Below are 72089 nucleotides of genomic sequence, written 5' to 3' on the forward strand. Positions count from 1 at the left end.
TTGTTACGTTGATGGCAAAAGGACTACTTAACATTAGTGAGGTTAAGCTCAATGATATGTCACTCATAGTTGATAATGTAGTAGACAATGGAAGGTGACTACAAAACCAAAGACATCCATTGGAACATCCATCAAATTATCTATTCTACAGTGCCTTGAAAATTTGAAAAGTTCTACTTGAAAAAAACTTAATTTACCACGAGAATGTTGCAGAAATGTGGCAACATAGGTAACCTAATGGAAGATGGTGAGCTTTATGAAAAAATCATTTTTTATAGGATAACCTATTGAAAAATGGTGAGCTTTATGAAAAAATCATTTTTTATAGGATAACCTATTGGAATAAAATAAGCTTTATGAAAAATTTATTTTTTTCAAATCTATTAAATTTAATTAAATTAAAAAAAACAAAACATTGTAACTAACGGAGAGATTGCAGAATTGTTAGAACCTGCTCGCCAAAAAGGAGAGCCTACAGAATCGTTAAAGCCTATCCGCCATGAGCATGCGCTGTGACTGTATAATACCCGGCGGTCTACACATGTAGTGGGTGTAAAGAAAGGGGAAACCGATTCTGAGTGTGACGGTTCAGTGCCAAACGATTCGTAGATGCCCTTCCCAACAATGCGAAGTTGGCCAAAAGATCCAATGGCTTAGGCAGAATATAGCAAAATACCTCAGCAGAAACTGCTCAAAGTTAGTATAGATACAGATTAAATAGGTTTAATTAGGCGTTGCTATGGTCTCGGATAAATATTAAGATCTAGATGATAACACATTGAAGATGTCGTATTATTTTACCGATAAAGCGAATCAGTGTCCAGGTGCCTAGTCAGTGAAGCAGGTTAGTTGGTAAGTAGAGACGGACTTTGTTAATTGGTAGGGCAAAAAGCTTCATACCCACGGGAAAGGCCAGTTACAAATAAATAAATAAATAATGGGCATTAATATATGACTAGCGAAACGGATCAATTTCAACGGCCTATAACGCCCACTTCAGCTTTATGAGTCTCCACGTGAATTCTCTAAATTCCACATAACTGTGACATTTTTGACATTTTTTGTGGAAGAGTTACAAACTGTGGATATTTGAACGGGTCGTAGTGATGGAGAAGAGGACGAGCCCCGACAGAAGATTTGACATGAGAAGGGGCACCAAGGTGGGCACCAAGGCCTGGAAGAAAGGACCTACCAGAGGCAAGGGAGGTCCTGAGAACGCGACCTGCGAGTACAGGGGCGTGAGGCAGCGGACGTGGGGCAAATGGGTGGCCGAAATACGGGAACCCAAGAAAAGGACCAGGCTCTGGCTCGGCTCCTACCAGAGCCTGGTTCTTTTCTTGGGTTTAAATCCTCATACCCACGGAAGGGTTTAAATCCCTTTACGGAGTGAGAATAATTTTATCCATTTCATTCAAGTACTGAAAAACTTGTATATATTTGGTAAAAGAGACACTCTGCCTGAGACTTATCCTGAAATGAAATGAAAATAAAAAGAAAACAAAAACCCAAAAAAAACTAGGGTTTCCAATAGATTGTCTGAGTGTTTGTAGCCTGCCCGCCATGGGCATGGGCATGTGCTCTGACTGTAACTAACGGAGTGCCTGCACGCCAAGAGGGAGAGATTGCAGAATTGTTAGAACCTGCCCGCCAAAAGGGAGAGCCTGCAGAATTGTTAAAGCCTGTCCGCCATGGGCATGCGCTCTGACTGTATAATAATACCCTGCGGGTCTACACATGTAGTGGGTGTAAAGAAAGGGGAAACCGATTCTGAGTGTGACGATTCAGTGCCGAACGATTTGTAGATCCCCTTCCCAACAATGCGAAGTTGGCCCAGCATAGAATTTACGTAGATTTGGACGACTGATTTACCACGAGGCGGCCTGTCAACTGCGAGATCTGGCCTGGCGCCCGAATGGCTGAACAGTGGTGGCTTCTCGCCCGTTCGATCTGGCGAACCGATGCGCGAGCGGCCTCTCAGCCGCCAGATCTGGCCGTCTGGTCTGTGACAAGTGGCAGGCTCTCAATTGCCAGATCTGACTGTCGGATAGATGACAAGTGGCGGTCTTTTAGCCGCCAGATCTGGCCGTCTGATCAGTGACAAGTGACAGCCTCTCAACCGCAGATCTGACAGTGCGTTACGTGACAAGTGGCAACCTCTCAGCCGTCAGAATCTTTCTTATCTGGCCATCGGATCTGCGACAAGTGGCAGCCTCTCAGCCCTTGATCTAACCAACGGATAGCTGACAAGTGGCGGCCTCTAAACGCTCAGATCTGGCCGTCCAATCTGTGACAAGTGGCAGCCTCTCAACTGCTAGATCTGACCGACGGATATGTGACAAGTGGCAGCCTCTCAGCACTCAGATCACGCTGTCTGATCTGTGACAAGTGGCAGCCTCTCAGCCACCAGATATTACCAGCGCATAGATGACAAGTGGCCGTCGTTCAGCCGCCAGATCTGGCCGTCCGATTTGTGACAAATGGGAGCTTCTCAGCCGCCATATGGGCTTATCTGCTCGCAAGCTTATCAGTTTATATGCGTATCCGTTTATAAGTTTATAAACAGATATACTTATCGTCTTATAACTTGATAGGCCTATCAATTTATAAACAGACGAGCTTATAATATTATAAGTTTTTGGGCTTATCTTCTTATAAGCATATACGCCTATCATATTAAAAGTCCAAAGGCTTATCAAATTATAAGTAAGTAGACTTATCCTTTTATAAGCATATAAGCGTATCATATTATAAGCCCAAGGCTTATCAAATTATAAGTACGTAAACCTATCCTTTTATAAGCGCTTGAGCGTATCATATTATAAGTCAAATGGCTTATCAAATTATAAGTAACAAAACTTATCCTTTTATAAGCAATCTCGCTTATCAGTTCATAACCAAATCAGCTTATAATCTTATAAGCCGAAAAACTTATCAAATTATAGGCACGTATGCGTATCATTTTATTAGCAGAGGAGCTTATAATATTATCAGTTCTCGTGCTTATCTGTCTATAAGCAGATTTGCGTATCATCCTATAAGTACGAGTTCTTATCTGTTTATAATCACATAAACTTATCATTTTATAAGCATCTACGCTTATCATCTTATAAACAGAAGTACTTATAATTTTATAAGCCAATAAACTTATCAAACTATAAGCATGGCAGCGTATCAGTTTATAAAAACATAAGCCAATAAACTTATCAAACTATAAGCATGCAAGCGTATCAGTTTATAAAAACATGAGCTTATCAATTTATAAGTATATGAGCGTATAATCTTATAAGCCCGTTTATTATCAGTTTATAAACTATCAAATTATAACTATATAAACCCATGGGCGCATAAGCTGTTATGTTATCCATTTATCTGCAACAGCCGAAGCACAACAGAATCTGACGCGCTGCGGCGGTAGACAGCAACCGAAGCAGGTCAGGTTGCAGGTCTGTCCGAGGCGCTGCGGCGGACACAATACCCATTCAAGCTCTTCACAGAGATTAGGGTTGCACATGACCGTCTCCCAATCTGTAATCTGAGTAAAGAGATTAGGGTTGTACATGACCGTCTTAGTTGTTGGTTGGGGCGCGCGATTGATAATACAATACGGGACTCAGTATTGACAACGGCCGCCATAATGTTTGACACCATGTGAAGCAACTGTAATTTTAAATGTCATTTATCCATATACAATCGCAGCTCTCTCCATGAATCATATTGGAAACGAAGGAGCTGCCATTAACAGTCCTAAGGAATTGCAGTTCAAATATGCATGAAAACGCCTTTGCATTAAACACATGAAAACAATTAACGCACCCAATTAAAGTTCCCGTTGCTGCAGACTGCCATAAACTGAGTTCATGATTTCCAAAGAAACATCTACTTCACATGAAAACCATGTACAGGTAACCTGCCAAACTTTGTCGCCATTGTAAATTTGGCATCCAATTTACCTGCGATCACTGTGCACCTGCGACCACAGCAAGAAATACTCAACAATATTACGAACATTGATCTAATAAATTAGAGACCAGGTTTACCAGAAGGGCTGGAAGGAGAAAACGATGAAGTCTACGTATGTCCTCGGCATATAATATCCCACATTCCACAAGTTGAACTCCAAATTTCAAGAAAACCTAGAAAGCTTTAATGGAAATCAGAAGGCCAGATCTGGGCCACCAATGGTGTGCCACGTGGCAGCAATCCAAAGGCCAGATCTGGACCTCAGAATGCCACATCGTGAAAATACGACGGCCATGGCCTGGCGTGCCACGTGGCAGAAATAGATGGCCAGATCTAGGTTGTTCATGGGATGGCCGGTTGTTCATGGGATTGTCCATGGTGTGCCATGTGACAGAAATAAATGCCCAGAGATTGTCCATGGCGAGCCACGTGGCAGAAATAGATGGCCAGATCTGGGTTGTTCATGGGATTATCCATGGCGTGCCACATGGCAGAAATAGATGGCCAGATCTGGGTTGTTCATGGGATTGTCCATGGCGTGCCACGTGGCAGAAATAGATGGCCAGATCTGGGTTGTTTATGGGATTGTCCATGGTGTGCCACGTGACAGAAATAAATGCCCAAAGATTGTCCATGGCGAGCCACGTGGCAGAAATAGATGGCCAGATCTGGGTTGTTCATGGGATTGTCCATGGCGTGCCACGTGGCAGAAATAGATGCCCAGATCTGGGTTGTTCATGGGATTGTCCATGGCGTGCCACGTGGCAGAAATAGATGGCCAGATCTGGGTTGTTCATGGGATTGTCCATGGCGTGCCACGTGGCAGAAATAGATGGCCAGATCTGGGTTGTTCATGGGATTGTCCATGGTGTGCCACGTCACAGAAATAAATGCCCAGAGATTGTCCATGGCGAGCCACGTGGCAGAAATAGATGGCCAGATCTGGGTTGTTCATGGGATTGTCCATGGCGTGCCACGTGGCAGAAATAGATGGCCAGATCTGGGTTGTTCATGGGATTTTCCATGGCGTGCCACGTCGCAGAAATAGATGGCCAGATCTGGGTTGTTCATGGGATTGTCCATGGCGTGCCACATGGCAAAAATAGATGGCCAGATCTGGGTTGTTCATGGGATTGTCCATGGCGTGCCACGTGACAGAAATAAATGCCCAGAGCTGTGGCAGAAATAAATGCCCAGATCTGAGTTGTTCTGGGTTGTTCATGGGATTGTCCATGGCGTGCCACGTGGCAGAAATAAATGGCAGAAATAGATGGCCAGATTTGGGTTAGTCATGGGATTGTCCATGGCGAGCCACATGGCAGAAATAGATGGCTAGATCTGGGTTGTTCATGGGATTGTCCATGGCGTGCCACGTGGCAGAAATAGATGGCCAGATCTGGGTTGTTCATGGGATTGTCCATGGCGTGCCACGTGGCAGAAATAAATGGCAGAAATAGATGGCCAGATTTGGGTTAGTCATGGGATTGTCCATGGCGAGCCACATGGCAGAAATAGATGGCTAGATCTGGGTTGTTCATGGGATTGTCCATGGCGTGCCACGTGGCAGAAATAGATGGCCAGATCTGGGTTGTTCATGGGATTGTCCATGGCGTGCCACGTGGCAGAAATAAATGCCCAGATCTGAGTTGTTCTGGGTTGTTCATGGGATTGTCCATGGCGTGCCACGTGGCAGAAATAAATGCCTAGCGTTGTGGCAGAAATAAATGCCCAGATCTGAGTTGTTCATGGGATTTTCCATGGCGTGCCATGTGGCAGAAATAGATGGCTAGATCTGGGTTGTTCATGGCCACGTGGCAGAAATAAATGCCCAGATCTGAGTTGTTCATGGGATTTTCCATGGTGTGCCATGTGGCAGAAACAGAGGGCCAGATTTGGGTTGTTCATGGCCTGCCATGTGGCGGCGAGCCACGTGGCATAAATAAATGCCCAGATCTGAGTTGTTCATGGGATTTTTCATGGCGTGCCACGTGGCAGAAATAGATGGCCAGATTTGGGTTGTTCATGACTTGCCATGTGGCGACAATCTGACATAGATGGCCAAATTTGGGTTGTTCATGGCCTGCCATGTGGCAGCAATCTGACAGATAGAGGCCATATCTGGATTGTCCATGGTGTGCCACGTAGCGGAAATAGATGGCCAGATCTGGGTTGTTCATGGCCTGCCATGTGGCGGAAATCTGACGGCCAGATCTGGACTGTCCACAGAATGCCACATGGTGGAAATCCGGCAGACAGATCTGGACCATCCACACCACGTGGTGGAAAATCCGACGGACAGATCTGGACCGTCCATGGCCAGATCTGGACCTCACAATGCCACGTGGTGAAAATGCGACGACCAGATTTGGATTGTCCATGGTGTGCCACGTGGTGGAAATAGATGGCCAAGGTTGTTCATGGCCTGCCATGTGGCGAAAATCTGACGGCCAAATCTGGACCGTCCACAGAATGCCACGTGGTGGACGTGGTGGAAATCTGGACTGTCCACACCACGTGGTAGAAAATCCAATAGACAGACTTGGACCGTCCACACCACCCGGTGGAAATCCGACGGCCATATCTGGACTATCCATGGCATGCCACGTGGCGGAAATAGATGACCAAATCTGGGTTGTTCGTGGCCTGCCATGTGGCGGCAATCTGAAGGCCAGATTTGAACCATCCACAAAATGCCACGTGGTGGAAATCCGACGACCAGATTTGAACCATCCACGAAATGCCACGTGGTGTAAATCCGACAACCAGATCTGGGTCGTCCACAAAGTGCCACATGGCAGAAATAGATGGCCAGATCTGAGTTGTTCATGGCCTACCATGTGGCGACAATCTGATGGCCAGATTTGGACCATCCACAGAATGCCACGTGGTGGAAATCCGACAGCCAGAGCTAGACTATCCATGGTGTGCCATGTGGCAGAAATAGATAGCCAGATCTGGGTTGTTCATGGCTTGCCATGTGGTGGCAATCTAACGACGAGATTTGAACCATCCACAGAATGCCACATTGTGGAAATCCGACGGCCATACCTGGGCCATCCACAAAATTCCATGTGGCAAAATCCGAACTGTCCATAGAATGCCACGCGGCGGAACTCTGAGGCCAAATTTGGGACGTCCATAGAATGCCATGGGGCGAAAATTCGACAGCCAAATATAGACCGTCCACAGAACGCCACATCGCAAAAATTTGATGGCCAAATCTGGATTGTACACAGAATGCCACATGGCAAAAATCCGACAATTAGATTTGGTCGTCCACAAGATGCCACGTGAAAATCCGACGACTAGATCTGGGCTGTCCACAAAATGCCACGTGGCAAAAATCCGACGGCCAAATTGGGACCATCCACAAAATGTCACGTGGTGGAAATCTGATGGCCATGTGTGATGGCATAGACAACTAGTAATTTGCCCTTTTGCTTTTGAATTAATATGCAACTTGTGAATTAATATGCGACTTGTTCTAAATGGGTTTAGCTTCTTTCTCCAATTATTCTTGGCTTTAATAATCATTACCTTACTATCAACATCTTCCAATGTCCATATTTCAAACAAGTTGAACTCTCATTGGAGAGACATTTAAAGTACATAATAGCCATCACCTTACTATCAACATCTTTCAATGTCCATACTTCAAACAAGTTGACCTCTCATTGGAGACACATTTAGAGTACACCTAGGTATTCCAATAGAGCTTGCTCTTCGCATTCAAGAACTTTTTGTGATTTTTCATGAAAATCACTGAAATTCATGGCTACTAATTAGCACTCAAGCTCATATAATTCCCTTGCACATACCTCAATTTCTCTAGATGTTCAATGTCTTATTTAAATATAATGGAGAAAAGAAATATTTAATAAAAACCATGATTACACACTGACAAATTGTATTTGCATAGCACAAGCAAACATGGATGATTTTATCTTTTTATTATGTGGTGTTCTATCCATCATGTGCAAGCACTTAAATTTGCAATCCCTTGCATTGAAACAATTATCTTTAAATCAAGTTTTCCACTTTGTTTGGATTTTTTTTTTGTTTTAATGAAAAAGGAAGCCCCTTACTCTTAAGAGTTATGAATAATATTCCATGAAATGAAAATCCTATGAGTTAGAAAGCATAGCCTTATTAATAAGTAATCAATGTTTCATCAATTAAGCTCATCTGTCTAAAACTCTAAGAGCATCGGTCACTGAGGAGAACTCAACTCTCAAAATCCAACTTTCGATTGTCTAAAACTTGTATGGATATTTTGTTTTCACAAAAAAAAAGCCCCCTCTGTGGGTTATGAATAATATCCCAATGAAATGAAAATCAATGTCAATTAAATATGAGTTGAAAGCATAGCATTATCAATAAGTAATCAATGTTTCATCAATTAATATCATGCGTTTAAGATCATGCGTCTAAACCTCTTAGAGCATCCAATAAAAGGTAAAGGTGACATAAGATCATGTGTTTAACATCATGCATCTAAACCTCAACATCATGCATCTAAACCTCTTAGGGCATCCAATAAAAGGTAAAATGTGACTAAGGACAATGAAACAACTCAACTTTCAATATTTTAAGAACTTGCATGGATATTTCTTTTTCATGAAAAAGAAGGAACCTTCGTGTGAGGGTTATGAATATATCCCAAATGAAATGTTATGAATATATCCCAATGAAATGACATTGATGTCGGTGAAATATTATGAATGATTTGAAAGCATTCATTCATGATCAATTTAATTTTTCTTTTCCATACATTTAGAAGAATTTCATTGTTAAACTCTATCAATAAGTAATCAATGTTTCACCAATTAAGATTGTGTTTAAACCTCTAAAAGAAATTAATTACGATTATGCGTCTAAACCTCTAAAAGCATCCACATTGAGGACAACGACATTAATTTGGTATTATATCCATTTGGAGTGTGTCAAAAACAAAGTTGTGTGTTCTAATAATAATAGAATAATAGAATATGCAATAAAACCTTTGGCAACTACCGATGGCATAAGTGAAGCCTCCTATCAAAATTACAACTTCCAAAGGAAGGATCTCTCCATCAAAACCAATGCCAAAGGCTGCAGCCATGAAAAAATAGGAGCATTATCCAAGATATTTATCCCAACTGAAAGATATTTGTATCCATATCTTTAAACATAGGAACATTATCCAAGATATTTATCCCAACTGAAAGATATTTGTATCCATATCTTTAAACAATTATCAAAATAGGACCATTATCTTATATCTTTAAAGAATAAGAATAATCAAAATAGGATATTTGTATCCATATCTTTAAACAATAATCAAAATAAGAGCATTATCCCATCAACTGAAAGATTATCCCATCAACGGAAAGATATTTGTATCCATATCTTTAAACAATAATCATCAAACAAAAACAGCAAGCCCATCAAAAACAAAACACAAAGGGTGCAAAACACAAAGGGTGCAGCGATCAAAAATTATGAGCAATATCCCATCAACTGCTTTCGAAGATATTTGTATCATTATGAGCAATATCCCATCAGCTGTTTTCGAAGATATTTGTATCATTATGAGCAATATCCCATCAACTGTTTTCAAAGATATTTGTATCATTATGTTTAAATGATATTCACCAAACAATAACAACAATGTCATCACAATACGAGCATGTGAGCAGTATCTCATCAACTATTTTCACAAAGGCTGCAACAATGAAAAAATCAACTATTTTCACACAGGCTGCAGCAATGAAAAAATATGAGCAGTATCTCATCAACTATTTTCACAAAGGCTGCAGTAATGAAAAAATCAACTATTTCACACAGGCTGCAGCAATGAAAAAATATGAGCAGTATCTCATCAACTATTTTCAGTAGATATATCCATATCTATAACTATTTTCAGTAGATATATCTGTATCTTTAAACAATAATCATCAAACAAAACAGCAAGTCCATCAAAAACAAAACACAAAGGGTGCAGCGATGAAAAATTATGAGCAATATCCCATCAACTGCTTTCGAAGATATTTTTATAATATTCCATCAACTGTGTTCAAAAAAATTATGAGCAATATCCCATCAACTGCTTTCGAAGATATGAGCAATATCCCATCAACTGCTTTCGAAGATATTTTTATAATATTCCATCAACTGTGTTCAAAAAAATTATGAGCAATATCCCATCAACTGCTTTCGAAGATATTTTTATAATATTCCATCAACTGTGTTCAAAGATATTTGTATCATTATGCTTTCGAAGATATTTTTATAATATTCCATCAACTGTGTTCAAAGATATTTGTATCATTATGTTTAAACGATATTCACCAAACAATAACAATGTCATCAAAATATGAGCAGTATCTCATCAACTATTTTCACAAAAACTGCAGCAATGAAAAAATATGAGCTTCAGTAGATATTAAACATATCAATATATATCCATATCTTTAACTATTTTCAGTAGATATATCTGTATCTTTAAACAATAATCATCAAACAAAAACACATTAATCATCAAACAAAAACAGCAAGTCCATCAAAAACAAAACACAAAGGGTGCAGCGATGAAAAATTATGAGCAATATCCCATCAACTGCTTTCGAAGATATTTGTATAATATTCCATCAACTGTGTTCAAAGATATTTGTATCAGTATGTTTAACAACAATGTCATCAAAATATGAGCAGTATCTCATCAACTATTTTCACAAAAGCTGCAGCAATGAAAAAATATGAGCAGTATCTCATCAAATATTTTCGGTAGATATTAAACATATCAATATTTAAACAATAGTCATGAAACAAGAAATATTGATAAACAATAGTCATCAAACAAGAAAGTTTGACGAGAATCGTTGAGTCAATTGCAGAAACTCATGCATGTTTCATGCATAATTACCTTTTTATTTCAATTTGAGCTCCAATAGTATTCAACCCAAAAATGTTGATTGAGTTGATAAAATACAATATGAAAAATACTCAAAAACCAGCTTTGCCTGAATGCACATCAACATATGAAAAATACTCGTGGTACAAAGAAAGGAAAGGTTTAAAAATAAAAACTGGGAAACTCTCGGAAAGAATATTTCATGAATTATGCTCTAATGACAGGCTTTCAATTTTTACACGACCTAGAAAAAAACGTGACCACAACTGCACCTAGATACTCATTGAAGTATGATTTAAAGTTTTTCACCTCCTATAGTGCTGAAGGTATCTGATTAAAATTACAATCTTGATAGAATGCCTCAAAAACTGGAACACAAGTGAGACATTTCACTGACAATACGCTACCATTATTCATGGTATTCTTGTAAATAAAGAGTCGGTAGACACTTGTTCTTATGTTCCCATTGAACTATTGAACTACCTTGAGGGTAGTTCCAAACCTTGGTGACTTAATGTTGAATTTGATCCGACAGCTCTATGTTCCATTGAACTACATTGAGGGTGGTTCCGAACCTTGGTTACTTAATGTTGGATTTAATCCGACAGTTCCATTATCTGGGGGAGGTCCAACACCCCATTTCCCTTCTGACTCTGAAGGCTCAATAACATGAACTCCATCTGTCATTGGAAGAGCAAATTGATTCGGTTCGGATGGATGTGATGCAACGACCAGAGGATAGGCATTACTGCGGCATAAATAACGCAAACAATAAATTAAATCATAATATGCCTTGAAAAATAAATTAAATCATAATATGTCCTTATGTCCTTAGTCAAAAGCCAAATCTGAAAAAAAGATCCATGACAGAATGAAAGAGCCCATTTACCTGGTCATTCCCGATGGTAAATATGCAGAAAGTGCAATGCGACAGTGATGCATCAAGTTTTCTGCATCAAACGCTCCAACTGCACCATCATAGAAGCTCGCCAACTGCGCCAACTGTACCATCACAGAAGATCGCATAAACTGACGCTGTCACATGAGTATATGTCACTTGAAATAGGAGCAGATAGGGAATCATGAGGAGAACATTGTAATGCAACCAAGTAGCAAGGTTATCCAATCAGATACAGAAGGTAAGTGACATTATATAACTGTGTATGCTTGAATTCAAGACTGCTTACAAGTACTTACATAGTGCAAGGGCTCCAACTTGGAAGCATCATATATAGTAAGCTGGCTCTCATGCACAACCAATAAGTAAATTTAATCATTATGAAACTGTACTGTTGTATCCCCGACTGGTGGTGATGATCTTCCTGGCTGTACTGGTACAATTTTTTACTTCCGCTTGTCCCACCCATCTATGCCCCAGAGACATAACTGCCAAAAGACGTGGTTGCGAGTACATGAACATTTCTACTTGGCTCTCATGCACAACCAATAAGTGAATTTAATCATTATTAAACTGTACTGTTGTATCCCCGACTGGGGGTGATGATCTTCCTGGCTGTACTGGTACAATTTTTTTACTTCCGCTTGACCCACCCATCTATGCCCCAGACATAACTGCCAAAAGACGTGGTTGTGAGTACATGAACATTTCTAATCGGTATATTTATGTAAACTTTAAAGTGGACATCATGGAGTCAGACTATATATAATAATAAAAGAACCCATATACTTGGAGCTGATACCTGGGCATCAGCTCCAGAAGACACCAACACATTCAAAACATGTGAAAAATCCAGGCCCTTGGTTTTCTTTTGGTGGCCCTTGAGCTTTGTTTTTACCTTTAAAACTTGCAGCAAGTTCAAGTTCAAGTTCAGAGCATGCCACTTAAAAGGGGTATTTTTGGTAAAAGGGAACAATGAAGAAAAATGATAAGAAATTTAAATTTAATGATATATTCACAGGCAGCGCCTCGTCAACATCAATTTAATGATATATTCACAGGCAGCACCTTATCTGCCTCGTCAACATCAATTTAATGATATATTCACAGGCAGCACCTTATCAACTCGAACATTGTATGTTTGAATTGATGAATCCTCTACGCCAATTGCAATGATGTTATTGTCTTGAGGGTGGAAAGCCAGAAAAGTGGCTGCAGGAGGAGGTCACACGAAAGTTGTCATGACTTGCAATGAATCACTATGTCATGAAACCATTGATTTAGACAAATTGGGAGCCTTGAAATAGTGAGCAACATTACACAAGAACCTTTTATAGTGATCCTAAAATGAACACCATTACCCACATAATATGTGAAAACTGAAGGTGAAACATTAGAGGATAAACCCCTAAGCAGACCAATGTACCAAAAATGAAATTATATATATAATCGGAAACATTAAAATGAAACTGGTCTTTAGGTAAAAGGCTCTATTACCTTAAATGTCCATATTGAATAAGGAGACCTTGCCACCGGAAGCAGACATAACACAGGAATCATTCTTAAACAAAGCTATACAAGCAGCGGCTTCTACTGGATTTGTATCACCAATGCCATTATTCATAACAATCCCACTAGCTGGCTGCCACATCTGTGGTGGAATACTCGTTGTAGAGTGTGGAACTTTACTCGTCAATCATTACTACATAAAATACAGCTGCAAATTATGTATCCAAAAGTATAACTAACAAATAAATAAATAAAACAAGCTAAAATAAAAAGGAAGCAAACAACAACTACTAAAAAAACCCCACCCTTTTATATGGATTCCGGTCACTCCATGGCCATTTTTATAGCTTATGAAGAGCATTGGATATCAGTGATAAAACAGCAACACCAGAATTGGTGTATATCAGTCTGACTACCTGCAAGAAATAGCAGGTTACTTGTTTGGATCAATATCGACAGAATTTGTAGCACATAAAATTGTAAAGTATGTCAAACTTTGGTGTTTTCTGTAATAGATGCAATCATTCTGTAATAGATGGATGATTGCATGCCTTGCTCACATGCATTGTGTCAGGCAACCTGAGAGACCACAATCAGTGATTCAGTCAATTTCCCGTACTTGCTCGTCTGTAAGCTCATCTAGAAGCCTTAGTTTAACATACGGGCTCCATCAATACTACTCTGCACACGTCTGAGTGTCAGATAATCCATTGATCATATCATCCTATTCATATGAAAGATATGCCAAGACAAAATCCTATGCTATATGGAAACTTGAAAGCAACAATATCTGGACTCCTATATGGAAACTTGAAAGCAACAATATCTGGACTCTGGAGTGAAAGTTTAGAAAAATGGTAAAAGAAAAACTAAATTGAATATGGCTGGACAATGCTAAATTCTAAAGAAATAAAGACAAACTCCTATATGGAAACTTGAAAGTAACAATATCTGGACTCTGGAGTGAAAGTTTAGAAAATGATAAAAAGAAAAACGAAATTGAATATGGCTGGACAATGCTAGATTCTAAATAAATAGAGACAAATATAGGGGAAAGCTCTTACAAAATTAATCATTGACACTGCAGGTGGAAGTCTCCCCAAACGTTCTATAGCGCTGGGAAGGGAACCAGGAGCAGTGACCTGCAGGAGGCATGACATTCACAATTGAAGTCTGCATGGTAAAAATGATCTAGTTAGAGTTTAAACTTTAACTAGATTAGCAGTGCATGTACATAGTAAATGTGCATGGAAGAGGCAATTTACCTTTGTTGCCATTTTCTCTAGTGGCACCCTCGTTCCCTCAAAAGATCTACTCTCCAGCATGCCAGTTAAGCGAAACCCCTTTGTGTTGGCTAAGATCTTTATGCCATTGTCATTTGTTGCGACTGCCAACAGGGAACCATCTTTACTGGTAAATGTGCATGGAAGAGGCAATTTACCTTTGTTGCCATTTTCTCTAGTGGCACCCTCGTTCCCTCAAAAGATCTACTCTCCAGCATGCCAGTTAAGCGAAATCCCTTTGCGCTGGCTGAGATCTTTATGCAATTGTCATTTGTTGCGGCTAAGATCTTTATGCCATTGTCATTTGTTGCAACTGCCAACAGGGAACCATCTTTACTGAAACGAAGGCGAGGACTAGGCTGCAGCTTTTTGGAAATAACACAAGGATTATACATTGAGATGTGATCAAGAAAACTTAAAATAATGTGTTGCAGCTTTTTGGAAATAAAGCAACGATTATACATGGAGATGTGATCAAGAAAACTTAAAATAATGTGTTACTTTTTTGGTCAAAATCACTATTTCTCCAACTCTAAAAATAAACCATCCTCATCAATTTCTTACCGAACTACCCTCAACATCAATTGTTGTTAGGATATTGGTGTTATCCATGTCCCAGAACTTTATTTGAAATTCATCACCAGCTGCCAAGAACCTATTCCTAGTTGTATCAAATTGCAGAACACCTAAGGAACGCTTCCTAAAACCAAAATATGTCAGCTTGATTGTTCCCTCACTTTCATTCCAGTCAGCCATCTTTACTTATTCCACAGGAGAAGAGCCTAACAAAAATACAAATGATTATATACTTCAGAAAGGGCATAGTTTCGACAGAGCAAGTATACAAAACTGGAGAAAGTAAAACTCAGATCCACATGAAAACACTTTACAAACTAGATACCATTCCAAGTTGACATTTTACCTTGTTGCATCAATAGTAGTGCACCAGAGGCCCGGAGCATTATAGTCCACCCTAGATTCTGCAACATCATACAACCAGGGTTTGATCTTTCCATCAATAGTTGTAAGAAAAATAAATTGTATATGAACAAAGAATCCTTCAGTGCAATAAAGTATTTCCCATATGGTCATTATGCCATTGTCATTCATTGTGACTGCCAATAGGGAACCATCTTCGGTGAAACGAAGGCGGGGACTAGCCTGGAGCTTTTGGAAATAAAGCAAGATTATACATTGAGATGTGATCAAGAAAATTTAAAATAATGTTTTGAAACTCTAAAAATAAAACATCCTCAGTGACTGCCGGAGGCATGGCATTCACAATTGGAGTCTGCATTGTAAAACTGATCTAGTTAGAGTTTAAACTTTAACATTAATTAGCAGTGCATGTACACAGTAAATGTGCATGGACGAAACAATTTACCTTTGTTGCCATTGTTTGATCTAGTTAGAGTTTAAACTTTAACATTAATTAGCAGTGCATGTACACAGTAAATGTGTATGGACGAAACAATTTACCTTTGTTGCCATTGTCTCTGGTGGCACCCTGTTCCTTCAAAGGATCTACTCTCCAGCATGCAAATTAAGCGAAATCCCTCTGCGTTGGGTAAGTTCCTTATGCCATTGTCATTCATTGTGACTGCCTCTACAGAACCATCTTCGCTGTAACGAAGGCGGGGACTAGCCTGGAGCTTTTTGGAAATAAAGCTAGATTATACATTGAGATGTGATCAAGAAAAATTAAAATAATGTTTTGAAACTCTAAAAATAAACCATCCTCATCTCCAAAAATAACTTCTTACCGAACTACCCTCAACATCAATTGTTGTTAGGATGTTGGTGTTATCCATTTCCCAAACTTTATTTGAAATTCATCACCAGCTACCAAGAACCTATTCCTGGTTGTATCAAATTGCACAACACCTAAGGAACACTTCCTAAAAGGAGACCCTCACTTTCATTCCACTCAACCAGGTGTGAATCACCATCTTTACATGTTCCACAAGAGAAGAGCCTAATAAAAAATACAAATGATTATATACTTCAGAAAGGACATGGACTTGACAGAGAAAATATACAAATGATTATATACTTCAGAAAGGACATGGACTTGACAGAGAAAATATAGAAAATTGGAGAAAGTAAAATTCAGATCCACATGAAGACACTTTACAAACTAAACATCGTTCCAAGTTAACATTTTACCTTGTTCTATCAGAACTATAAGGCCCAGAGCATTATAGTCCACCCTATATCCCGCAAGATCATACAACTAGGCTTTGATCTTTCAATCAATAGTTGTAGAAAAAATAAACTGCATATGAACAAAGAATCATAATCCATCTATCTTTAGTGCAATAAAGTATTTGTCATATGGCCAAAAATTCACAAGCAGCCAAACATCAAACAAATCAAAACAACTAGAATATAATATTCGTCAACTGCAATTCACATAAATTCTTCAGGTATCAAGGAAAAAGGTACCTGAATATTTTCTTATTTTCTTACTGGTGAGGACAAACAGAACATACAGCTGCTTCATGGCCTTCAAATGTGTACTGCTTTTGACCAGTTACTGCATCGCACACCTGCAAGCATAGACAATATTGTTTTCCTCTTCTTTTTTAAAATTTTCATATACAGATAAATAAACAACTATTAGAATGAGTCTTGACACACATGATAAAGCAGATTACCACATATATGATAAAGCAGATTACCTTGATGGTCTTATCATCCCAACATGTAACTATTATGAAGAGCTGGTAGCTAGGGTGTGAAAAAACAATATCATTCACACCACCAACATGTGCGTCAATCTGTTTAAATTATATCAATGTTAATAAATTATACTTTCAATACAAACTTAATTTTACACACCTACAAAGAATGTACAGGTTGGCCTTTAAGCATGTAAGCAAACCTCTAGATGTTGTCTCAAATCACCTGCCACAGTATAAGAATTTATGTGAACTATATGATTGGAAAACACAACTCCTATAACACAAATGCAGGCATGTCAGTATTTGAATAGAGAGCGTAGCAGACCATTATAAGAATATATGTGAACTATATGCTTGGAAAACACAACTCCTATAACACAAATGCAGGCATATCAGTATCTGAATAGAGGGCGTAGCACACCATTGGTAGCTTGGGACATACTCCAAACCATAGTTTATAGAGTTGTGCAGGAATTGGCAACACAAAGTCACTTGTGGGCTAAGAACCCAAGGGTGTGGGATTTGCACCCAAAATTGTGGGTGTGAAACCGTGTATGGATTTGGACACTTGGCACTTGGAGATTGTAGGGAACCCTTAAAGGAACAAGGGTCCGCTTGTAGCACCAAGAGAGGCCTTGTGGGTTGGGAGGAAAGAATTTTTATGTGATTATGTGGGTGAGTTTGTCTTAAGTTTCAAGTCGGCCTTGACTTGAGGAGACCATTTGAGAATTTTAGACGTCACCCTAAGGAATGATATAAATAGGACTGAGGAGAAGCCTCATTCCTCACCCAATCAAGTCACTTATTTCTCATGTCAAGATTGAAATAGGAGACCGAGTCCGCAACCAAGAAGGAGAAAGGATCAAGTTTGGTTAGGGTTGGTTTTGGGATTGTTTTGGGCTGTGGTTAGGCAAGTAAAGGCAACGAGTAGGAGACTAGGCCGCGACTTCTTAAGACGACATGTGAGCATGAAAACAAAAGAAATCTCTCTAGCAGGCCGAGATTTCTAAAGTATTGCAAAAGGATGAAATTTGGTTAGGGTTGGTTTTGGGACTGTTTTGGGTTGTGGTTATGCAAGTAAAGGCAACGAGTAGGAGAATAGGCCGCGACTTTTTAAGACGACATGTGAGCATGAAAACAAAAGAAATCTCTCTCTAGCAGGCTGAGATTTCTAAAGTATTGCAAGAGAACGAAATTATCATTCCTGGAGGGCCAAGTAGCCTACTTAGCAGCCAAGGATAGGGCGCATTCATCTACAGTAGGAGAGAAGCAATCAAAGGTTGTTGGAGTGGTTTGCAAGTGGGTTGGATGTACTTTAGATTTCCCTAGTTAGGGATGAGTTCTTTAGAAAAAAGTCTCGCTCAAATCCAAGGGTTTTGGAGAGCAGAAGTGGATGTCTTCAAGGAGGAAAAGTGCAGGATTGGTGTCCTAGTTTAGGACAGTATTTGGAGCAGCCAAAAGAACAGTTTTGGGAGGGATGTAGTGGCTTGCTCCAAGCCCTAAGTACAGTCACTTGAGAAGGAATTTGAGGATTTTTAGAAGTGCATAAGAAGGGATGCTTAGGACTGATCTTTGAACGACAAAAGGAGGTAAAGGGAGCAATTTGACTAGCCCAAGTTTGTTGAAGGACTTTTGACAATGATAGGTGGCAGCCATCCATTCCCTAAGTTTGCCTCATTGAAGCAGCATGGGTAGACAAAAGGAGGTAAAGGGAGAAATTTGACTAGCCCACGTTTGTTGTTGAAGGACTTTTGACAATGATAGGTGGCAGCCATCCATTCCCTAAGTTTGCCTCATTGAAGCAGCATGGGTAGGCTATAAAGGGAAAATGCCCCTAAGAGTTGTGTTCTTGAAGGACTAAGTAGCAGCTAGTGGGCAAGAAGTCCCAAAGGAGCTGAGGAGCAGCAATGGGCAGTCTAGAGTTGTTCACAAACAAAGTTGTGTACAACTCAACAAAAGACCCTATGTCTTGGTTGTTGGTGGACTAATGATCAGCTAGAGGGAAAATTGGAGTCGTGTTCAGTGACAAAAAAGAGCAAGATAATTGATAGAGGCAGATTGGTGTTGCTACAGATCAGAGCCAATGGATCGGGCAGATGTGTTCAGGATATGACCAATGGAGTTGTGAAGTGCACTAGATTAGCTAGTAGGTCAGTGTATCTTTTTCAGGGTAGTTTGGTGGTCAAATTTGTTGACATCAAACCCTAGTTTGTATTCCTTGTATCACTGAACTTATGAGAGCGATGATCCCTATTATAGGAGCCCTACACAGTTGTATTACAGTTTGTTAATATAACGAAGTTGGGTTATTGAAAAATTTGTAAAAAATTGTCTATATTTGTGCACTAATTCATTTACTTTGTTTATATTTCGTTGTCAGTAATTCTATGACCCTAACCTAGATTCCAGTACCGTGGAAAAACAATAGAACACCCAAAATCGTACTATTCTCTACTAGTCAGTGTTATAAGGACCGAACCGGACTGGCTGGTTTAGACCGGTCTGACCAGGTCTGACCATTTTGAGGCAAAAATTGGTTCGAACCGGTGACTTCAACCATTTTTGTCTAGTTCGGTACGATAAAGCCACAAAAAATGCAGCAAGTGGGGTGAATTTAAAGTAAAAGTGACATTCTCATTTTTTTTCCCGAGGAGAAAATATCGTAATTTCCATTATATTGTTGAAAATTACATGTTGTAAATGCCATTGGCATATGCAGTACTGTGACCGTAGTCAACTGAGAAGAGTTTGTAAGAAAAAAAATGTCGTAAATTTCTACAAAATGGACCTGTGTTGGGACTCTTAGCTACTGATTATATACAAAATAATTACATATTTCAAAATTTTACCAAAAGGTGATTGTTGTTCAGTTGCCAATATATGATAAAACAAGAAATAACAGAAGAATAAAATGTTGATATTAGGGCCTGTCTACCCTTTGTAGTTCCTTATCCATATATGGTCTGTGGAAGAACCGATAGGTCCTCTCAGGTGAGTGCTCTGTGATCATCCATTTTCCTCGAGGACGATGTGTTGCCTCTTTCGATAGCTTGTCCGCATCTTCATTACGCTCCCCGTAAATATGAATGCATGAGATATGTATAAAATGAGTTTTGAAAAAAATAAATATCATCCAAAATAGTTATTAGTGTATATGCATGGCATGTCGTTGTGTTGTTGAACCAGTTTATGACTATTTTGGAGTCTCCAAAAATTTGTATATGTTTGCATTGCTTGTGTATTGCAAAGGATAAAAGATGTCGGAGTGTAATCAACTATGCATAATTATTTGTGCCCTCACCCAACCCCCAAGCATATGTGAAAGTAATGTGTATCAGTCAGATAAAGGATTATGCCTCCACTGCATCCCTGTGCTTGTGCAACACCGTCGAAATAGGCCCAAGGGAAATCTTTGTCGATCAACTCCTGTGTGATGTTCCGGGGTCTAAAAACTTGTTCTTCTGCCGGGATTTCCCCATAGCTCATACAAATTTTTGGAGGTATCAGTTTCCAGTCTATATTCCGGCCCCTAAAAATTATGTTGTTGCGGCACATCCAAATGTGCCAGCAGACCATAAGCGGCAGGTTCCTAGCTCTCGGCTCAGATGCTAATACCCACCACTCCAGGAATGCGGAATTCTTAGTGTGTGCTAGACCAGAGTCCAGAGTTGCTGGGTTGTGGGACAAGAGAGGAATAAATGGTGGTTCGATTCCTCCTCTACCTGACAAAGGACACATCAAGTCGGGCCTGGGAATGCCCGTTTCCTGAGGTTTGTTCCTGTAGGGGTTTTATCCATTATAATATTCCACATCAGTAATTTGGTGCGTGGAGGGGCTTTTAACTTCCATAGATGACTCCACCAGCTCTTCAAACTGTCCGGCTTGTGACCAGCATGTATGATTTCATACCCTTCCTTAGGGGAGTAGTGTCCTTTCTTTGTATAACCCCAGATCAATTCATCCTCCTTGTCTCTCAGGCACACATGGGATTCTTTTAAAGTCTGCAAATATTTTCTCCACTGTCTTTGCCAATGTTCCGAGATGTCCCATTCCTCCCCTGTATGCCAAGCTTGCTGGAAGATGGATGTGTTGTGAGGGTCCCCGAGATGAGTGATGAAGTGAGACCCGTTGTGGTTCAGCAAGGTAATCAGATCTGGTGGGAGCTGATAGGAATTTCCGCTGCCAATCCATGGATCGAGCCCTATCCGGACTGACTCTCCATTTCCAATCCTCCAGATGAGGCCTCTTTTAATGATGGGAAGAGTGTTTATTACAGCCCTCCATATGACTGATATGCCCTTCCTGTTCCATGAGGGTCGTCTTAGCTAGTCCAAGGCAGTGCTCGGCCAAATGTATTTGTGGGTGACCACTTCCGACCAAAGGCTCTTGTGCTTTAGGAGAAGCCAGCCTAGTTTTGCAGCCAAAGCCTGTGCAAAAGCGGGGAGATGCTTTAAACCCCAACCGCCCCATTTTTTAGGAGTAGTGATCCTACTCCATTTGACCCATGCAAAAGGCTTTCCTTCTTTGTGTCCCTTCCAAAGGAAATGACTACAGACACGTTGTATCCTATGTAGTATCCCCTGGGGGATCCAGGCCAAGGACATCCAGTAGACTGGGGTTGCTTCCAGCACTGCTTTTATGAGCACCAGTCTTCCAGCTCTGGAAAGTAAACGATGGCACCAAATGTTTAATCTTTTTTCCACCTTTGCAATCATCCAGGTCCAGTCTGCAATTTTATAACTATCTACTTTAATTCTGAATCCCAAGTACTTCAGTCCGTCCTTCAGTGCCAAGGTTTGGAAGGGGAATTTTTGTAGGGCTAGCTGAGTTTCTTGATGTGTGCAATCAGAGAAAGATATAGTAGATTTTTCCCCATTTATTTCCATTCCTATAGCTGCACTGAAGAGTTTCAATATCTCTGTGAGGGTGATGATGTCCTGTATTCCCCCATCAAGGAATATGAGGATATCATCAACAAAAAGCAGATGTGTTATAAGGCAATGTTTCGTGATCTTGAGGCCACGGAGTCTCCCAGCTCTCTTCTCCGTCACAATCAGTCTACTCAGGCCTTCCATAACCAGAAGGAAAAGTAAGGGGGATAAGGGATAGCCCTATCTGATTCCCCTCTCCGCTTGAAAGGTATGGGAGGCAGAACCATTTATTAGGATTGCAAAGGAAACTGAAGTGATACACCCCATAATCCATCTGATGAAAACCAATGGGAACCCCAGATGGGTGAGTATCATTCTTAAGTATAACCAACTAACCTTGTCAAAAGCCTTTGAGAGGTCAATTTTGAGCGACACCCCTTTTAGATTCTTCAGCTTGATGGAGTGGAGGGCCTCTTGGGCTGATCCAATGGCTTCATGGATTTGTCTATTTTGTAGGAAAGCAAATTGCTCCTGAGAGATATGTTCAGATAGGATTGGCTTGATGCGATTTGCTATAATCTTTGCAATAATTTTGTAGAGACAGTTGCAGAGGGATATAGGGCGAAAGTCATTGAAGGAGATCGGGGAGTCCGATTTGGGAATAAGGGCAATGAAGGTAGAGTTGATGGGAGCGTGTATGCAGCCTAGGGTCCGACTTTCTTCCACCACCCCCAGAAGGTCTGGTCCAATGATGTCAAAGAATGCAATGAAGAATTCCACTAACCAGCCATCCGGTCCCGGGCTTTTGTCCTTCTTGAACCACTTGAGGGTGCTTTCTAATTCCCCCATGGAAACAGGTTTTATAAGGTCCTCCATCCCTTCGGGTTCCACAAAGCCAGGGAAATGGCCTGCAATGCTAATGATTTCAGCAATGGATGTTCCCTGTGGGGCTTTGAAAAGCTGCTTGAAGTGTGAGATACCCAAATGGGCGAGCTGTGGGTGAGTGGTGGCAATCTGATCCAAGTCCGAGGGCATCTGCCAGATGGTATTGCTGGCTTTCCTTCCATTTGCATATTTATGAAAGAACTTTGTGTTGCCATCCCCCGCTTGAAGCTAGATTGCCCTGCTTCTAAGTCTCCATGTTTCTTCTCGGTCAAGAAGGATCTTAGATCTCTGTGCCTCCAGATCAACCAAATGTAACTTTGCTTCGATGGATATGTAACCATGTCCACTTTCATCCGTGAGGGAGGCCAACTGAGCTTCAATGTCAGCTAGGGTATGATCATCTCTAGCCTTTTTCCTTTTAGCCCACTCAATGGTTAATATCTTTAGCTATTTCAAGTTGCTACATAACCCTATAGCCTTCCTCTGGTCTATGAGTGGGGGTTGAACTTGCCAAAACTCCAAAACCATCTTGATATAGTCGGGGTCCTTTGAAAGGTGCCCTAGGTTTACTGGATGTGCCAGCTACTTCTAGGTATATGGGGGAGTGATTCGAAATGCCCCCCGAGCCCACCATTGCCTGTAGATGGAGAGGGACTGGAGGAGGTCTTCCTGTATAAGGTATCTGTCGAGTCTTCGACCAAGGGCAGCTTCTCCGGTCCATCTATTATGCCATGCTGGCATCTTCTTATTCATGGGGACACCTATGAGTCCATATTGATCCAAGAGGGATCTCAGCTGATCAGAGAGAGGATCCAGTTGCGAGTGGTGCCCCCAGGATTCCTCATGTCCAATGGAGAAATTCAGGTCACCCCCTATAATTGTGGATTTGTTGATCAAGGGGTTTTCTAGCAAGGTTTGCGAGAAGGCCAACCTATTTTGATTTGGAGCATAGATATTAAAAATATGAAGTTGTTTGCCTAATTCAGCCGAGAAAAAGTCCATGCCCAGGAAACCCTGGCCACCCCAAGAGGAGATCACCCTTATAGAAAGGGGATTTATCCCAATGGCTAGGCCTCCAAATCTTCCTGCTGCATCCAAAGCTTGGAAATGCCAGCCGGGTAATATGGCTTGAAGGGTCCTAATAATCTGTTCCGATGGTCCCAGGGTTTCCTGTAAAAGGATCATGTCACAGGGTATGCATTGCAGGAGTCGCTTTAGGGCCAGTTTTTTGGAAGGGTTGGCCAACCCCCTACAGTTGTAAGAAAGCCACTTCATCAGGGAACAGAGCCCAGGGTGTCAGATGCTCTAAGTGCCCTTTCAATGGTGTTATGGCACCCCTGGGCCACATCTGCTTCCGCAGATTTGATGGCTTTGGAGATCTTTGTAGGTCTGCCCCTTGTGGGTTTGAGCTTGGAGGGGGGAGGGATGCCCAAACCAAGCAGATTAGGGTTAGTCAGTTGACGAGAACAGAGGTTATAGGAGTGTGAGCCTGAGGCAGAAGGGGAGTGAGGGGGGAGGTGGAGGTGGCTCTGATCATGTACTGTTGGCAGGGTGGTGGAGAAAATGGGGGGGAGGGGCTCGAGCGAACAGTTTATGGGGGTAATCATGCTTGTGAGGGATGCAGAATGAGCCAGAGAAGCATTAATATGATTAAAAAACATAGCAGAGGGAGAGGGGAAAGAAGCATTACCCGTTGTAGGAGCAGCCTCCGCAGCAGACCGGGATCGAGTCAGTGGAGGGGATGTAGGTGGTATCTGTGGAGCACTGGTTTGCTGAGCAGTGACTCCATCTGCACCCTTTGAGTGATCTAGACCTGTGGGCTGCTCATCCACAATCGGGTCTTCCGGCTGGCGATGCTTCGTTCCCCTAGAGGTCGCCTGAGGAGTAGGAGTGTGCAGCGGGCAATCCTTGTAGAGATGGCCAACCTTATGGCATCTTTTGCAACGAAAGGGGACTCCTTCATAGTCCAGGTTTTGACACCGTGAGAAGTGTCTCCAATGGAGGGTTATCTTTTCCTCTAGCCCCTCCCTCATATCCAGATGCACCAGGATACGCGCCATAGTCATGATTCTTGTCTTTTCGAAAGATTGGTCGTGTTCCAGGTATGTGCCCAAGGCGTCTCCAATGCGCTTGAAGACAACAGGGGTCCAGAACTGCATCGGAAGGCCCGACAAGCGAACCCAGATTGGCCCAGCACCCAGTTGTTCCCTCTCCAAATCAAAAAGTGGATCCCATCTTTTGAGCAGGACCGGAGCAAGCTCAATGTGCCAAAACCAGGATAAGATCTAGTCTGTGTATTCCTCCCTATGAAAACGCAGGGCAAACCACCCTCGTGCTAGAACCCTAATGATGGGCAGTTCTTTTAGCAAGGAGCCCCAGATCTCAGTGGTCCAGAGCCGAAGACGTTCAACAGAGTAGTTTCTGCCATGCACACGACCGACCAAAACCTTCTTTGCAGTCTCTGCAACTTCACCCAGAGCTAGGTTTATGTCTTTATCCACAGATTTAAGGCACCTGCCTTTCTTGGGCTTGTCCGAGCGGCGAGCAATTGGGTAGTCCTTGAGGAGGCCACGACAACCCTGGTTTACAGTCTGTGGGGTGGACAGGGTAGATTTAGGGTTTGGTATCAGAGAGCTGAAACAGCCTGAGCGAATGGGGGTATTGGGGTTAGTGCCTCCAGGGTTTAGGGTTGCGCTGGATAGGGCAGGGTTATTGAGGGAGGGAGGTCCGGATGAAGGAATGCGAGAAGTGGATGGGGTGCAGTGCGGGGTGGAGATGTGGGGGAGTTGGGGTAAGGGAGCGTCGAAAGTGGGTGAGGGCTGTAGGCAGGTTCCAAGAAGGTTTAGGGTAGTCGGGGACAGAGGGGGGTAGTCCAGTCCAAGGACTTAGATAGGTTCCGAGAAGGTTTAGGGTAGTCGGGGACAGAGGGGGGCAGTCCAGTCCAGGGACTTCGTCAATATGAACTGAGGGCGGGGGATGATGCACAAAATGACCCGGGCGTGCCTGAACAGAAGGTGCCGCTGACAGAGGGCACAGGGTGGCAGCGAAAGGACCAGAGCCCGACACGGAGCGATGGTGAGACCATATAACCTCCTGGGGATGAGGGTCCTCCTCATAGTCGACTTCATCGAGCTCCATTGTAACCGACAGTAAACGGTCGGGGGAAAAACTGTAGTCGAGGTGATAGAACGGGCCGGGGTAAACCAGGTAACCGCCATATGAAGCCACTGTAGTCCAGGTAACCGCAAGATAAAAGGATATGTGCCGCTGAGGGTTTGGGAGGGCAGATAGGTGGAGGTCAGGTGAGCAGGGAGGGGATACCCATGCCCTTCATGTCCAAGGCTGTTGGGCCCATGAACCTCCATGGGTGTCGCCTTCAGCATCTGCCTTGCCGAGAATGTTGTTACCCAATCTATTCTATTTTGTAAATTTGAAGGGATTTCATCTATGGTTAATTGTTTAAAGCATGAATGCCAAAGTGACATTCTCATTTATCTTTCATTTTCATCCTTTTACTTAATTTTTTAACATTAGCATGAAATGACTCAGGATGTTTGAGAGTGGTTTTCACCTCATTGGATTTCATATGGAGAAAGTAGAATTTTAGATCTCACTCAAACTCCTGCATTGGATTTTCTCATGTAGGAGGCTATGGAACTAGTGTTTAATCAAGAGGAACAAGCCCTCTATGTACCTTGATGTTAGTGGCATTGGTTGTTGAACTCCTCTATCACGAGCCTACTAAAAATACTACTTATCACTCAAACAAAATCTTGACTTGACATGATAGGATTTTTCTATCTTATTTTAATGCTTAGAGAGTGATAGTGATGACAAATATCCCAATATAGGCATTGATTTTGATGATATCTAGGTATTTGTTGTAGCATAATTTTTTTTTATGCTAGAGGCCATGTGGAGCTTGTTTGCTGAAATAATTTCGGTTTAGAGATGGAATCCACTTGGCACTATTTTGGTTATGTGCACCCTTACATGCTATATAAATGAGAACTTTTTCTTATTTGTGTATAAATGGTTTGGATTCATATGGATGAACATGAATATATATATTTTTCTTTAAAATTTGAATATTTTATGTGTTTTTGGTTGACAGGGTTTTTGGTCCAATTTTTTCATCGGTTTCCGTACAGTTTTGACGGGCTCCCAGTTCGGGGAGCCCACCGGTTCAATGACCAGTCCGGTTTTGATAACTATGCTACTAGCACAATAGTTGAATGGTCGAAGGCTCAGTATGCTTGCTTTCTCCACCTTATCATCCTCCTCTCAAGGGCACGTTGTGTGGGGTTGTGCGTGTGATCTGGACCAAATTAGCATATAAATATAAACATACCATTTTATGTATATGTCAAACCATTCTTTAAACGGTACCACCCGAGAACCATGCTAGAAGGATAAAACGTCGAAATAATAAATAATAATAACAATATTTTGTAGGAAAACAACATGACTCACCCATCTTCTACGCTGCATCTACATTTCCTAAGCTATCTTCTCCACTCGACCATCCCAAACACTACAATTCTAGTCACTTGTTGCACAAAGTAATATTATATATGAGATCACGAATAAACCATGGGAGCTTAAAGAATAAATATACAAAGCGATGAATTAACCATACACATACCTACCCTCCCTTGCTAATATTATAACATCAACAATCATGAAATATAATCCAATGTGAAATTTCCATTTCTTTCATATCAAACTTCTAGGAAACATATTGAATCTCACACCGATGATCAAGATCATACTACCTCGAAACCATGAAAAAAATGATAAATCATTGTGCAACTAACAAATATTTCAGTGTATTAAAGGACTAGTATTGTGCAGGGGAAACGTATGCATCACCCATCCTTTGTGCCATGTTTGTAGAATGTCTAGTGCATCTTGCATCTTCACCACTTGACCTTTGTAGACCATACGATTGTAGTTGATCACTACATAAAAAAGATCAATATAGTTGACTATCAGAGCATACATAAATAGAACATATAATAATTTGAATATAAAACAAATGGAGCCACAAATTAGCAAAGATACTTTTAATTGAAGTGCATTCCATGTAGATATGTTGAATTACCTTCATTTATGAATAACCTCAATCTTCTCTTAATTGAAGTGCATTGCATGTAGATATGTTGACTCACCTTAATTTATGAACAATAACCTCAATTTTCTCTATCTACTTCATTCATTTCCATTTCCGCACCCGACAAATGAAACCAAGAAAAAACTACAAGAAACATTAAAGAAACAAAACAAAGCAAGAGTACAACACACCCAACAAACAAAACCAAGACCAAACTATAAAAAAACAAGAAAAAAAATTCAAAACAAAGGACAAGGAATACAACATAGCATGGCCATGCTTAAACTCAACCAAACAAAACATGCAGACAAGAACAAAGAAAAAATTGCGAACATCCCTTCCGCACATCATCTCCTGCAATGTGTTGCCCTCTACTGAAAGGGAAAAAAGTGGGTTGAATAAGGTTAAAATATACACACAATTAGTAATGTTAAACATATTTCGATACCAATAGTTATTCATAATAGGAAACACACCTCCCCTGGAGTTTGTCTTATAACGATGGACACTCTTCTATTCCACTTGCTCGTGCTCATTAAAACCAACCATCTACAAAAGATACACAATAAGCTATTAGAATCGTTATATAAGTTAAACTAAAGAATATGCAATAATTAATCATAATAAAAAACATGCCTTTCTTTGAGATTGTTATATAAAAGGAGAGAGTCCATATTGTATTTCACGTATTCATGCACCTTAGATCATGCCATCTGCAATAGATACACAATAAAATATTAGATTTCTAATAAAAGTCAAACTAGAGAGTTTGCAGGCATGAACATCATGTAGACAACAAAAAACAAAAAATTGCAAACTTCCCCTTTGCACATTATCTCTATTGTATTGTCCTCTCCTCCACTGAAAGGGAAAAAAGTGGTGTGAATAAGGTTAAAATAAAGACAAATAGTAATGGCAAGCATCTGCAAAAGATACACAATAAGCTATTAGAATTGTTATACAAGTTAAACTAAAGAATATGCAATAATTAATCATAATAAGAAACATGCCTTTCTTTGAGATTGTTATATAAAAGGAGAGAGTCCATTTTGTATTTCACGTATTCATGCTCATTAAATCATGCCCTCTGCAATAGATACACAATAAAATATTAGATTTTTAATAAAAGTCAAACTAGAGAGTTTGAAAGCATGAACATCAACAAAAACAAATCATGTAGACAACAACAAACAAAAAATTGCAAACTTCCCCTTTGCACATTATCTCTATTGTAGTGTCCTCTCCTCCGCTGAAAGGGAAAAAAGTGGTGTGAATAAGGTTAAAATAAAGACACAAATAGTAATGGCAAGCATATTTCAAAACAAATAATTATTCATAATTGCAAACTTAACTCATCTAGAGTTTGCTATATAAGTATAGACATTCCATTTTGTATTCCACTTACTCATGCTCACCAAAACAAGCCATCTACAACTGATACCTAATAAGATATTAGAATCATTATACAAGTTAAACTGGAGAGTTGAAGGCAACAATCAATCATAATGTGGAGAATTCAATGCAACAATCAATCATAATATGAAATAGCCCTGGCTTTGAGCTTTTTTATATAAAGGGGGATAATCCATTTTGTATTTTACGTATTTATGCTCACTGGAATCAACCATCTGCAGTAGATAGAAAATAAAATATTAGAATTCTAATAGAAAATAAAATAGAGAGTTGAAGGCATGAACTTGTGAACCAACTTAATTCCAGTCCATTTATATTTCATGCTATATCTCAAAGTATATAATTTTTTTAAACTAGACATAATTCTAGTAGGAATAATGCAATCAATGTTATCACAAGATAAATAATCCTTTTTGTAAGAGGGATCCAATCAAATTTAAACATATTGAACATGTTGAGAATAGTAGCTTGGGAGGTACTCCAAACCCTAGGCTACAGTGTTGTGGATGAATTGGCACCACAAAGTCACTTGTGGGCTAAGAACCCAAGCGTGTCGGCTTTGCACCCAAGCTTGCAGGTGTGAAACCGTGTATGGATTTGGACACTTGGCACTTGATTGTAGGGCACCCTTAAAGGAACAAGGGGACGCTTGTAGCACAAGAGAGACCTTGTGGATAGAGTGAAAATAATTTTTATTTGATTATGTGGGTGAACTTGTCTTAAGTTTTAAGTCGGCCTTGAATTGAGGAGACAATTTGAGAAGGTTAAACGTCACCCTAAGGAATGATATAAATAGGAGTGAGGAGGACCCTCATTCCTCACCCAATCAAGACACTTATTCCTCATGTGAAGACTGAAATAGGAGGACGAGTCCACAACCAAGAAGGAGAAAGGATCAAGTCTGGTTAGGGTTGGTTTTGAGACTGCTTTGGGTTGTGGTTATGCAAGTAAATACAATGAGTAAAAGGAGAGTAGGTAGAGACTTTTGAGGACGAAATCTGAGCATGAAAACAGAAGCAAGCTCTCTCTAATAGGCCAAGATTTTTGAAGTATTGCAAGTGGGCGAAATTATGACTATTGGAGGGTCGAGTAGCCTACTTGGCAGCAAAGGTTAGGTTGCATTCATCTACAGTAGGAGCGAAAAAATCAAAGGTTGTTGGAGTGGTTTGTAGGTAGGTTGGATCTGCTTTAGGTTGCCCTAGTTAGGGTTGAGTTCTTCAGAAAAAGTCTCACTCAGATCCAAGGGTTTTGGAGAGCAGAAGTGGACGTCTACAAGGAGGAAAAGTACAGGATTGGTGTCCTAGTTTAGGACAGTATTTGGAGTATCCAAAAGAATAGTTTTCATAGGGTTGTAGTAGCTTGCTTCACGCCCTAAGTAAAGTCACTTGAGAAGGAATTTGAGGATTGTTAGAACAGAAAAAGAAGGGATGCTAAGGAAAAGGAGGAGGTCAATGGAGCGATTTGACTAGCTCAAGTTTGTTGTTGAAGAAGGATTTTTCAACAATGATAGGTGGAAGCCCTCCATGCCATAATTTTGTCTCATTGAAGCAACACGAGTAGGCAACAAAAGAAGTCCCTAAGAGTTGTGTTCTTGAAGGACTAAGGAGCAGCTAGTGTGAAAGAAGTCCCAAAGGAGATGAGGAGCAGCATTGGGCAGTCTAGAGTTGTGAATAACTCAACATAAGATCCTATGTCTTGGTTGTTGATGGACTAATGATCAGCAGGAGGGTAGATTGGAGCAGTGTTCACTCACCTAAAGGAGCAATATCATTGATAGAGGTAGATTGGTGTTGTTGCAGATCGGGAGCCAATGGACCATGAAGATATGTTCAGGATAAGACGAGTGGAGCTGTGAAGTGCACTATATCAACTAGTAAGTCAGTGCATCTTGTCAAGGGTCAATTGGTGGTCAAAGTTGTTGACACCAAACCCTAGTTTCTATTACTTGTATCAGTGATTGTATGAGGGACATGATCCTAGTATAGCATTACATGGGGTTGTGTGTGTGATGTGGACCAAACTAGAATATAAAATTAAACATACCATTTTATGTATATGTAGAACCATTATTTAAATGGTACTTCCGAGTGGCCCAGCGGAAGCATATGATGGCCTACCTAAAGATCACTTCAATGAGAAGTTCGGATCTACGGGTGGAAGGAAAGGCAGATGCCTTGCTTGCAATAAGTTAGGCCATTATGCGAAGGAGTGTACGAATGGTAGGGACACATCACTTGATGATGAAAACAATCATTCCAGGGACGTCTTCAATAACCGGAGGAATGACAAGTAATGCAAGTCATCAAGGAAATGGCTGAATCTTCAAACAAAGCAAGGAACTCTAGGTATGAAGAATCAAATTTTGTCTCTAATAAGCTAAATAAGTATTATCTTATATTGGCCCTCTCCACTACTTCTCTCCGAGACTCTTTGGGAATCTAGCTTATTGATAGTAGTGCTTCAGTGCACTTCATCAAATAGAAGGAAGCTCTCTCTAATTTTATAGAGAAGGAGACAATCGTGGAGATTAATCTTGGAGACGATGCCACCCATCCCGGAAAGAGTGTAGGGAATGTTACCCCTCAATCAAATGAGGGTAACACGAGTGTAGGGAATGTTCTCGAGGACCTTTGCACCCAAGCTTGCAGGTTTGAAACCATGCATGCATTTGGACACTTGGCACTTGATTGTAGGGCACCCTTAAACAAGGGGATGCTTGTAGCACAAGAGAGGCCTTATGCATTAAGTGAAAATAATTTTTATTTGATTATGTGGGTGATCTTGTCTTAAGTTTCAAGTCGGGCTTGAATTGAGCAGACAATTTGAGAAGGTTAAACGTCACCCTAAGGAATGATATAAATAGGAGTGTGGAGGACCCACATTCCTCACCCAATCAAGACACTTATGCCTCATGTGAATGCTGAAATAGGAGGACGAGTCCGCAACCAAGAAGGAGAAAGGATCATGTCTGGTTAGGGTTGGTTTTGAGACTGTTTTGGGTTATGGTTATGAAGGTAATGACAACACGTAAAAGGAGACAAGGCAGAGACTTTTGAGGAAGAAATCTGAGAATGAAAACAGAAGCAAACGTTCTCTGACACACCGAGATTTTTTAAGTATTGCAAGTGGATGAAATTATGACTATTCGAGCGTCGAGTAGCCTACTTGGCAGCCAAAGCTAGGGACCATTCATCTACACTAGGAATGAAAAAATCAAAGGTTGTTGGAATCGTTTGTATGTAGGTTGGATCTGCTTTAGGTTGCGCTAGTTAGGGCTGAGTTCTTTAGAAAAAAGTCTCTCACAGATCCAAGGGTTTTGGAGAACAGAAGAGGACGTCTATAAGGAGGAAAAGTACAGGATTGGTGTCCTAGTCAAGGACAGTATTTGTAATATCCAAAAGAGGAGTTTTTAGAGGGTTGTAGTGGCTTGCTTTACGCCCTAAGTAAATTCACTTGAGAAGTAATTTGAGGACTATTAGAACGGAAATAGAAGGGTTGCTTAGGAAAAGGAGGAGGTCAATGAAGCAATATGATTAGCCCAAGTTTGTTGTTAAAGAAGGATTATTGACAGTGATTGGTGGAAGCCCTCCATGCCATAACTTTGTCTCATTGAAGCAACACAAGTATGAAACAAAAGAAGTCCCTAACAGTTGTGTTCTTGAAGGACTAAGGATAAGCTAGTGTGCAAGAATTCTGAAAGGAGATGAGGTGCAGTAGTGGGCAGTCGAGAGTTGTTCAAAAACTGAATCGTGAACAACTCAACATAAGATCCTACATCTTGGTTGTTGATGCACTAATGTTCAGCTCGAGAGCAGATTGGAGCTGTGTTAAGTCACCTAAAGCAGAAGTATCATTGATAGAGATACATTGGTGTTGTTGCAGATCGGGAGCCAACGGACCAAGAAGATATGTTCGAGATACGACCAGTGCTGTTGTGAAGTGCACAAGATCAACTACTAAGTCAACGCATCTTGTTAGGCGTAGATTGGTGGTCAAAGTTGTTGAGACCAAACCCTAGTTTGTATTACTTGTATCAGTGATTGTATGAGGGCCATGATCCCTAGTACAAAGTTGTGTGTGTGATGTGGACCAAATTAGCATCTAAATTTAAACATACCATTTTATGTATATGTAAAACCATTATTTTAGTGGTACTACTCGAGAACCATGCTAGAAGGATAAAACATCAAACTATCAAATAATAATAACAATATTTTGTTGGAAAACAGCATGACTCACCCATCCTTTGCGTTGCATCTAAATTTCCTAGGCTATCTTCTCCATTCGACCCTCCCAAACACTACAATTCTAGTCACTCGCTGCACAAAGTAATATTATATATGAGATCACGAATAAACCATGGAGCTTAAAGGATAAATATACAAAGCGATGAATTAGCCATACACATACCTACCCTCCAGACACATACCTACCCTCCCTTGCTAATATTATAACATCAACAATCATGAAAATAATCCAATGCCACATTTCCATTGATTTCATATCAAAGTTCTAGGAAATATATTGAATCTCACACTGATGAACAAGATCGTACTACCTAGAAACCATGACAAAATGATAAATCATTGTGCACCTAACAAATATTTCAGCGTATTAAAGGACTAGTATTGTGCAGGAGAAAAGTATGCTTCACCCATCCTCTGTGCCATGTTTGTAGAATGTCTAGTGCATCTTCACCAATTGACCTTTGTAAACCATATGATTGTAGTTGTTCACTACATAAAAAAGATCAATATAGTAGACTATCAGAGCATAATCAAACAAATGGCGCCACAAATTATTGAAAGATACTTTTAATTGAAGTGCATTCCATGTAGATATGTTGAATCACCTTCATTTATGAACAACAAAACTCAATTTTCTCTTAATTGAAGGGCATTGCATTTAGATATCTTGACTCACCTTCATTTATGAAGAATAACCTCAATTTTCTCTCTCTGCTTCATTCATTTCCACACCCAAAAATCGAAACCAAGACAAAACTACAAGAAACATTAAAGAAACAAAAAAAACAAAACAAAGCAAGAGTACAACACACCCAACAAAGGAAACCAAGACTAAAATTCAAAAAACAAGAAAAAAATTCAAAACAAAGGAAAAGGAGTACAACACAGCATGGCCATGCTCAAACTCAACAAAACAAAACATACAGACAAGAACAAAGAAAAAATTCCAAACATCCCCTCCACGCATCATCTCGCCTGCAATGTGTTGTCCTTCGCTGAAAGGGAAAAAAATGGGTTGAATAAGGTTAAAAAGTACACACAATTAGTAATGTTAAACATATTTCTAAACCAATAGTTATTCATAATAGGAAACATACCTCCCCTGGAGTTTGTTTTATAACGATGGACACTCTCTTCTATTCCACTTGCTCGTGCTCATTAAAACTAACCATCTACAAAAGATACACAATAAGCTATTAGAATCGTTATATAAGTTAAACTAAAGAGTATGCAATAATTAATCATAATAAGAAACACGAATTTCTTTGATATTTTTATATAGAAGGGGAGAGTCCATTTTGTATTTCACGTATTCATGCTCATTAGAACATGCCATCTGTAATAGATACACAATACAATATTAGATTTCTAATCAAAATCAAACTAGAGAGTTTGAAGGCATGAACATCAACAAAAACAAATCCTGTAGACAACAACAAACAAAAAATTGCAAACTTCCCCTTTGCACATTATCTCTATTGTAGTGTCCTCTCCGCCGCTGAAAGGGAAAAAAGTGGTGTGAATAAGGTTAAAATAAAGACACAAATAGTAATGGCAAGCATAATTCAAAACAAATAATTTTTCATAATTGCAAACATACCTCATCTAGAGTTTGTTATATAAGTATAGACATTCCATGTTGAATTCCACTTACTCATGCTCACCAAAACAAGCCATCTACAACAGATACATAGAAAGACATTAGACTCATTATACAAGTTAAACTGGAGAGTGTAATGCAACAATCAATCATAATGTGAAACAGACCTGGCTTTGAGCTTTTTTATATAAAGGGGGATAATCCATTTTGTATTTTACGTATTTCTACTCACTGGAATCAAGCATCTGTAGTAGATAGAAATAAAATATTAGAATTCTGGTAGAAAATAAAATAGAGAGTTGAAGGCATGAACTTGTGAACCAACTTAATTCCAGTCCATTTATATTTCATGCTATATCTCAAAGTATATAAAAAAATTTTAAACTAGACGTAATTCTATTAGGAACAATGCAATCAATGTTATCAAAAGATAAATAATCATATTTGTGAGAGGGATACAATCAAATTTAACCATATTGAACATGTTGAGATTGGTAACTTAGGAGGTACTCCAAATCCTAGCCTACAGGGTTGTCGAGGAATTGGCACCACTAAGTCACTTGAGAGCTAAAAACCCAAGTGTGTCGGCTTTGCACCCAAGCTTGCAGGTTTCAAACCGTGTATGCATTTAGACACTTGGCACTTGATTGTAGGGCACAACCGTGTCGCCTTTGCACCCAAGCTTGCAGGTTTGAAACCATGTATGCATTTGGACACTTGGCACTTCATTGTAGGGCACCCTTAAAGGAACATGGGGATGCTTGTAGCACAAGAGAGGCCTTATGCATTGAGTGAAAATAATTTTTATTTGATTATGTGAGTGAGCTTGTCTTAAGTTTCAAGTCGGGCTTGAATTGAGCAGACAATTTGAGAAGGTTAAACGTCACCCTAAGGAACGATATAAATAGGAGTGTGGAGGACCCTCATTCCTCACCCAATCAAGACACTTGTTCCTCATGTGAATACTGAAATAGGAGGACGAGTCCGCAACCAAGAAGGAGAAAGGATCAAGTCTGGTTAGGGTTGGTTTTGAGACTGTTTTGGGTTGTGGTTATGCAGGTAATGACAACAAGTAAAAGGGGACAAGGCAAAGACTTTTGAGGACGAAATCTGAGAATGAAAACAGAAGCAAACGCTCTTTGACACACCGAGATTTTTGAAGTATTGCAAGTGGACGAAATTATGACTATTCAAGGGTCAAGTAGCCTACTTGGCAGCCAAAGCTAGGCAGCATTCATCTACACTAGGAGCGAAAAAATCAAAGGTTGTTGGAGTCGTTTGTATGTAGGTTGGATCTGCTTTAGGTTGCGCTAGTTAGGGTTGAGTTCTTCAGAAAAAAGACTCGCACAGATCCAAGGGTTTTGGAGAACAGAAGAGGACGTCTACAAGGAGGAAAAGTACAAGATTGGTGTCCTAGTAAAGGACAGTATTTGTAGTATCCAAAAGAACAGTTTTTAGAGTGTTGTAGTGGCTTGCTTCAAGCCCTAAGTATATTCACTTGAGAAGTAATTTGAGGACTGTTAGAACGGAAATAGAAGGGATGCCATAAATTTATCTCATTGAAGCAACACAAGTAGGAAACAAAAGAAGTCCCTAACAGTTGTGTGCTTGAAGGACTAAGGAGAAGCTAGTGTGAAAAAATTCCGAAAGGAGATGAGGAGCAGTAGTCGACAGTCTAGAGTTGTTCACAAACTGAGTGGTGAACAACTCAACATAAGATCCTATGTCTTGGTTTTTGATGCACTAATGATCAGCTGGAGGGCAGATTGGAGCTGTGTTCAATCACCTAAAGCAGAAGTATCATTGATAGAGGTAGATTGGTGTTGTTGCAGATCGGGAGCAAACGGACCGAGAAGATATGTTCGTGATACGACCAGTGGAGTTGTGAAGTGCACTAGATCAGCTAGTAAGTCAGCACATCTTGTTAGGGGTAGATTGGTGGTCAAAGTTGTTGAGACCAAACCCTAGTTTGTATTACTTGTATCAGTGATTGTATGAGGGCCATGATCCCAAGTACAACGTTGTGTGTGTGAAGTGGACCAAGTTAGCATCTAAATTTAAACATACCATTTTATGTATATGTAAAACCATTATTTAAGTGGTACTACTCAAGAAACATGCTAGAAGGATAAAACATCAAACTATCAAATAATAATAACAATATTTTGTTGGAAAACAGCATGACTCACCCATCCTCTTTGTTGCATCTACATTTCCGAGGCTATCTTCTCCACTCGATCCTCCCAAACACTACAATTTTAGTCACTCGCTGCACAAAGTAATATTATATATGAGATCACGAATAAACCATGGAGTTTAAAGGATAAATATACAAAGCGATGAATTAACCATAAACATACCTACCCTGCATACACATACCTACCCTACCTCGCTAATATTATAACATCAACAATCATGAAAAATAATCCAATGTGACATTTCCATTTCTTTCATATCAAAGTTCGAGAAAATATATTAAATCTCACATTGATGAACAAGATCATACTACCTAGAAACCATGACAAAATGATAAATCATTGTGCACCTAACAAATATTTCAGGGTATTAAACGACTAGTATTGTGCAGGAGAAAAGTATGCTTCACCCATCCTCTGTGCCATGTTTGTAGAATGTCTAGTGCATCTTCACCACTTGACCTTTGTAAACCATATGATTGTAGTTGTTCACTACAAAAAAAAGATCAATATAGTTGACTATCAGAGCATAATCAAACAAATGGCGCCACAAATTATTGAAAGATACTTTTAATTGAAGTGCATTGCATGTAGATATGTTGAATCACCTTCATTTATGAACAATAAACTCAATTTTCTCATAATTGAAGTGCATTGCATGTAGATATCTTGACTCACCTTCATTTATGAAGAATAACCTCCATTTTCTCTCTCTGCTTCATTCATTTCCGCACCCAAAATATGAAACCAAGAGTAGAACAAAACAAAACAAAGCAAGAGGACAACAAACCCAACAAAAAAAAAAACCAAGTCTAAAATTCAAAAAACAAGAAAAAAATTCAAAAAAGGAGTAGGAGTACAACACAACATGGCCATGCTCAAACTCAACAAAACAAAACATACAGACAAGAACAAAGAAAAAATTGCAAACATCCCCTTCGCGCATCATCTCCCCTGCAATGTGTTGTCCTCCGTCAAAAGGGAAAAAAATGGGTTGAATCAGGTTAAAATATACAGACAATTAGTAATGTTAAACATATTTCTAAACCAATAGTTATTCATAATAGGAAATAGACCTCCCCTGGAGTTTGTTTTATAACGATGAACACTCTCTTCTATTCCACTTGCTCATGCTCATTGACACCAACCATCTGCAAAAGATACACAATAAGCTATTAGACGTTATATAAGTTAAACTAAAGAGTATGCAATAATTAATCATAACAAGAAACACGACTTTCTTTGATATTGTTATATAAAAGGGGAGAGTCCATTTTGTATTTCACGTATTCATGCTCATTAGAACATGCCATCTGTAATAGATACACAATAAATTATTAGATTTCTAATAAAAATCAAACTAGAGAGTTTGAAGGCATGAACATCAACAAAAACAAATCATGTAGACAACAACAAACAAAATATTGCAAACCTCCCGTTTGCACATTATCTCTATTGTAGTGTCCTCTCCACCGCTGAAAGGGAAAAAAGTGGTGTGAATAAGGTTAAAATAAAGACACAAATAGTAATGGCAAGCATAATTCAAAACAAACAAAAAAAATTCATAATTGCAAACATACCTCATCTAGAGTTTGCTATATAAGTATAGACATTCCATGTTGTATTCCACTTACTTATGCTCACCAGAACAAGCCATCTACAACAGATACATAATAAGATATTGGACTCATTATACAAGTTAAACTGGAGAGTGTAATGCAATAATCAATCATAATGTGAAACAGACCTTGCTTTGAGCTTTTTTATATAAAGGGCGATAATCCATTTTGTATTTTACGTATTTCTGCTCACTAGACAAGCATCTGCAGTAGATAGAAATAAAATATTAGAATTCTGGTAGAAAATAAAATAGAGAGTTGAAGGCATGAACTTGTGAAACAACTTAATTCCAGTCCATTTATATTTCATGCTATATCTCCAAGTATATAATTTTTTTTAAACTAGACGTAATTCTATTATGAATAATTCAATCAATGTTATCAAAAGATAAATAATCATATTTGTTAGAGGGATCCAATCAAATTTAACCGTATAGAACATGTTGAGATTGGTAACTTGAGAGGTACTCCAAATCCTCGCCTACAGGATTGTGGAGGAATTGACACCCCTAAGTCACTCTAGGGCTAAGAACCCAAGCGTGTCGGCTTTGAACCCAAGCTTGCAGGTTTGAAACAATGTATGCATTTAGACACTTAGCACTTGATTGTAGGGCACAAGCGTGTCGCCTTTGTACCCAAGCTTGCAGTTTTGAAACCATTTATGCATTTGGACACTTGGCACTTGATTGTAGGGCACCCTTAAAGGAACAAGGGGATGCTTGTAGCAAAAGAGAGGCCTTCTGCATTGAGTGAAAATAATTTTTATTTGATTATGTGGATGAACTTGTCTTAAGTTTCAGTCGGGCTTGAATTGAGCAGACAATTTGAGAAGGTTAAACGTCACCCTAAGGAATGATATAAATGGGAGTGTGGAGGACCCTCATTCCTCACCCAATCAAGACACTTATTCCTCATGTGAATACTGAAATAGGAGGACGAGTCTGCAACCAAGAAGGAGAAAGGATCAAGTCTGGTTAGGGTTGGTTATGAGACTGTTTTGGGTTGTGGTTATGCAGATAATGACAACAAGTAAAAGGAGACACTGTTAAACTCACATGGAAAACATAGAATATAGGAAAGATAAATCATTGAGTACAATTTTTATTAACAATAGATGTACATTTATAGTACAATAGGTGACTCTTGGGATTCAGATCCCAAGGTCTCTTGGACTGCTTTGTCCATTCAACTTCCACGCTAACCCTTTAGGATTAGGTGTCCAACATTCCCCCCCTTAATCCGAAGGGTTATGTATGAGTCCAAGAAAAGAGCTGTAATACAAAATGTGCAAAGAATGCATGGCAGCACTAGGCTGAATGTGCTCTATGAAATGTTGGTATAAAAGGGCGGTGGTTTAAGGATGACCACCAACACTGGAACGCTTAGTGCAGTTCCCGGAACTCTTCCAAAACTGGCAAGAAACTGAAGTTTTCTGCTAGAGGAAGTGATCCTATTGTTTTAAAGAGGGAAACCTTCAACCATAAAAGGGAGGTCTCACCCCGCATAAAAGGTAAAACTTCAACCTGAAAAGGGAAGTCTCAACCTGTGATGGTTTAAGGATGACCAACAACTCTGGAATGCTTAATGCAATTCCTGAACTCTTCCAAAACTGGCAAGAAGCTGGAGTCTTCTGCTAGAGGAAGTGTTCTCAATCTGTGTTCACGGGCATCTTTGTCTCTGGCTGCAACTCTGAAACTGGTGTGGCAGGTTGTGGCTCAGGCTCGCTTGATGTGGCTTTGAAGCTTGTAGATGACCATCATTTTCCCCCCTGTCAGGTACAAGGTGAGAAGATGGGGAAAACTCAACTGCAAGACTGTTCAATACTCTGGAACAAGTTCTGACATGTGTTTGGAATATCTTCTTGGCTGTTGATGCCCATTGCCAAGAAGCGATCCATCCTAGATGAATCTTTGTTCTTGCAGAATGTTTGTTTCTGAAGCATCTGTGTGAAGAATGGCTGGTTTTATGACAGTGCTTACATGGATGAAGATCAAAACAGTGATCTTTCAAATGCCCAACTCGGTCACAGTGTTGGCATTTTACAATCTGTTGTTGTTGTTGCTGCGGTGGAAGAGGAGTAGAATCTGGAACAGCTGAAACTGAACTGTCATAAGGAGCAGGTGAACTGTCATAAATGAATCCAGCACTCTGAAACTGAATGGGCTTGGCATAGTCTGGAATATGAAAGGACAAGTCCTTGTCATATCCAAGACCAGTTCTGTGCTTGTTGTGGACAAGCTGTTCCCAAGGTCTGATGATGGGCTTGGGAAGTGCAGACTGAACCTCTGCATCTGCATGTAACTTTGCTGCTTTATCTGAATGAACTGTAACATTATTAACATGTTGTTGATAGGTGGTTGTCTCAATGTTCTGAACAGAAACAGGTTCATAATGGTGTAGCTCTTCTTGTTGTAGCTGTGATTCAAGCTGCAAAAAGTCGATTTTTTCTTGTGCATCATGCAGGCAGGTCTGAATGTCACAAAGAGTGTCTTTGCTAACATTTACCTTCCCACCAATAGTGGAGTGTATTAGTGTATTCAGTAACTCTAATACATCATGAAATCTAGCCATTGTCTCAACAAGGAAATGAACACTCAGCAAGTCTAGACAAACCCCAGCTATTGAAGATTTCAAAAAATTAAGAATATCAGTTTGAAAAAGGCACTCAACTAATTCCAGCTAAGAATTTAGCCAATTACTAACAGATTTGTGTCCAGCAAGAATGAGAGGCTCAAAGTCCTTCTTTTATAGTATCAGCAGCAAGCTTTTGGAGCAAGAAATATGTGTATATCAGAGACCCCGACTTCAGCAAATAACCCAGATTTAAGAGGCAGCTCGAATAGGCATTTCATAGGGTAGTTTGACCTCTACTAATCAGCAACAATCCTTCACTAACTTGTTATCAGCATGCACAGAGAATATTAAGGAGAATAGAGGAAGCTGGTGTGTTTTTTATTTTTTATTTTTTATGGCACTGTCCAGCAATACTCAGAAAATAAGCTTCACGATAGCTGTAATACCCAACTTAAAGCCCAACTGGAAGAAATCAAATTCCCTTCTTCGTATGCCTTCTAGAAGATTACCAGACGCCAAAAAAACTTTAATTGGTTTCTCTCTGTGATCGCTTCGTCTTCCAAAGACTAAAGCTTGAAATCAAACACTGAAGAATAAAGTGGTCTTCCAGCAATCCAAAATGGGTATCCTCGGGTTGGAAAGACTTTATGGACCATAAGAAATTGAAGGTCGGTGATCTGCTTCTCTTTAAGAGATTGCGCTCATCGAATATACTCACTGAATATCATGGCCAATCAGTGCAGCTTCAAGGTGAAAACAGCATCATCCTCCAAAAGCAAATCCTCAATGAGCCTCTTATTCTCGAGCTGCTCACCTTTGAAAACTAATTGTTGTTAGTCCAATGCCAAACCGGAGTCTCTTGCATGAATCCTTTGCTTCAAATCTTGTACATTCCGGTTTTTCTGAACTCTGCTGTAACAGCCGTGGAAGTCTGTTTTGTAGCCGCTGATAGTGATAATGATAGACTGCCAGATTCAACAAAAAGACTACAATGCAGTCGTATTCAGGAGAACGCACTCATAACACCACCCCAGCACCCCCGACTGACTGATGTTATAGAAAGTACTCTTGAAAATGTGATAGATTATCAAGATGCAAGACCCGTTTATCTTGTGGAACCACTTACGGCTTCTGTCAATTGTGTATTGTCGCCAACTTTTTATGATTTATTAAGTATTGAGAGGAGATTCCAACCAGTACAAGTGCCAGAGCCAACTGTTGATGAAACGATACAGATACTGAGAGGTTTACGTGAGCGATATGAGATTCATCACAAGCTTCGTTATACTGATGAGTCTTTGGTGGCTACTGCAAAGTTGTCGTATCAATATATCAGTGATCGTTTCCTTCCTGACAAAGCAATTGATCTTGATTAATGAGGCTGGTTCTCGAGTGAGATTGAGGCATGCACAGCTTCCTGAGGAGGCCAGAGAGCTTGAAAAAGAACTTAGACAAATAACAAAAGAAAAGAATGAAGTTGTTCGAAGCCAGGACTTTGAAAAGGCTGGAGAGCTACGTGACCGGAAGATGCAGAAACTCAAGAATGCGCAGATGTTAAACACACATTCAGCATCTCGGCTTCTCGCCAGTCCTTTCAACGAACTCTCCTCGCCATCTTCAACACCTCAGCAACCTCCTCGAAGATGCAAATAGATAACAATCAAAATATCTATCAAAATTCTTGCAATTAAAGGTAAGCTCTATTGCTCAGATGAAGCACTTGCCAGGAGCCAGCAAGCCGATCCAATAAACCTTTCTGTAATGGCTGAAAGAACAACTCAAACTGCACCCACATCACATGATCCTTTGTCCATGTTACCGCCATCAGCATTCATGCGTCCTACGGCGCAGTTCCAACACTCATCTCCTACGTTCACATCCATAAATCGGGTGGACTCCTTCAGCTTTCCGCGAGTTCGAACTTCTCAAGCGTCTTGCACCTTCCGCTATTTGTCTTGTATGCAGAAACGTCGCATGATATACACCGCAGATCTTGCAACAGAGCGTCAAATTCACGATAATTCCAATGTGAAAGAGTACGCCTTATGCGTGCAGATTCCAGACTTCCAGCTACCTACGCAATGACGCCGAGTCGTAGGTGGATAAATGGGGTGTACAGGACCGTCAATATTTTGTCCAGATGAAGCTCAGGCTAGTCACTGTGTTGTGCAGGCGAGATTCGAACCCGGACGGATGTCATTACTTCAATGAATTTGAAATGGTGATAATAGCAAGCCAAAGGCCGTTGACTCTGAGATCACTCGCATTAATTGAAACGAATCCCCCGGATTAATTGGTGTATGATATGTTTTGTCGGTAGAATTGGGACACCTCTAGACGCCATCACCGATGTTTGCACCGAGAACAAATGTCTTTTGAGATGGTAACAGTGTGCCCTACAAGACCCAAGCTCGAAGCCCGCGGCCGTGAGAGTTGGCAATGCCACGAAAAAGGAAAAGGTTCACGCAAGGCAGTCTTCGGCTGGAAGAAAATGTTAATGAAGTTGTTGAAGTCGATGAAGCCGTTACAACCCCAAATTCGCTGTGCATATGTCCGTTTCAGGAGAGAAAAATGCGCGGAAAAGTCTGAGAGCAGATGCGTTTCTCAGAAATTATAATGAGACAATGGCAGTCTAGCAGACCTGAGACAGGCGTTAGGGCAGAGAGCGCAACGAATTCAGGTCAGAGCGGCAGCGAATTAAATGCAGGTGGAGCAGCGTTACCGTTTCAGCTCTGACATCATTTGGTATGCAGCTTCAGAAGAGCAGGGCGCAGGTACAGCGCAGGGATGGCAGAATTAATGGAGCGTTACAGAAGACTAGGCCAGCTCTAGTCAGCACTATTCAAGGCAACTCAGACCTCAGGGAAAACAGGCCACTCATCATGGCTCTGATACCATGTTAAACTCACATGGAAAACATAGAATATAGGAAAGATAAATCATTGAGTACAATTTTTATTAACAATAGATGTACATTTATAGTACAATAGGTGACTCTTGGGATTCAGATCCCAAGGTCTCTTGGACTGCTTTGTCCATTCAACTTCCACGCTAACCCTTTAGGATTAGGTGTCCAACAGACACGGTAGAGACTTTTGAGGACGAAATCTGAGAACGAAAACAGAAGCAAATGCTCTCTGACACACCGAGATTTTTTAAGTATTGCAAGTGGACAAAATTATGACTATTCGAGGGTCGAGTAGCCTACTTAGCAGGCAAAGCTAGGCAGCATTCATCTACACTCGGAGTGAAAAAATCAAAGGTTGTTGGAATCGTTTGTATGTAGGTTGGATCTGCTTTAGGTTGCACTAGTTAGGGTTGAGTTCTTCAGAAAAAAGTCTCGCACAGATCCAAGGGTTTTGGAGAACAGAAGAGGACATCTACAAGGAGGAAAAGTACAGGATTGGTGTCCTAGTAAAGGACAGTATTTGTAGCATCCAAAAGAACAGTTTTTAGAGGGTTGTAGTGGCTTGCTTCACGCCCTAAGTAAATTAAATTGAGAAGTAATTTGAGGATTGTTAGAACGGAAATAGAAGGGTTGCTCAGGAAAAGGAGGAGGTTAGTGGAGCAAATTGACTAGCCCAAGTTTGTTGTTAAAGAAGGATTATTGACAGTGATTGGTGGAAGCCCTCCATGCCATAACTTTGTCTCATTGAAACAACACAAGTAGGCAACAAAAGAAGTCCCTAACAGTTGTGTTCTTGAAGGACTAAGGAGAAGCTAGTGTGCAAGAATTCTGAAAGGAGATGAGGAGCAGTAGTGGGCAGTCTAGAGTTGTTCAAAAACTGAGTGGTGAACAACTCAACAGAAGATCCTATGTCTCGGTTGTTGATGCACTAATGTTCAGCTAGAGGGCAGATTGGAGCTGTGTTCAGTCACCTAAAGCAGAAGTATCATAGATAGAGGTAGATTGGTGTTGTTGCAGATCGGGAGCCAACGAACCAAGAAGATATGTTCGGAATACGACCAGTGGAGTTGTGAAGTGCACAAGATCAACTAGTAAGTCAGCGCATCTTGTTAGGGCTATATTGGTGGTCAAAGTTGTTGAGACCAAACCCTAGTTTGTATTACTTGTATCAGTGATTGTATGAGGGCCATGATCCCTAGTACAAAGTTGTGTGTGTGATGTGGACCAAATTAGCATCTAAATTTAAACATACCATTTTATGTATATGTAAAACCATTATTTAAGTGCTACTACTCGAGAACCATGCTAGAAGGATAAAACGTCAAACTATCAAATAATAATAACAATATTTTGTTGGAAAACAGCATGACTCACCCATCCTTTGCGTTGCATCTAAATTTCCTAAGCTATCTTCTCCACTCGACCCTCCCAAACACTACAATTCTAGTCACTCGCTGCACAAAGTAATATTATATATGAGATCACGAATAAACCATGGAGCTTAAAGGATAAATATACAAAGCGATGAATTAGCCATACACATACCTACCCTCCATACACATACCTACCCTCCCTTGCTAATATTATAACATCAACAATCATGAAAAATAATCCAATGCCACATTTCCATTGCTTTCATATCAAAGTTCTAGGAAATATATTGAATCTCACACTGATGAACAAGATCATACTACCTAGAAACCATGACAAAATGATAAATCATTGTGCACCTAACAAATATTTCAGGGTATTAAACGACTAGTATTGTGCAGGAGAAAAGTATGCTTCACCCATCCTCTGTGCCATGTTTGTAGAATGTCTAGTGCATCTTCACCAATTGACCTTTGTAAACCATATGATTGTAGTTGTTCACTACATAAAAAAGATCAATATAGTAGACTATCAGAGCATAATCAAACAAATGGCGCCACAAATTATTGAAAGATACTTTTAATTGAAGTGCATTCCATGTAGATATGTTGAATCACCTTCATTTATGAACAACAAAACTCAATTTTCTCTTAATTGAAGGGCATTGCATGTAGATATCTTGACTCACCTTCATTTATGAAGAATAACCTCAATTTTCTCTCTCTGCTTCATTCATTTCCACACCCAAAAATCGAAACCAAGACAAAACTACAAGAAACATTAAAGAAACAAAAAAAACAAAACAAAACAAGAGTACAACACACCCAACAAAGGAAACCAAGACTAAAATTCAAAAAACAAGAAAAAAATTCAAAACAAAGGAAAAGGAGTACAACACAGCATGGCCATGCTCAAACTCAACAAAACAAAACATACAGACAAGAACAAAGAAAAAATTCCAAACATCCCCTCCGCGCATCATCTCGCCTGCAATGTGTTGTCCTTCGCTGAAAGGGAAAAAAATGGGTTGAATAAGGTTAAAAAGTACACACAATTAGTAATGTTAAACATATTTCTAAACCAATAGTTATTCATAATAGGAAACATACCTCCCCTGGAGTTTGTTTTATAACGATGGACACTCTCTTCTATTCCACTTGCTCGTGCTCATTAAAACCAACCATCTACAAAAGATACACAATAAGCTATTAGAATCGTTATATAAGTTAAACTAAAGAGTATGCAATAATTAATCATAACAAGAAACACGACTTTCTTTGATATTTTTATATAGAAGGGGAGAGTCCATTTTGTATTTCACGTATTCATGCTCATTAGAACATGCCATCTGCAATAGATACACAATACAATATTAGATTTCTAATCAAAATCAAACTAGAGAGTTTGAAGGCATGAACATCAACAAAAACAAATCATGTAGACAACAACAAACAAAATATTGCAAACCTCCCCTTTGCACATTATCTCTATTGTAGTGTCCTCTCCACCGTTGAAAGGGAAAAAAGTGGTGTGAATAAGGTTAAAATAAAGACACAAATAGTAATGGCAAGCATAATTCAAAACAAACAAACAAAAATTCATAATTGCAAACATACCTCATCTAGAGTTTGCTATATAAGTATCGACATTCCATGTTGTATTCCACTTACTTATGCTCACCAGAACAAGCCATCTACAACAGATACATAATAAGATATTAGACTCATTATACAAGTTAAACTGGAGAGTGTAATGCAATAATCAATCATAATGTGAAACAGACCTTGCTTTGAGCTTTTTTATATAAAGGGTGATAATCCATTTGGTATTTTACGTATTTCTGCTCACTAGAATCAAGCATCTGCAGTAGATAGAAATAAAATATTAGAATTCTAGTAGAAAATAAAATAGAGAGTTGAAGGCATGAACTTGTGAAACAACTTAATTCCAGTCCATTTATATTTCATGCTATATCTCCAAGTATATAATTTTTTTTAAACTAGACGTAATTCTATTATGAATAATGCAATCAACATTATCAAAAGATAAATAATCATATTTGTGAGAGGGATCCAATCAAATTTAAACGTATAGAACATGTTGAGATTGGTAACTTGGGAGGTACTCCAAATCCTCGCCTACAGGATTGTGGAGGAATTGACACTCCTAAGTCACTCTAGGGCTAAGAACCCAAGCATGTCAGCTTTGAACCCAAGCTTGCAGGTTTGAAACAATGTATGCATTTAGACACTTAGCACTTGATTGTAAGGCACAAGCGTGTCGCCTTTGTACCCAAGCTTGCAGGTTTGAAACCATTTATGCATTTGGACACTTGGCACTTGATTGTAGGGCACCCTTAAAGGAACAAGGGGATGCTTGTAGCAAAAGAGAGGCCTTCTGCATTGAGTGAAAATAATTTTTATTCGATTATGTGGATGAACTTGTCTTAAGTTTCAAGTCGGGCTTGAATTGAGCAGACAATTTGAGAAGGTTAAACGTCACCCTAAGGAATGATATAAATGGGAGTGTGGAGGACCCTCATTCCTCACCCAATCAAGACACTTATTCCTCATGTGAATACTGAAATAGGAGGACGAGTCTGCAACCAAGAAGGAAAAAGGATCAAGTCTGGTTAGGGTTGGTTATGAGACTGTTTTGGGTTGTGGTTATGCAGATAATGACAACAAGTAAAAGGAGACACGGTAGAGACTTTTGAGGACGAAATCTGAGAACGAAAACAGAAGCAAACGCTCTCTGACACACCAAGATTTTTTAAGTATTGCAAGTGGACAAAATTATGACTATTCGAGGGTCGAGTAGCCTACTTAGCAGGCAAAGCTAGGCAGCATTCATCTACACTAGGAGTGAAAAAATCAAAGGTTGTTGGAATCGTTTGTATGTAGGTTGGATCTGCTTTAGGTTGCACTAGTTAGGGTTGAGTTCTTCAGAAAAAAGTCTCGCACAGATCCAAGGGTTTTGGAGAACAGAAGAGGACATCTACAAGGAGGAAAAGTACAGGATTGGTGTCCTAGTAAAGGACAGTGTTTGTAGCATCCAAAAGAACAGTTTTTAGAGGGTTGTAGTGGCTTGCTTCACGCCCTAAGTAAATTAAATTGAGAAGTAATTTGAGGATTGTTAGAACGGAAATAGAAGGGTTGCTCAGGAAAAGGGGGAGGTTAGTGGAGCAAATTGACTAGCCTAAGTTTGTTGTTAAAGAAGGATTATTGACAGTGATTGGTGGAAGCCCTCCATGCCATAACTTTGTCTCATTGAAACAACACAAGTAGGCAACAAAAGAAGTCCCTAACAGTTGTGTTCTTGAAGGACTAAGGAGAAGCTAGTGTGCAAGAATTCTGAAAGGAGATGAGGAGCAGTAGTGGGCAGTCTAGAGTTGTTCACAAACTGAGTGGTGAACAACTCAACAGAAGATCCTATGTCTCGGTTGTTGATGCACTAATGTTCAGCTGGAGGGCATATTGGAGCTGTGTTCAGTCACCTAAAGCAGAAGTATCATAGATAGAGGTAGATTGGTGTTGTTGCAGATCGGGAGCCAACGAACCAAGAAGATATGTTCGGAATACGACCAGTGGAGTTGTGAAGTGCACAAGATCAACTAGTAAGTCAGCGCATCTTGTTAGGGCTATATTGGTGGTCAAAGTTGTTGAGACCAAACCCTAGTTTGTATTACTTGTATCAGTGATTGTATGAGGGCCATGATCCCTAGTACAAAGTTGTGTGTGTGATGTGGACCAAATTAGCATCTAAATTTAAACATACCATTTTATGTATATGTAAAACCATTATTTAAGTGCTACTACTCGAGAACCATGCTAGAAGGATAAAACGTCAAACTATCAAATAATAATAACAATATTTTGTTGGAAAACAGCATGACTCACCCATCCTTTGCGTTGCATCTAAATTTCCTAAGCTATCTTCTCCACTCGACCCTCCCAAACACTACAATTCTAGTCACTCGCTGCACAAAGTAATATTATATATGAGATCACGAATAAACCATGGAGCTTAAAGGATAAATATACAAAGCGATGAATTAGCCATACACATACCTACCCTCCCTTGCTAATATTATAACATCAACAATCATGAAAAATAATCCAATGCCACATTTCCATTGCTTTCATATCAAAGTTCTAGGAAATATATTGAATCTCACACTGATGAACAAGATCATACTACCAAGAAACCATGACAAAATGATAAATCATTGTGCACCTAACAAATATTTCAGGGTATTAAAGGACTAGTATTGTGCAGGAGAAAAGTATGCTTCACCCATCCTCTGTGCCATGTTTGTAGAATGTCTAGTGCATCTTCACCAATTGACCTTTGTAAACCATATGATTGTAGTTGTTCACTACATAAAAAAGATCAATATAGTAGACTATCAGAGCATAATCAAACAAATGGCACCACAAATTATTGAAAGATACTTTTAATTGAAGTGCATTCCATGTAGATATGTTGAATCACCTTCATTTATGAACAACAAAACTCAATTTTCTCTTAATTGAAGGGCATTGCATGTAGATATCTTGACTCACCTTCATTTATGAAGAATAACCTCAATTTTCTCTCTCTACTTCATTCATTTCCACACCCAAAAATCGAAACCAAGACAAAACTACAAGAAACATTAAAGAAACAAAAAAAACAAAACAAAGCAAGAGTACAACACACCCAACAAAGGAAACCAAGACTAAAATTCAAAAAACAAGAAAAAAATTCAAAACAAAGGAAAAGGAGTACAACACAGCATGGCCATGCTCAAACTCAACAAAACAAAACATACAGACAAGAACAAAGAAAAAATTCCAAACATCCCCTCCGCGCATCATCTCACCTGCAATGTGTTGTCCTTCGCTGAAAGGGAAAAAAATGGGTTGAATAAGGTTAAAAAGTAAACACAATTAGTAATGTTAAACATATTTCTAAACCAATAGTTATTCATAATAGGAAACATACCTCCCCTGGAGTTTGTTTTATAACGATGGACACTCTCTTCTATTCCACTTGCTCGTGCTCATTAAAACCAACCATTTACAAAAGATACACAATAAGCTATTAGAATCGTTATATAAGTTAAACTAAAGAGTATGCAATAATTAATCATAATAAGAAACACGACTTTCTTTGATATTTTTATATAGAAGGGGAGAGTCCATTTTGTATTTCACGTATTCATGCTCATTAGAACATGCCATCTGCAATAGATACACAATACAATATTAGATTTCTAATCAAAATCAAACTAGAGAGTTTGAAGGCATGAACATCAACAAAAACAAATCCTGTAGACAACAACAAACAAAATATTGCAAACCTCCCCTTTGCACATTATCTCTATTGTAGTGTCCTCTCCACCGCTGAAAGGGAAAAAAGTGGTGTGAATAAGGTTAAAATAAAGACACAAATAGTAATGGCAAGCATAATTCAAAACAAACAAAAAAAATTCATAATTGCAAACATACCTCATCTAGAGTTTGCTATATAAGTATGGACATTCCATGTTGTATTCCACTTACTTATGCTCACCAGAACAAGCCATCTACAACAGATACATAATAAGATATTAGACTCATTATACAAGTTAAACTGGAGAGTGTAATGCAATAATCAATCATAATGTGAAACAGACCTTGCTTTGAGCTTTTTTATATAAAGGGCGATAATCCATTTTGTATTTTACGTATTTCTGCTCACTAGACAAGCATCTGCAGTAGATAGAAATAAAATATTAGAATTCTGGTAGAAAATAAAATAGAGAGTTGAAGGCATGAACTTGCGAAACAACTTAATTCCAGTGCATTTATATTTCATGCTATATGTCCAAGTATATAATTTTTTTTAAACTAGACGTAATTCTATTATGAATAATGCAATCAACGTTATCAAAAGAAAAATAATCATATTTGTGAGAGGGATCCAATCAAATTTAAACGTATAGAACATGTTGAGATTGGTAACTTGGGAGGTACTCCAAATCCTCGCCTACAGGATTGTGGAGGAATTGACACCCCTAAGTCACTCTAGGGCTAAGAACCCAAGCGTGTCGGCTTTGAATCCAAGCTTGCAGGTTTGAAACAATGTATGCATTTAGACACTTAGCACTTGATTGTAGGGCACAAGCGTGTCACCTTTGTACCCAAGCTTGCAGGTTTGAAACCATTTATGCATTTGGACACTTGGCACTTGATTGTAGGGCACCCTTAAAGGAACAAGGGGATGCTTGTAGCAAAAGAGAGGCCTTCTGCATTGAGTGAAAATAATTTTTATTCGATTATGTGGATGAACTTGTCTTAAGTTTCAAGTCGGGCTTGAATTGAGCAGACAATTTGAGAAGGTTAAACGTCACCCTAAGGAATGATATAAATGGGAGTGTGGAGGACCCTCATTCCTCACCCAATCAAGACACTTATTCATCATGTGAATACTGAAATAGGAGGACGAGTCTGCAACCAAGAAGGAGAAAGGATCAAGTCTGGTTAGGGTTGGTTATGAGACTGTTTTGGGTTGTGGTTATGCAGATAATGACAACAAGTAAAAGGAGACACGGTAGAGACATTTGAGGATGAAATCTGAGAACGAAAACAGAAGCAAACGCTCTCTGACACACCGATATTTTTGAAGTATTGCAAGTGGACAAAATTATGACTATTCGAGGGTCGAGTAGCCTACTTAGCAGGCAAAGCTAGGCAGCATTCATCTACACTAGGAGTGAAAAAATCAAAGGTTGTTGGAATCGTTTGTATGTAGGTTGGATCTGCTTTAGGTTGCACTAGTTAGGTTTGAGTTCTTCAGAAAAAAGTCTCGCACAGATCCAAGGGTTTTGGAGAACAGAAGAGGACATCTACGAGGAGGAAAAGTACAGAATTGGTGTCCTAGTAAAGGACAGTAATTGTAGCATCCAAAAGAACAGTTTTTAGAGGGTTGTAGTGGCTTGCTTCACGCCCTAAGTAAATTAAATTGAGAAGTAATTTGAGGACTGTTAGAACGGAAATAGAAGGGTTGCTCAGGAAAAGGAGGAGGTTAGTGGAGCAATTTGACTAGCCCAAGTTTGTTGTTAAAGAAGGATTATTGACAGTGATTGGTGGAAGCCCTCCATGCCATAACTTTGTCTCATTGAAACAACACAAGTAGGGAACAAAAGAAGTCCCTAACAATTGTGTTCTTGAAGGACTAAGGAGAAGCTAGTGTGCAAGAATTCTGAAAGGAAATGAGGAGCAGTAGTGGGCAGTCTAGAGTTGTTCACAAACTGAGTGGTGAACAACTCAACACAAGATCCTATGTCTTGGTTGTTGATGCACTAATATTCAGCTGGTGGGCAGATTGGAGCTGTGTTCAGTCACGTAAAGCAGAAGTATCATTGATAGAGGTAGATTGGTGTTGTTGCAAATCGGGAGCCAACGGACCGGGAAGATATGTTTGGGATACGACCAGTGGAGTTGTAAAGTGCACAAGATCAACTACTAAGTCAGCGCATCTTGTTAGGGGTAGATTGGTGGTCAAAGTTGTTGAGACCAAACCCTAGTTTCCCTAGTTTGTATTACTTGTATCAGTGATTGTATGAGGGCCATGATCCCTAGTACAAAGTTGTGTGTGTGATGTGGACCAAATTAGCATCTAAATTTAAACATACCATTTTATGTATATGTAAAACCATTATTTAAGTGCTACTACTCGAGAACCATGCTAGAAGGATAAAACGTCAAACTATCAAATAATAATAACAATATCTTGTTGGAAAACAGCATGACTCACCCATCATTTGCGTTGCATCTAAATTTCCTAATCTATCTTCTCCACTCGACCCTCCCAAACACTACAATTCTAGTCACTCGCTGCACAAAGTAATATTATATATGAGATCACGAATAAACCATGGAGCTTAAAGGATAAATATACAAAGCGATGAATTAGCCATACACATACCTACCCTCCATACACATACCTACCCTCCCTTGCTAATATTATAACATCAACAATCATGAAAAATAATCCAATGCCACATTTCCATTGCTTTCATATCAAAGTTCTAGGAAATATATTGAATCTCACACTGATGAACAAGATCATACTACCTAGAAACCATGACAAAATGATAAATCATTGTGCACCTAACAAATATTTCAGGGTATTAAAGGACTAGTATTGTGCAGGAGAAAAGTATGCTTCACCCATCCTCTGTGCCATGTTTGTAGAATGTCTAGTGCATCTTCACCAATTGACCTTTGTAAACCATATGATTGTAGTTGTTCACTACATAAAAAAGATCAATATAGTAGACTATCAGAGCATAATCAAACAAATGGCGCCACAAATTATTGAAATATACTTTTAATTGAAGTGCATTCCATGTAGATATGTTGAATCACCTTCATTTATGAACAACAAAACTCAATTTTCTCTTAATTGAAGGGCATTGCATGTAGATATCTTGATTCACCTTCATTTATGAAGAATAACCTCAATTTTCTCTCTCTACTTCATTCATTTCCACACCCAAAAATCGAAACCAAGACAAAACTACAAGAAACATTAAAGAAACAAAAAAAAAAAACAAAGCAAGAGTACAACACACCCAACAAAGGAAACCAAGACTAAAATTCAAAAAACAAGAAAAAAATTCAAGACAAAGTAAAAGGAGTACAACACAGCATGGCCATGCTCAAACTCAACAAAACAAAACATACAGACAAGAACAAAGAAAAAATTCCAAACATCCCCTCCGCGCATCATCTCGCCTGCAATGTGTTGTCCTTCGCTGAAAGGGAAAAAAATGGGTTGAATAAGGTTAAAAAGTACACACAATTAGTAATGTTAAACATATTTCTAAACCAATAGTTATTCATAATAGGAAACATACCTCCCCTGGAGTTTGTTTTATAATGATGGACACTCTCTTCTATTCCACTTGCTCATGCTCATTAAAACCAACCATCTACAAAAGATACACAATAAGCTATTAGAATCGTTATATAAGTTAAACTAAAGAGTATGCAATAATTAATCATAAGAAGAAACACGACTTTCTTTGATATTTTTATATAGAAGGGGAGAGTCCATTTTGTATTTCACGTATTCATGCTCATTAGAACATGCCATCTGCAATAGATACACAATACAATATTAGATTTCTAATCAAAATCAAACTAGAGAGTTTGAAGGCATGAACATCAACAAAAACAAATCCTGTAGACAACAACAAACAAAATATTGCAAACCTCCCCTTTGCACATTATCTCTATTGTAGTGTCCTCTCCACCGCTGAAAGGGAAAAAAGTGGTGTGAATAAGGTTAAAATAAAGACACAAATAGTAATGGCAAGCATAATTCAAAACAAACAAACAAAAATTCATGATTGCAAACATACCTCATCTAGAGTTTGCTGTATAAGTATAGACATTCCATGTTGTATTCCACTTACTTATGCTCACCAAAACAAGCCATCTACAACAGATACATAATAAGATATTAGACTCATTATACAAGTTAAACTGGAGAGTGTAATGCAATAATCAATCATAATGTGAAACAGACCTTGCTTTGAGCTTTTTTATATAAAGGGCGATAATCCATTTTGTATTTTACGTATTTCTGCTCACTAGAATCAAGCATCTGCAGTAGATAGAAATAAAATATTAGAATTCTGGTAGAAAATAAAATAGAGAGTTGAAGGCATGAACTTGTGAAACAACTTAATTCCAGTCCATTTATATTTCATGCTATATCTCCAAGTATATAATTTTTTTTAAACTAGACGTAATTCGATTATGAATAATGCAATCAACGTTATCAAAAGATAAATAATCATATTTGTGAGAGGGATCCAATCAAATTTAAACGTATAGAACATGTTGAGATTGGTAACTTGGGAGGTACTCCAAATCCTCGCCTACAGGATTGTGGAGGAATTGACACCCCTAAGTCACTCTAGGGCTAAGAACCCAAGCGTGTCGGCTTTGAACCCAAGCTTGCAGGTTTGAAACAATGTATGCATTTAGACACTTAGCACTTGATTGTAGGGCACAAGCGTGTCGCCTTTGTACCCAAGCTTGCAGGTTTGAAACCATTTATGCAGTTGGACACTTGGCACTTGATTGTAGGGTACCCTTAAAGGAACAAGGGGATGCTTGTAGCAAAAGAGAGGCCTTCTGCATTGAGTGAAAATAATTTTTATTCGATTATGTGGATGAACTTGTCTTAAGTTTCAAGTCGGGCTTGAATTGAGTAGACAATTTGAGAAGGTTAAACGTCACCCTAAGGAATGATATAAATGGGAGTGTGGAGGAACCTTATTCCTCACCCAATCAAGACACTTATTCCTCATGTGAATACTGAAATAGGAGGACGAGTCTGCAACCAAGAAGGAGAAAGGATCAAGTCTGGTTAGGGTTGGTTATGAGACTGTTTTGGGTTGTGGTTATGCAGATAATGACAACAAGTAAAAGGAGACACGGTAGAGACTTTTGAGGACGAAATCTGAGAACGAAAACAGAAGCAAACGCTCTCTGACACACCGAGATTTTTGAAGTATTGCAAGTGGACAAAATTATGACTATTCGAGGGTCGAGTAGCCTACTTAGCAGGCAAAGCTAGGCAGCATTCATCTACACTAGGAATGAAAAAATCAAAGGTTGTTGGAATCGTTTGTATGTAGGTTGGATCTGCTTTAGGTTGCACTAGTTAAGGTTGAGTTCTTCAGAAAAAAGTCTCGCACAGATCCAAGGGTTTTGGAGAACAGAAGAGGACATCTACAAAGAGGAAAAGTACAGGATTGGTGTCCTAGTAAAGGACAGTATTTGTAGCATCCAAAAGAACAGTTTTAGAGGGTTGTAGTGGCTTGCTTCACACCCTAAGTAAATTAAGTTGAGAAGTAATTTGAGGACTGTTAGAACGGAAATAGAAGGGTTGCTCAGGAAAAGGAGGAGGTTAGTGGAGCAATTTGACTAGCCCAAGTTTGTTGTTAAAGAAGGATTATTGACAGTGATTGGTTGAAGCCCTCCATGCCATAACTTTGTCTCATTGAAACAACACAAGTAGGGCAACAAAAGAAGTCCCTAACAATTGTGTTCTTGAAGGACTAAGGAGAAGCTAGTGTGCAAGAATTCTGAAAGGAAATGAGGAGCAGTAGTGGGCAGTCTAGAGTTGTTCACAAACTGAGTGGTGAACAACTCAACACAAGATCCTATGTCTTGGTTGTTGATGCACTAATGTTCAGCTGGTGGGCAGATTGGAGCTGTGTTCAGTCACCTAAAGCAGAAGTATCATTGATAGAGGTAGATTGGTGTTGTTGCAAATCGGGAGCCAACGAACCGGGAAGATATGTTTGGGATACGACCAGTGGAGTTGTGAAGTGCACAAGATCAACTAGTAAGTCAGCGCATCTTGTTAGGGGTAGATTGGTGGTCAAAGTTGTTGAGACCAAACCCTAGTTTGTATTACTTGTATCAGTGATTGTATGAGGGCCATGATCCCTAGTACAAAGTTGTGTGTGTGATGTGGACCAAATTAGCATCTAAATTTAAACATACCATTTTATGTATATGTAAAACCATTATTTAAGTGGTACTACTCGAGAACCATGCTAGAAGGAGAAAACGTCAAACTAACAAATAATAATAACAATATTTTGTTGGAAAACAACATGACTCACCCATCCTTTGCGTTGCATCTACATTTCCTAAGCTATCTTCTCCACTCGACCCTCCCAAACACTACAATTCTAGTCACTCGCTGCACAAAGTAATATTATATATGAGATCACGAATAAACCATGGAGCTTAAAGGATAAATATACAAAGCGATGAATTAACCATACACATACCTACCCTCCCTTGCTAATATTATAACATCAACAATCATGAAAAATAATCCAATGTGACATTTCCATTTCTTTCATATCAAAGTTCTAGGAAATATATTGAATCTCACACTGATGAACAAGATCATACTACCTAGAAACCATGACAAAATGATAAATCATTGTGCACCTAACAAATATTTCAGGGTATTAAAGGACTAGTATTGTGCAGGAGAAAAGTATGCTTCACCCATCCTCTGTGCCATGTTTGTAGAATGTCTAGTGCATCTTCACCACTTGACCTTTGTAAACCATATGATTGTAGTTGTTCACTACATAAAAAAGATCAATATAGTAGACTATCAGAGCATAATCAAACAAATGGCGCCACAAATTATTGAAAGATACTTTTAATTGAAGTGCATTCCATGTAGATATGTTGAATCACCTTCATTTATGAACAACAAAACTCAATTTTCTCTTAATTGAAGGGCATTGCATGTAGATATCTTGACTCACCTTCATTTATGAAGAATAACCTCAATTTTCTCTCTCTGCTTCATTCATTTCCACACCCAAAAATCGAAACCAAGACAAAACTACAAGAAACATTAAAGAAACAAAAAAAACAAAACAAAGCAAGAGTACAACACACCCAACAAAGGAAACCAAGACTAAAATTCAAAAAACAAGAAAAAAATTCAAAACAAAGGAAAAGGAGTACAACACAGCATGGCCATGCTCAAACTCAACAAAACAAAACATACAGACAAGAACAAAGAAAAAATTCCAAACATCCCCTCCGCGCATCATCTCGCCTGCAATGTGTTGTCCTTCGCTGAAAGGGAAAAAAATGGGTTGAATAAGGTTAAAAAGTACACACAATTAGTAATGTTAAACATATTTCTAAACCAATAGTTATTCATAATAGGAAACATACCTCCCCTGGAGTTTGTTTTATAACGATGGACACTCTCTTCTATTCCACTTGCTCGTGCTCATTAAAACCAACCATCTACAAAAGATACACAATAAGCTATTAGAATCGTTATATAAGTTAAACTAAAGAGTATGCAATAATTAATCATAATAAGAAACACGACTTTCTTTGATATTTTTATATAGAAGGGGAGAGTCCATTTTGTATTTCACGTATTCATGCTCATTAGAACATGCCATCTGCAATAGATACACAATACAATATTAGATTTCTAATCAAAATCAAACTAGAGAGTTTGAAGGCATGAACATCAACAAAAACAAATCCTGTAGACAACAACAAACAAAATATTGCAAACCTCCCCTTTGCACATTATCTCTATTGTAGTGTCCTCTCCACCGCTGAAAGGGAAAAAAGTGGTGTGAATAAGGTTAAAATAAAGACACAAATAGTAATGGCAAGCATAATTCAAAACAAATAATTTTTCATAATTGCAAACATACCTCATCTAGAGTTTGCTATATAAGTATAGACATTCCATGTTGTATTCCACTTACTCATGCTCACCAGAACAAGCCATCTACAACAGATACATAATAAGATATTAGACTCATTATACAAGTTAAACTGGAGAGTGTAATGCAACAATCAATCATAATGTGAAACAGACCTGGCTTTGAGCTTTTTTATATAAAGGGGGATAATCCATTTTGTATTTTACGTATTTCTGCTCACTAGAATCAAGCATCTGCAGTAGATAGAAATAAAATATTAGAATTCTGGTAGAAAATAAAATAGAGAGTTGAAGGCATGAACTTGTGAACCAACTTCATTCCAGTCCATTTATATTTCATGCTATATCTCAAAGTATATAATTTTTTTTAAACTAGACGTAATTCTATTAGGAATAATGCAAACGATGTTATCAAAAGATAAATAATCATATTTGTAAGAGGGATCCAATCAAATTTAAACATATTGAACATGTTGAGATTGGTAACTTGGGAGGTACTCCAAATCCTAGCCAACAGGGTTGTGGAGGAATTGGCACCACTAAGTCACTTGAGGGCTAAAAACCCAAGCATGTCGGCTTTGCACCCAAGCTTGCAGGTTTGAAACCGTGTATGCATTTAGACACCTAGCACTTGATTGTAGGGCACAAGCGTGTCGCCTTTGCACCCAAGCTTACAGGTTTGAAATTGTGTACGCATTTGGACACTTGGCACTTGATTGCAGGGCGCCCTTAAAGGAACAAGGGGATGTTTGTAGCACAAGAGAGGCCTTATGCGTTGAGTGAAAATAATTATTATTTGATTGTGGGTGAACTTGTCTTAAGTTTCAAGTCGGGCTTGAATTGAGCAGACAATTTGAGAAGGTTAAACGTCACCCTAAGGAATGATATAAATAGGAGTGTGGAGGACCCTCATTCCTCACCCAATCAAGACACTTATTCCTCATGTGAATACTGAAATAGGAGGATGAGTCCGCAACCAAGAACGAAAAAGGATCAAGTCTGGTTAGGGTTGGTTTTGAGACTGTTTTGGGTTGTGGTTATGCACGTAATGACAACAAGTAAAAGGAGACAAGGCAGAGACTTTTGAGGACGAAATCTGAGAATGAAAACAGAAGCAAACGCTCTCTGACACACCGAGATTTTTGAAGTATTGCAAGTGGACGAAATTATGACTATTCGAGGGTCGAGTAGCCTACTTGGCAGCCAAAGCTAGGCAACATTCATCTACACTAGGAGTGAAAAAATCAAAGGTTGTTGGAGTCATTTGTATGTAGGTTGGATCTGCTTTAGGTTGCGCTAGTTAGGGTTGAGTTCTTCAGAAAAAAGTCTCGCACAGATCCAAGGGTTTTGGAGAACAGAAGAGGACGTCTACAAGGAGGAAAAGTACAGGATTGGTGTCCTAGTAAAGGACAGTATTTGTAGTATCCAAAAGAACAGTTTTTAGAGGGTTGTAGTGGCTTGCTTCACGCCCTAAGTATATTCACTTGAGAAGTAATTTGAGGACTGTTAGAACGGAAATAGAAGGGATGCTCAGGAAAAGGAGGAGGTCAATGGAGCAATTTGATTAGCCCAAGTTTGTTGTTGAAGAAAGATTATTGACAGTGATTGGTGGAAGCCCTCCATGCCATAACTTTGTCTCATTGAAGCAACACAAGTAGGAAACAAAAGAAGTCCCTAACAGTTGTGTTCTTGAAGGACTAAGGAGAAGCTAGTGTGCAAGAATTCCGAAAGGAGATGAGGAGCAGTAGTGGGCAGTCTAGAGTTGTTCACAAACTGAGTGGTGAACAACTCAACATAAGATCCTATGTCTTGGTCTTTGATGCACTAACGATCAGCTGGAGGGCAGATTGGAGCTTTGTTCAGTCACCTAAATCAGAAGTATCATTGATAGAGGTAGATTGGTGGTGTTGCAGATCGGGAGCCAACGCACCGGTAAGATATGTTCGGGATACAACCAGTGGAGTTGTGAAGAGCACAAGATCAACTAGTAAGTCAGCGCATCTTGTTAGGGGTAGATGGTGGTCAAAGTTGTTGAGACCAAACCATAGTTTGTATTACTTGTATCAGTGATTGTATGAGGGCCATGATCCCAAGTACAGCGTTGTGTGTGTGATGTGGACCAAATTAGCATCTAAATTTAAACATACCATTTTATGTATATGTAAAACCATTATTTAAGTGGTACTACTCGAGAAACATGCTAGAAGGATAAAACATCAAACTATCAAATAATAATAACAATATTTTGTTGGAAAACAGCATGACTCACCCATCCTCTCTGTTGCATCTACATTTCCTAGGCTATCTTCTCCACTCGATCCTCCCAAACACTACAATTCTAGTCACTCGTTGCACAAAGTAATATTATATATGAGATCACGAATAAACCATGGAGCTTAAAGGATAAATATACAAAGCGATGAATTAACCATAAACATACCTACCTTCCATACCATACCTACCCTCCCCTGCTAATATTATAACATCAACAATCATGAAAAATAATCCAATGTGACATTTCCATTTCTTTCATATCAAAGTTCTAGGAAATATATTGAATCTCACACCGATGAACAAGATCATACTACCTAGAAACCATGACAAAATGATAAATCATTGTGCACCTAACAAATATTTCAGGGTATTAAAGGACTAGTATTGTGCAGGAGAAAAGTATGCTTCACCCATCATCTGTGCCATGTTTGTAGAATGCACCACTTGACCTTTGTAAACCATACGATTGTAGTTGTTCACTACATTAAAAAGATCAATATAGTTGACTATCAGAGCATAATCAAACAAATGGCGCCACAAATTATTGAAAGATACTTTTAATTGAAGTGCATTGCATGTAGATATGTTGAATCACCTTCATTTATGAACAATAAACTCAATTTTCTCTTAATTGAAGTGCATTGCATGTAGATATCTTGACTCACCTTCATTTATGAAGAATAACCTCAATTTTCTCTCTCTGCTTCATTCATTTCCGCACCCAAAAATCGAAACCAAGACAAAACTACAAGAAACATTAAAGAAACAAAAAAACAAAACAAAGCAAGAGTACAACACACCCAACAAAGAAAACCAAGACTAAAATTCAAAAAACAAGAAAAAAATTCAAAACAAAGGAAAAGGAGTACAACACAACATGGCCATGCTCAAACTCAACAAAACAAAACATACAGACAAAACAAAGAAAAAATTGCAAACATCCCCTCCGCGCATCATCTCCCTGCAATGTGTTGTCCTCCGCTGAAAGGGAAAAAAATGGGTTGAATAAGGTTAAAATATACACACAATTAGTAATGTTAAACATATTTCTAAACCAATAGTTATTCATAATAGGAAACATACCTCCCTGGAGTTTGTTTTATAACGATGGACACTCTCTTCTATTCCACTTGCTCGTGCTCATTAAAACCAACCATCTACAAAAGATACACAATAAGCTATTAGAATCGTTATATAAGTTAAACTAAAGAGTATGCAATAATTAATCATAATAAGAAACACGACTTTCTTTGATATTGTTATATAAAAGGGGAGAGTCCATTTTGTATTTCACGTATTCATGCTCATTAGAACATGCCATCTGCAATAGATACACAATAAAATATTAGATTTCTAATAAAAATCAAACTAGAGAGTTTGAAGGCATGAACATCAACAAAAACAAATCATGTAGACAACAACAAACAAAAAATTGCAAACTTCCCCTTTGCACATTATCTCTATTGTAGTGTCCTCTCCGCCGCTGAAAGGGAAAAAAGTGGTGTGAATAAGGTTAAAATAAAGACACAAATAGTAATGGCAAGCATAATTCAAAACAAATAATTTTTCATAATTGCAAACATACCTCATCTAGAGTTTGCTATATAAGTATAGACATTCCATGTTGTATTCCACTTACTCATGCTCACCAGAACAAGCCATCTACAACAGATACATAATAAGATATTAGACTCATTATACAAGTTAAACTGGAGAGTGTAATGCAACAATCAATCATAATGTGAAACAGACCTGGCTTTGAGCTTTTTTATATAAAGGGGGATAATCCATTTTGTATTTTACGTATTTCTGCTCACTGGAATCAAGCATCTGCAGTAGATAGAAATAAAATATTAGAATTCTGGTAGAAAATAAAATAGAGAGTTGAAGGCATGAACTTGTGAACCAACTTAATTCCAGTCCATTTATATTTCATGCTATATCTCAAAGTATATAATTTTTTTTAAACTAGACGTAATTCTATTAGGAATAATGCAATCAATGTTATCAAAAGATAAATAATCATATTTGTGAGAGGGATCCAATCAAATTTAAACATATTGAACATGTTGAGATTGGTAACTTGGGAGGTACTCCAAATCCTAGCCTACAGGGTTGTGGAGGAATTGGCACCACTAAGTCACTTGAGGGCTAAGAACCCAAGCGTGTCGGCTTTGCACCCAAGCTTGCAGGTTTGAAACCGTGTATGCATTTAGACACTTGGCACTTGATTGTAGGGCACAAGCGTGTCGCCTTTGCACCCAAGCTTGCAGGTTTGAAACCCTGTATGCATTTGGACACTTGGCACTTGATTGTAGGGCACCCTTAAAGGAACAAGGGGATGCTTGTAGCACAAGAGAGGCCTTATGCATTGAGTGAAAATAATTTTTATTTGATTATGTGGGTGAACTTGTCTTAAGTTTCAAGTCGGGCTTGAATTGAGCAGACAATTTGAGAAGGTTAAACGTCACCCTAAGGAATGATATAAATAGGAGTGTGGAGGACCCTCATTCCTCACCCAATCAAGACACTTATTCCTCATGTGAATACTGAAATAGGAGGACGAGTCCGCAACCAAGAAGGAGAAAGGATCAAGTCTGGTTAGGGTTGGTTTTGAGACTGTTTTGGGTTGTGGTTATGCAGGTAATGACAACAAGTAAAAGGAGACAAGGCAGAGACTTTTGAGGACGAAATCTGAGAATGAAAACAGAAGCAAACGCTCTCTGACACACCGAGATTTTTGAAGTATTGCAAGTGGACGAAATTATGACTATTCGAGGGTCGAGTAGCCTACTTGGCAGCCAAAGCTAGGCAACATTCATCTACACTAGGAGTGAAAAATCAAAGGTTGTGGGAATAGTTTGTATGTAGGTTGGATCTTTTTAGGTTGCGCTAGTTAGGGTTGAGTTCTTCAGAAAAAAGTCTCACACTGATCCAAGGGTTTTGGAGAACATAAGAGGACGTCTACAAGGTCCTAGTCTAGGACAGTATTTGGAGTATCCAAAAGAACAGTTTTAAGAGGGTTGTAGTGGCTTGCTTCACGCCCTAAGTAAATTCACTTGAGAAGGAATTTGAGGACTGTTAGAACGGAAAAAGAAGGGATGCTCAGGAAAAGGAGGAGGTCAATGGAGCAGTTTGACTAGCCCAAGTTTGTTGTTGAAGAAGGATTATTGACAATGATAGGTGGAAGCCCTCCATGCCATAACTTTGTCTCATTGAAGCAACACAAGTAGGAAACAAAAGAAGTCCCTAAGAGTTGTGTTCTTGAAGGACTAAGGAGAAGCTAGTGTGCAAGAATTCTGAAAGGAGATGAGGAGCAGTAGTGGGCAGTCTAGAGTTGTTCACAAACTGAGTGGTGAACAACTCAACATAAGATCCTATGTCTTGGTTGTTGATGCACTAATGATCAGCTGGAGGGCAGATTGGAGCTGTGTTCAGTCACCTAAAGCAGAAGTATCATTGATAGAGGTAGATTGGTGTTGTTGCAGATCGGGAGCCAACGAACCAGGAAGATATGTTCGGAATACGACCAGTGGAGTTGTGAAGTGCACAAGATCAACTAGTAAGTCAGCGCATCTTGTTAGGGCTATATTGGTGGTCAAAGTTGTTGAGACCAAACCATAGTTTGTATGAGTGCCATGATCCCTAGTACAAAGTTGTGTGTGTGATGTGGACCAAATTAGCATCTAAATTTAAACATACCATTTTATGTATATGTAAAACCATTATTTAAGTGGTACTACTCGAGAACCATGCTAGAAGGATAAAACGTCAAACTATCAAATAATAATAACAATATTTTGTTGGAAAACAGCATGACTCACCCATCCTCTCTGTTGCATCTACATTTCCTAGGCTATCTTCTCCACTCGATCCTCCCAAACACTACAATTCTAGTCACTCGCTGCACAAAGTAATATTATATATGAGATCACGAATAAACCATGGAGCTTAAAGGATAAATATACAAAGCGATGAATTAACCATACACATACCTACCCTCCATACACATACCTACCCTCCCTTGCTAATATTATAACATCAACAATCATGAAAAATAATCCAATGCGACATTTCCATTTCTTTCATATCAAAGTTCTAGGAAATATATTGAATCTCACATCGATGAACAAGATCATACTACCTAGAAACCATGACAAAATGATAAATCATTGTGCACCTAACAAATATTTCAGGGTATTAAAGGACTAGTATTGTGCAGGAGAAAAGTATGCTTCACCCATCCTCTGTGCCATGTTTGTAGAATGTCTAGTGCATCTTCACCACTTGACCTTTGTAAACCATACGATTGTAGTTGTTCACTACATAAAAAAGATCAATATAGTTGACTATCAGAGCATAATCAAACAAATGGCGCCACAAATTATTGAAAGATACTTTTAATTGAAGTGCATTGCATGTAGATATGTTGAATCACCTTCATTTATGAACAATAAACTCAATTTTCTCTTAATTGAAGTGCATTGCATGTAGATATCTTGACTCACCTTCATTTATGAAGAATAACCTCAATTTTCTCTCTCTGCTTCATTCATTTCCGCACCCAAAAATCGAAACCAAGACAAAACTACAAGAAACATTAAAGAAACAAAAAAACAAAACAAAGCAAGAGTACAACACACCCAACAAAGGAAACCAAGACTAAAATTCAAAAAACAAGAAAAAAATTCAAAACAAAGGAAAAGGAGTACAACACAGCATGGCCATGCTCAAACTCAACAAAACAAAACATACAGACAAGAACAAAGAAAAAATTGCAAACATCCCCTCCGCGCATCATCTCCCCTGCAATGTGTTGTCCTCCGCTGAAAGGGAAAAAAATGGGTTGAATAAGGTTAAAATATACACACAATTAGTAATGTTAAACATATTTCTAAACCAATAGTTATTCATAATAGGAAACATACCTCCCCTGGAGTTTGTTTTATAACGATGGACACTCTCTTCTATTCCACTTGCTCGTGAACCAACCATCTACAAAAGATACACAATAAGCTATTAGAATCGTTATATAAGTTAAACTAAAGAGTATGCAATAATTAATCATAATAAGAAAAACGACTTTCTTTGATATTGTTATATAAAAGGGGAGAGTCCATTTTGTATTTCACGTATTCATGCTCATTAGAACATGCCATCTGCAATAGATACACAATAAAATATTAGATTTCTAATAAAAATCAAACTAGAGAGTTTGAAGGCATGAACATCAACAAAAACAAATCATGTAGACAACAACAAACAAAAAATTGCAAACTTCCCCTTTGCACATTATCTCTATTGTAGTGTCCTCTCCGCCGCTGAAAGGGAAAAAAGTGGTGTGAATAAGGTTAAAATAAAGACACAAATAGTAATGGCAAGCATAATTCAAAACAAATAATTTTTCATAATTGCAAACATACCTCATCTAGAGTTTGCTATATAAGTATAGACATTCCATGTTGTATTCCACTTACTCATGCTCACCAGAACAAGCCATCTACAACAGATACATAATAAGATATTAGACTCATTATACAAGTTAAACTGGAGAGTGTAATGCAAAAATCAATCATAATGTGAAACAGACCTGGCTTTGAGCTTTTTTATATAAAGGGGGATAATCCATTTTGTATTTTACGTATTTCTGCTCACTGGAATCAAGCATCTGCAGTAGATAGAAATAAAATATTAGAATTCTGGTAGAAAATAAAATAGAGAGTTGAAGGCATGAACTTGTGAACCAACTTAATTCCAGTCCATTTATATTTCATGCTATATCTCAAAGTATATAATTTTTTTTAAACTAGACGTAATTCTATTAGAAATAATGCAATCAATGTTATCAAAAGATAAATAATCATATTTGTGAGGCGGATACAATCAAATTTAAACATATTGAACATGTTGAGATTGGTAACTTGGGAGGTACTCCAAATCCTAGCCTACAGGGTTGTGGAGGAATTGGCACCACTAAGTCACTTGAGGGCTAAAAACCCAAGCGTGTCGGCTTTGCACCCAAGCTTGCAGGTTTGAAACCGTGTATGCATTTAGACACTTGGCACTTGATTGTAGGGCACAAGCGTGTCGCCTTTGCACCCAAGCTTGCAGGTTTGAAACCATGTATGCATTTGGACACTTGGCACTTGATTGTAGGGCACCCTTAAAGGAACAAGGGGATGCTTGTAGCACAAGAGAGGCCTTATGCATTGAGTGAAAATAATTTTTATTTGATTATGTGGGTGAACTTGTCTTAAGTTTCAAGTCGGGCTTGAATTGAGCAAACAATTTGAGAAGGTTAAACGTCACCCTAAGGAATGATATAAATAGGAGTGTGGAGGACCCTCATTCCTCACCCAATCAAGACACTTATTCCTCATGTGAATACTGAAATAGGAGGACGAGTCCGCAACCAAGAAGGAGAAAGGATCAAGTCTGGTTAGGGTTGGTTTTGAGACTGTTTTGGGTTGTGGTTATGCAGGTAATGACAACAAGTAAAAGGAGACAAGGCAGAGACTTTTGAGGACGAAATCTGAGAATGAAAACAGAAGCAAACGCTCTCTGACACACCAAGATTTTTGAAGTATTGCAAGTGGACGAAATTATGACTATTCGAGGGTCGAGTAGCCTACTTGGCAGCCAAAGCTAGGCAGCATTCATCTACACTAGGAGTGAAAAAATCAAAGGTTGTTGGAGTCGTTTGTATGTAGGTTGGATCTGCTTTAGGTTGCGCTAGTTAGGGTTGAGTTCTTCAGAAAAAAGTCTCGCACAGATCCAAGGGTTTTGGAGAACAGAAGAGGACGTCTACAAGGAGGAAAAGTACAGGATTGGTGTCCTAGTAAAGGACAGTATTTGTAGTATCCAAAAGAACAGTTTTTAGAGGGTTGTAGTGGCTTGCTTCACGCCCTAAGTATATTCACTTGAGAAGTAATTTGAGGACTGTTAGAACGGAAATAGAAGGGATGCTCAGGAAAAGGAGGAGGTCAATGGAGCAATTTGATTAGCCCAAGTTTGTTGTTGAAGAACGATTATTGACAGTGATTGGTGGAAGCCCTCCATGCCATAACTTTGTCTCATTGAAGCAACACAAGTAGGAAACAAAAGAAGTCCCTAACAGTTGTGTTCTTGAAGGACTAAGGAGAAGCTAGTGTGCAAGAATTCCGAAAGGAGATGAGGAGCAGTAGTGGGCAGTCTAGAGTTGTTCACAAACTGAGTGGTGAACAACTCAACATAAGATCCTATGTCTTGGTTTTTGATGCACTAATGATCAGCTGGAGGGCAGATTGGAGCTATGTTCAGTCACCTAAAGCAGAAGTATCATTGATAGAGGTAGATTGGTGTTGTTGCAGATCGGGAGCCAACGGACCGGGAAGATATGTTCCGGATACGACCAGTGGAGTTGTGAAGTGCACTAGATCAACTAGTAAGTCAGCGCATCTTGTTAGGGGTAGATTGGTGGTCAAAGTTGTTGAGACCAAACCCTAGTTTGTATTACTTGTATCAGTGATTGTATGAGGGCCATGATCCCAAGTACAGCGTTGTGTGTGTGATGTGGACCAAATTAGCATCTAAATTTAAACATACCATTTTATGTATATGTAAAACCATTATTTAAGTGGTACTACTCGAGAAACATGCTAGAAGGATAAAACATCAAACTATCAAATAATAATAACAATATTTTGTTGGAAAACAGCATGACTCACCCATCCTCTCTGTTGCATCTACATTTCCTAGGCTATCTTCTCCACTCGATCCTCCCAAACACTACAATTCTAGTCACTCGCTGCACAAAGTAATATTATATATGAGATCACGAATAAACCATGGAGCTTAAAGGATAAATATACAAAGCGATGAATTAACCATACACATACCTACCCTCCATACACATACCTACCCTCCCTTGCTAATATTATAACATCAACAATCATGAAAAATAATCCAATGCCACATTTCCATTTCTTTCATATCAAAGTTCTAGGAAATATATTGAATCTCACACCGATGAAAAAGATCATACTACCTAGAAACCATGACAAAATGATAAATCATTGTGCACCTAACAAATATTTCAGGGTATTAAAGGACTAGTATTGTGCAGGAGAAAAGTATGCTTCACCCATCCTCTGTGCCATGTTTGTAGAATGTCTAGTGCATCTTCACCACTTGACCTTTGTAAACCATACGATTGTAGTTGTTCACCACATAAAAAAGATTAATATAGATGACTATCAGAGCATAATCAAACAAATGGTGCCACAAATTATTGAAAGATACTTTTAATTGAAGTGCATTGCATGTAGATATGTTGAATCACCTTCATTTATGAACAATAAACTCAATTTTCTCTTAATGAAGTGCATTGCATGTAGATATCTTGACTCACCTTTATTTATGAAGAATAACCTCAATTTTCTCTCTCTGCTTCATTCATTTCTGCACCCAAAAATCAAAACCAAGACAAAACTACAAGAAACATTAAAGAAACAAAAAAACAAAACAAAGCAAGAGTACAACACACCCAACAAAAAAAACCAAGACTAAAATTCAAAAAACAAGAAAAAAATTCAAAAAAAGGAAAAGGAGTACAACACAACATGGCCATGCTCAAACTCAACAAAACAAAACATACAGACAAGAACAAAGAAAAAATTGCAAACATCCCCTCCGCGCATCATCTCCCCTGCAATGTGTTGTCCTCCGCTAAAAGGGAAAAAAATGGGTTGAATAAGGTTAAAATATACACACAATTAGTAATGTTAAACATATTTCTAAACCAATAGTTATTCATAATAGGAAACAGACCTCCCCTGGAGTTTGTTTTATAACGATGGACACTCTCTTCTATTCCACTTGCTCGTGCTCATTAAAACCAACCATCTACAAAAGATACACAATAAGCTATTAGAATCGTTATATAAGTTAAACTAAAGAGTATGCAATAATTAATCATAATAAGAAACACGACTTTCTTTGATATTGTTATATAAAAGGGGAGAGTCCATTTTGTATTTCACGTATTCATGCTCATTAGAACATGCCATCTGCAATAGATACACAATACAATATTAGATTTCTAATCAAAATGAAACTAGAGAGTTTGAAGGCATGAACATCAACAAAAACAAATCATGTAGACAACAACAAACAAAAAATTGCAAACTTCCCCTTTGCACATTATCTCTATTGTAGTGTCCTCTCCGCCGCTGAAAGGGAAAAAAGTGGTGTGAATAAGGTTAAAATAAAGACACAAATAGTAATGGCAAGCATAATTCATAACAAATAATTTCTCATAATTGCAAACATACCTCATCTAGAGTTTGTTGTATATGTATAGACATTCCATGTTGTATTCCACTGAGTCATGCTCACCAGAACAAGCCATCTACAATAGATACATAATAAGATATTAGACTCATTATACAAGTTAAACTGGAGAGTGTAATGCAACAATCAATCATAATGTGAAACAAACCTGGCTTTGAGCTTTTTTATATAAAGGGGGATAATCCATTTTGTATTTTATGTATTTCTGCTCACTGGAATCAAGCATCTGCAGTAAATAGAAATAAAATATTAGAATTCTGGTAGAAAATAAAATAGAGAGTTGAAGGCATGAACTTGTGAACCAACTTAATTCCAGTCCATTTATATTTCATGCTATATCTCAAAGTAAATAATTTTTTTTAAACTAGACGCAATTCTATTAGGAATAATGCAATCAATGTTATCAAAAGATAAATAATCATATTTGTGAGAGGGATCCAATCAAATTCAAACATATTGAACATGTTGAGATTGGTAACATGGGAGGTACTCCAAATCCTAGCCTACAGGGTTGTGGAGGAATTGGCACCACTAAGTCACTTGAGGGCTAAAAACCCAAGCATGTCGGCTTTGCACCCAAGCTTGCAGGTTTGAAACAATGTATGCATTTAGACACCTGGCACTTGATTGTAGGGCACAAGTGTGTCACCTTTGCAGCCAAGCTTGCAGGTTTGAAACCGTGTACGCATTTGGACACTTGGCACTTGATTGTAGGGCACCCTTAAAGGAACAAGGGGATGCTTGTAGCACAAGAGAGGCCTTATTCATTGAGTGAAAATAATTTTTATTTGATTATGTGGGTGAACTTGTCTTAAGTTTCAAGTCGGGCTTGAATTGAGCAGACAATTTGAGAAGGTTAAACATCACCCTAAGGAATGATATAAATAGGAGCGTGGAGGACCCTCATTCTTCACCCAATCAAGACACTTATTCCTCATGTGGATATTGAAATAGGAGGACGTGTCTGCAACCAAGAAGGAGAAAGGATCAAGTCTAGTTAGGGTTGGTTTTGAGACTGTTTTGGGTTGTGGTTATGCAAGTAATGACAACAAGTAAAAGGAGACAAGGTAGAGACTTTTGAGGACGAAATCTGAGAATGAAAACAGAAGCAAACACTCTCTGACACACCGAGATTTTTAAGTATTGCAAATGGACGAAATTATGACTATTCCAGGGTCGAGTAGC

The 72089-nt window shown here is 38.9% G+C and overlaps 1 long non-coding RNA gene and 1 pseudogene across 2 annotated transcripts; both read right to left on the bottom strand.

The window, feature by feature from the left end:
* Positions 1–11179: 11179 nt before the first annotated feature.
* On the bottom strand, positions 11180–29408 carry LOC149254029 (protein TOPLESS-RELATED PROTEIN 2-like; annotated as a pseudogene). Its single transcript, XR_016267118.1, has 18 exons — positions 29106–29408; positions 28732–28956; positions 28572–28644; positions 28087–28469; positions 27855–27943; positions 17427–17500; positions 17224–17322; positions 17004–17091; positions 15465–15588; positions 15107–15324; positions 14525–14901; positions 14324–14432; positions 13811–13940; positions 13565–13675; positions 13248–13452; positions 12050–12424; positions 11742–11854; positions 11180–11600 (listed from the first exon to the last, which is right to left on the bottom strand). The product of XR_016267118.1 is annotated as a protein TOPLESS-RELATED PROTEIN 2-like (transcript).
* Positions 29409–34111: 4703 nt separating this feature from the next.
* Positions 34112–55302, bottom strand: LOC149254030 (uncharacterized). The gene is made up of 27 exons (XR_016266249.1): positions 54910–55302; positions 54419–54807; positions 54221–54302; positions 53805–53884; positions 51682–51757; positions 51515–51591; positions 51367–51409; positions 51009–51247; positions 50588–50906; positions 50319–50400; positions 49922–50001; positions 47806–47883; positions 47132–47715; positions 46711–47029; positions 46442–46523; positions 46026–46105; positions 39298–39373; positions 39131–39207; positions 38983–39025; positions 38229–38863; positions 37961–38042; positions 37545–37624; positions 35523–35600; positions 35356–35432; positions 34853–35253; positions 34432–34750; positions 34112–34244 (listed from the first exon to the last, which is right to left on the bottom strand). It is a non-coding gene; the product is annotated as an uncharacterized LOC149254030 (long non-coding RNA).
* Positions 55303–72089: the final 16787 nt, after the last annotated feature.

Source organism: Pinus tabuliformis, chromosome 7, assembly GCF_031772625.1.
Source record: "Pinus tabuliformis cultivar Carrire ecotype Pingquan chromosome 7, CPIR1, whole genome shotgun sequence".
Classification (NCBI taxonomy): Eukaryota; Viridiplantae; Streptophyta; class Pinopsida; order Pinales; family Pinaceae; genus Pinus; species Pinus tabuliformis.